Consider the following 63,026-nt stretch of genomic DNA (forward strand, 5'->3'; position numbering starts at 1 on the left):
GGGGGCTCTTCTCCATTGAACACCAATCTAAGGGGGCTCTTCTCCATTGACCACCAATCTAAGGGGGGTCTTCTCCATTGAACACCAATCTAAGGGGGCTCTTCTCCATTGAACACCAATCTAAGGGGGCTCTTGCCCATTGAACACTAATCTAAGGGAGCTTGTCTCCATTGAACACCAATCTAAAGGGGCTGTTCTGCATTGACCATCAATCTAAGGAGGCTCTTCTCCATTAACCACCAATCTAAGGGGGCTCTTCTCCATTGACCACCAGTCTAAGGGGCTCTTTGCCAATAAACACCAATCTAAGGGGGCTCTTCCCCATTGAACACAATTCTAAAGGAGCTCTTCTCCATTGAACACCAATCTAAGGAGGCTCTTCTCCATTGAACACCAACCTAAGGGGGCTCTTCTCCATTGAACACCAATCTAAGGGAGCTCTTCTCCATTGAACACCAATCTAAGGGAGCTCTTCTCCATTGAACACCATTCTAAGGGAGCTCTTCTCCATTGAACACCAATCTAAAGGGGCTCTTCTCCATTGAACACCAATCTAAGGGGGCTCTTCGCCATTAAACACCAATCTAAGGGGGCTCTTCTCCATTGACCACCAGTCTAAGGGGCTCTTTGGCAATAAACACCAATCTAAGGGGGCTCTTCCCCATTGAACACAATTCTAAAGGAGCTCTTCTCCATTAACCACCAATCTAAGGGGGCTCTTCGCCATTAAACACCAATCTAAGGGGGCTCTTCTCCATTGACCACCAGTCTAAGGGGCTCTTTGCCAATAAAAACAAATCTAAGGGGGCTCTTCCCCGTTGAACACAATTCTAAAGGAGCTCTTCTCCATTGAACACCAATCTAAGGAGGCTCTTCTCCATTGAACACCAACCTAAGGGGGCTCTTCTCCATTGAACACCAATCTAAGGAGGCTCTTCTCCATTGAACACCAATCTAAGGGAGCTCTTCTCCATTGAACACCATTCTAAGGGAGCTCTTCTCCATTGAACACCAATCTAAAGGGGCTCTTCTTCATTGAACACCAATCTAAGGAGGCTCTTCTCCATTGAACACCAATCTAAGGGGGCTCTTCTCCATTGAACACCAATCTAAAGGGGCTGTTCTCCATTGAACACCAATCTAAGGGAGCTCTTCTCCATTGACCACCAGTCTAAGGGGCTCTTTGCCAATAAACACCAATCTAAGGGGGCTCTTCTCCATTGACCATCAATCTAAGGGAGCTCTTCTCCATTGACCATCAATCTACGGAGGCTGTTCGCCACTGACCACAAGTTTGAGGGGGCTTTTCTCTCTTTAAAGCACCAATATAAAGTATTTGCTCTCCATTGACCACCAAACTAAGGTCACCTTTCCTATTGGATCTCTCTCCTGACTTCCTGTACTGGGGACAACACTGAGGGGAAATCTCCCATATAGAGTCACAGGGGACAACACCAACCCATTCTATCAGTGCTTCTATTCTCCTCCTCCATGCAGATCTAGAAGGAAGAGTACTCTCACAGGACACTCTGACAGGAGAAAACACTACTGCACATAGGACTAGAAGTCCCAGCATGTCTTGACGAGGACACAGGACACCCTACCCACCATTCACTGCTCAACCCGCAGGCCCCACCCTTTTGGGCGCAGCGCACGCCGGGAAGTGTAGTCCACCGCCTCCATTGTGCGGGGCGGAGTTTGGCTGACCCGGAAGTGACGAGTCTCCGCTGTGTTTGGGTTGTGACAAGGAGGAGGCCGCGATCGTGTGTGTTCAGCTGTCTCCGGGTGACACAGGTATGAGGACTGGGGAGGGCGGACACACCGGAGAGGGGAGGAGGGAACCGGACTGAGACCGCGGAGGACAGAGAGACATGACCGGGAGGGGAAGAGAAGAGTGACAAGGGAGTAGGAGGGGAGGGGACAGAGAGAGGAGCATGAGAACAGGGAGAGAGGAGCATTGGAGGGGGTTATAGAGGGGAGGATCGTTGGGGGGAGAGGAGACTGAGGCGAGCAGAGAGGTTGGGGGGGAGAGAGAGGAGGGTTGGGGATAGAGAGGAGGGTTGGGGGGGGGGGGAGAGAGGAGGGTTGGGGGGGGGGGGAGAGAGGAGGGTTGGGGGGGGGGGGGAGAGAGGAGAGTTGGGGGGGGGGGGAGAGAGGAGAGTTGAGGGGGGGGGAGAGAGAGGAGAGTTGAGGGGGGGAGAGAGAGAGGAGCGGAGGGTTGGGGGAGAGAGAGGAGCGGAGAGTTGGGGGGGGGGGGGAGAGAGGAGCGGAGAGTTGGGGGGGGGGAGAGAGGAGCGGAGAGTTGGGGGGGGAGAGGAGCAGGGCGTTGGGGAGGGGGCGGTAAGAGGGGGGAAAGAGAAGCAATGAGTGGGGGGGGAGGAGGCGGGAGTAGCAAAGCGGAATGTCAGGGGGGGAGGCGGGAGGAGAGAAGCAGAGCATTGGGAGGAAGGGAGAGAGGTGGGAGGAGCAGAGCATTGGAGGGGGAGGTGGGAGGGGCAGAGAGTTGGGGGGGGGGAGAAGGGGCAGAGAGTGGGGGGGGGGGAAGAAGGGGCATAGAGTTGGGGGGGAGAAAGGTGAGAGGAGCGGAGCGTTGGGGGGGGGGAGAGGAGCAGAGTGTTGGGGGAGAGAAAGGCGAGAGGAGCAGAGTGGCAGAGTGTTGGGGGAGAAAGGCGGGGGGCGAGAGGAGCGGAGTGTTGGGGGGGGGGGGGAGAGGCGAAAGGAGCTGAGCGCTGAAGAAGGGGTTGGTGGGAAGAGAGAGGAGCGGAGCGTTGTGGGGGGGGGGGGGTGAGAGTAGAGGAGTTATAGGGAGGGGGGAGAGAGAGGCAGAAGAGCGGAACGTTAAGGGGGGGGGGGTAGAGGATCGGAACGTTAGGGGAGGAAAAGAGGCGAGAGGAGCAGAGCGTAGGGGGGGGGGGGAGAAGACGAGCGGAGTGGCAGGTGGGGGGGAGAGACAGGAAGAGCAGAGCGTTGGGGGGGGGGGGGAGAGGCAGAAGGAGCAGAGCGTTGGGGTGGGGGGGGGAAGAGAGGTGAGAGGAGCAGAGTGCCATGTGGGGGAGGGGAGGGGCAGAGCGTTGGGGGGGAGAGAAAGGCGAAAGGAGCAGAGTGGCAGGCGGGGGGTGAGAGGAACGGAGTGTTGGGGGGGGGGGGGAGAGAGGCGAAAGGAGAAGGGGTGAGAGGAGCGGAGCGTTGGGGGCTATGGGGAGAGTTGGTGGGGAAGCAAGAGGAGAGGAGTGGAGCGTTGGGGGGGGGGGGGGTTAGGGGAGGAAGAGAGGCGGGAGCAGAGTATTGGTAGGGGGGGTGAGAGGAGCAGAGCATTGGGGGGGGGGAGAGGCGAGAGGAGCTGAGCGTTGGGGTGGGGGAGAGAGGTGGGAGGAGCAGAGCGTTTGGGGGGGGGGGGAGTGATGAAGTTGGGGAGGGGGGTACAGTTAGATGTAGAATAGTGGGAATGGTAAGAAGGCTGGGATAGGTGGCAGAGATGAGATTGTTGGATATATACATAGATGGTGACTACATGTAAAATTCAGACAGAGAAGGAGGAGATGTGACCTATGGTCAGGAGAATGGGAAGGTGATGGACTGGGGCTGATGTATGAATAGTGTGCTTACTGATAGGAACATTTCTCACCAACCAATCAGGGTGCCTTTTATTAATCTTTATTTTCATATCAGGAGTGCATGACGCTTGTAAAGTGATTGGTTTCATCTGAATCGGTTTTCCTGGGACACACATTGCTCCTGTCATTTGGGTAACTGCAGAGATGAGACAGAGCTGATAGTCTGCAGGTGGTCAGGAGACGGGCGACACCTGAGAGGAGATTGGTTATAGGGAGAAAATGGGTGACACCTGAGAGGAGATTGGTTGTAGGGAGAAGATGGGTGACACCTGAGAGGAGATTGGTTGTCGGGAGAAGATGGGGGACACCTGAGAGGAGATTGGTTATAGGGAGAAAATGGGTGACACCTGAGAGGAGATTGGTTGTAGGGAGAAGATGGGTGACACCTGAGAGGAGATTGGTTGTCGGGAGAAGATGGGGGACACCTGAGAGGAGATTGGTTGTAGGGAGAAGACGGGGGACACCTGAGAGGAGATTGGTTGTAGGGAGAAGACGGGGGACACCTGAGAGGAGATTGGATGTGGCAGTGAGATGGAAGGAAATTGGGGACAGACGGTCGGAGTGTTCCTGCATATGATGATGAGACAGGGCTAGGACAGGTGATAAGATGCTGAGTGGGCAGATTAATTATTGATAGTTGCTATAGGTGACTACAGGTTTGTACTCTGGAGATAGAAGGCATGTATAAGATCGGGAGCTGTGAAAGCGGTGAGATCGGACACCTCGGACATGTGACAGAGGGGAAACAGGTGACACAAAATGTATGTGGATAGAGATAAAGAGTAATGTGAAAATGGGACAAATAATAGAGATTTGACTGTAGAGATCCGACTGGCGCCAGACTGCAGAGATTAGACGGATGATAGAGATGGGACAGATGGCTGTAGTAAAGATCTGACTGTAGAAATAGGATGGGATGTGGTTAGACATGTGACTGTAGAGCAGAGATGTGACAGATATCAGACTCTTCGGGGTGGCTTTCTGCAGACATGAGTCAGGCAGTAGATGGTGGATAACAGAGATTAGCATGGTAGTATGATGGAGGAAAGACACCATGGGTGGCAGATGACAGCAGTAGGCGATGGTTGACAGGTAAGATGACATGATTAAGACAGGCGATGGATGATGTGAGTTATGTCATAAGGAACATAGCTGAGATGACACAAGCACAAACAATATCTGAGACATATCTCAGATGTGTGATGAATGACGAGCGCCATAAATAGGGTGGGCAATGAATATTGAGACCTAGATGAGAAGAATAACGGATGACAGGTGTGATACGAGAGACAGATAATAATTAGACATATGTGAAACAAATGAGTGACAGGCAATGAAAAATGAAACCTAGATGAGATGAATGATGGATGACCATCATCATGAGGAAGACGGGGATGAATACTGAGACATAGGTGAGACAAATGATGGTTGAGTGATGTATGAGATGGGTAGAAGCGGTAACCTTGGAGAGACTAGCGCTTGGAAGGGAACATAGGTAAGACAGGTGATGGATGACAAATGACTTTTTGATGATACAGATGATGGGTGACAAGGTTGACACTGCCAATGGCTAAGGGAAGAGCTGTAGATGGGTTACAGTCGGCACAATTCAGATACTAGTTAGGCAATCCATGGTGGTGGTGATGATATGAGACCATTGTATGATCAGAGGTCGCCATAAGGATCTGGGCAGTATAAGTGGGTCTCTTTTTTCCAGTGCAAGACAGGGAATTAAAGAAAACCATGACTAGTCTCTGTATCTCAGTTTCCACTCTATTTTTTTTTTTTAAAGGTCCATTTGCCTTTTGTTTCACTTGACCCTCCCTTCTAGATTGTAAGCTCTGACGAGCAGGGCCCTCTAGTTCCTCCTGTAATGAATTGTATTGTAACTGTATTGTTTCCCTCACATTGTAAAGCGCTGCGCAAACTGTTGGCGCTATATAAACCCTGTATAATAATAAGTCGGTTCACACTGGGGCGGCACGACTCTGTACTACTTCGGGGGCGACTTGTGCATTCCCATGCACCACGACTTCGGAGCGACATGCAGGGACTTCACATAATGGAAGTCTATGCAAGTCACTCCGAGGTCGCCCCGAAGTAGTACAGGACCCTTTTTCTAAGCCGGAGCGACTTGTGTCGCTTCTATTACCCTGTTTCCCTGAAAATAAGCCCTACCCTGAAAATAAGCCCTATTAAAATCCTTGATCTCAGCCCCTCCGTCTGCAGTATTCGGAGAGGGAAAGTAGAGCTCCGGAGTGTCATGTGAGGGCCCAGCAGTGCTGTAAATAAGGTATTTTCCACAATAAAATTACAAAAGGAGACACACTGCACATTACATAATCACATCATTTTACAATGACTTTATCCAAGGTTTATTTTTGGGATTACAGAATGTCATAATTGCTGACTTCTGAGCTGAAAGGGGGAGAGAACTTTTTTTAACATTTTTTTTAACATTTTTATTTTTTTATTACAGGTTTTTAGAATATAGAGAGGGCTAAATGACACAGCACAAGCACTGTGCTGTCTACCATGCTTTAAAGGATCAGAATATTTATTTATTTTAGGGTTACAATCACTTTAAGATCGTCATTGTACATACCGTAAATAAATAAAAAAAAAAAAGACATCCCCTGAAAATAAGCCCTAGTATGATTTTTGTAACCAAAATTAATATAAGACCCTGTCTTATTTTCGGGGAAACACGGGTAGAACGGGTCCTGTAGCGGTCAATGGACCGCGAGGGAGCGCAACTTGTCAGGCTGACAAGTCGCGCTAGTGTGAATCGAGACTAATTCACACTTGCCATTCCCTTGAGCTGTGGTAACACACTGCCTTTAACATTTACTCCCCATTCTCTGCTCTAAACTATCCCAAAGGTGTTCTGTCGGGTTGAGCTGCAGGCCAGTGAAGTTCCTCCACCGCAAACTCGCTCATCCATGTCTTTATTGACCTTGATTTGTGCACTGGTGTGCAGTCATGTTGGAACAGGAAGGGGCCATCCCCAAACTGTTCCCACAAACTTGGGAGCAAGAAATTGTCTAAAATGAAGCCTTAAGAGTTCCCTTCACTGGAACTAAGAGGCCAATCCCAACCGCTGAAAAACAACCCAACACCATAATCCCCCCTCCACTAAATGATTTGGCCCAGTGCACAAAGCAAAGTCCATAAAGACATGGATGAGCGAGTTTGGGGTGAAGGAACTTCACTGGCTTGTACAGAGTCCTGACCTCAACTCGGTAGAACACCTTTGGGATGAATTTGTGCCGGGACTGTGAGCCAGGCCTTCTTTAATGTCAGTGCCTGACCTCACAAATGCGCTTCTGGAAGAATGGTCATACATTACCACTGACACACTCCTAAACCTTGTGGACAGCCTCCCCAGAAGAGTTGAAGCTGTTATAGCTGCAAAGAGTGGGCCAGCTCAATATTGAACCCTATAGACTAAAGCCTCATACAAACGCAACGATTATCGGCCGACCGATCAGCCGTCTTTTGTCCAGAGTAGTGTTTTGTTGCTTGGAATGTGCCTAGACTGCACACGAATTTTCTCGCCCAACAAAATTCTACTTCAGAAGTGATGTCATGTGTTGGTTTGCTTTCTTTGTGTTCTTTCTTCTCTGAGCATGCCCAGTCTTGCTCATCAGATTTTTCCCTGTCGAAAATCTGTACTGACTGCACGAATATCGGCCGTGTTTTGACGGAGGACAAAAATTTTATAGCCTGCACACCAGATTTTTTTCAGCCGAAAAATCGGAGTCGGTTGTTGGAAGCATCATACTAACAAGCCGAAAATCGGCCGATCGGTCGTCAGACGAAAATTACCTTTCCGAGTTTCGACGCGTGTGTACGAGGCATAAGACTGGGATGCCATTAAATTCATGTGCGTGTAAAGGCAGGCGACCCAATACTTTTGGTAATATACTGTATTTAACCACTTGCCGACTGCCGCACGACTATTTACGTCGGCAGTCAGCTCCTCACAGGCAGAGCGACGTAGTACTACGTCGCTAGCCTGTGAGGGTCTAGGGAGCGAGCGCACGCCCCCGGAGGCGCGGTCACGGACCCCCCCCCCCCCCGCGCGTGTGGCCGGCGGACCCGATGTCCGCCGGTCACTCGGCGATCGGAACGACCAGTCAGTACAGATTTCGGCCGACAGACAGCAGATTTGCAAGACTGGGCATGCTCAGAGAAGGAAAAAGACAAGGAAAGTTAACCATCACATGACATCACTTCTGCAGTCGGCTGTTGTTGGCCGACAAAATTCGTGTGCAGTCTTTTGCACTTTTCAACAGACAAGACAGCCCTCGGACAAAAGACGGCCGATCGTTCGGCCGACGATCGGTACGTGTGTATGGGGCTGAAGACTCCTCTGAATTCTGCAGTCTGAGTGAGCCCTGAAAGCTGAATCCCAGGTGTGACTATTTTTTAGGGATGCACCGAAATGAAATTCTTGGCCGAAGCCGAATAATAATGAAATGCTTGGCCGAAGGCCGAATACCGAACGCGGTGTTTCGCATTTTTTAACATAAAATATGCCCATTAGCGTGCCCCTTAACATAAAATATGCCCATCAGAGTGCCCCTTAACATAAAATATGCTCATCAGAGTGCCCCTTAACATAAAATATGCTCATCAGCATGTCCCTTAGCATAAAATAAGGGGCACGCTGATGGGCACATTTTATGTTAGGGGGCACTCCGATGGGCACATTTTATGTTAGGGGGCACTCCGATGGGCACATTTTATGTCAGGGGGCACGCTGATGGGCACATTTTATGTTAGGGGGCACGCTGATGGGCACATTTTATGTTAGGGGGCACGCTGATGGGCACATTTTATGTTAGGGGGCACTCTGATGGGCAAAACAAAACATTTAAATCAGCATTGCTCTTAACATAAAATATGCCCATTAGCGTGCCCCTTAAAATGAAATATGCCCATCAGAGTGCCCCTTAACATAAAATATGCTCATCAGCATGTCCCTTAGCATAAAATAAGGGGCACGCTGATGGCCACATTTTATGTCAAGGGGCACTTTATAGGGCACTCTAATATAATTAGCATGGCAAGTGGCAACAACATATGGCAGTCTGCACACTAATGCTTGTGCAGCTGCCAGCTACCGTATTCTTCTCCCCCAAATGTGCTCAGCTCCACATCACATACCTCAACTGCAGCCAGAGCCAAAAGCCGCGAACAGGGGGGCGGGGCGTGGACCTAGTGTGAAGGAGCCGCCAGTCAGGAGCAGGGGGCGGGACGCGCGCGTGACATCACACCCCCTACTCGCGGCCGGACAGGACACCGGCGGCGTGTGAGAAGGGAGCCGCGAGCCGCAATGAGGAAGGTGAGCGGTCAGGGCGGAAGCTACAGAGGATCATTGCATACATTATCAGAGGGTTACTTACTGCAGAGGACATTTTTTATATAGATCATAATAGAGGACCGCGAGCCGCAATGAGGAAGGTGAGACATTGTTCGGCTCAAAATTATTCGGCCTTTTGATTTATTCGGCCGAACACCGAAAGTGCCTTTTTCTCTATTTTCGGCCGAATAATGTTCGGCCGCCGAATATTCGGTGCATCCCTACTATTTTTGCATAGTTACTTTGGTCCAACTTGGATCAGTGTAGCTCTGTGTGTGCCATACATGACTGGAAGCTGGAAATCACTGTTTTAGGCACCGCTATTAACCACTACACGACCGCCCACCGCAGATTTACTGCGGCAGGCAGCCGCTCCTGGGCAAACCGACATAGTACTACGTCACTCGATCAGGAGACTCTAGGGGGCGAGCGCGCTCCACTGGCGGCACGCTCCTGCCCCTGCTCGTCAGCCGGGGAGCCAGTGCATGTGACAGACGGCTCCGATGGTCGTCGGCCACTCGTGATCTCCCGCAGCTGAGAGAGGACGGACGGACGGTTGATGTAAGAGTAGTGGTCATTTTCATGTCCATTTTCAATTTAGTTTTAGTCAGTCTTTTTTGACTAAAATGTCATTTTAGTTTTAGCCGTATTTTAGTCATCTACATTGTTTTATTTGTATTTTAGTAGACTAAAATAGTATTAATTTAGTACACAAAAATATTTTAGTTGACGAAGTTAACACTGACATATACCCAGTGAAGTGACTGGCCTAAGGTGATGCACAGAGATTAAACAAATCTTCTGACATAAGTTGTACCGGTTTGTCTGCATCTTTTCTCTTAAGCCAGTCAATGTGCTGAAAATTATAGCTTGTCTGAGATTTCAGAAAAAAGGGGGTGGAGAGCTGTAGTTATACTCTGCAGAGCTTATTGGAGGGAAGAGACACACCTACCTCGACACAGGAACAGAGCTGAGGCTGTCAGTCTATTGGAGCGCCCTCCCCATCACCATTTTTCTCTTGGTTTCAGGAAAACTTGTCAGAATTCATTCATGCTGATAGCAGAGGAACGAAGCAGCAGACAGAAATTACACTTAGTGCTTTTTATTGAGACAAGTAGACATTATAGAGGGATATGCTTTGTTCATATTTTCATGTCTCATGTCTGAGGTTTACAACCACTTTAGGATAAAAGTGGTATTAAAGATTTAATGCTCCTGGCTCTTCCCCCCATGACCGGTGCCCCCAATACCAAGCCGCTTTCTATGGGGGCACTAGTGCATGCTCTTTCCCGAGCCCTACCCTATGCGTCCATAAGACATAGAGCCATGGCTTTTCACACCCCCCCCCCCCCCCCCGCCCCCGCTCTCCCACTCTCTCCTCATTGGCTGGCTCACTGGCTGTGATTAAAAACAGTGAGAGCAAATGGTTCCCGCTGCTGTCTCCGCCAATGAGGAGAGGGTTGACAGTTGAGGCTCTTGTGCACATCGCTGGATTGCAATGGGGGCTTAGGCAAGTATTGGGGTGAAGTAGCAAAAGCCCCCAGCCTGTATTTATACCAAATCCTAAAAGGCAAACAAAATGGCAGTCGCTGACAACAGAATATTCTGTCCGGGTCCTGTGCAAAGAAGCAGAAGAAATGGCAGCTACTTGGATCACTGGTATAAAGAGAGTGCACATACATAGGATTATAAAATCATCCCCCAGTACTCATTCCTGCTAGGCGGCACAAAAATTTCAATTAAACTTTTGCAACATTTAGGTTAAAACAGGTTTTTGTTGAATACATTTGCAAATGCATATACAGCCACCCTGCTGCATCATAGCACCTCTGCGAACTGTGTTCTGTAACTGAAATATTTGAGGCAAATATATAGCAGTGCATAAATTGAGCGTTACAGACCACAACTTTGCAGAGGTGCCATGTGACAGTGCGGCAGTACAAGGCTTAGCAAAGGTACTCTGTCCAAAAACCTCACTGTCTTCTACATCTCTATGCTTGGCATTGGAACCATTCAGAGAAAGCCTTGTATTTTTTCTCATTGCTTGCAAAGGGTTCGCTGATTGGACCAGATGGAAAAATTGGGGGGGGGGGTGTCATGGTCTCCACCTTCTCTAATCAGAGAATGCCTTGCATTCATTGAGGAAAAATTCAAGATCTCTGAAAGGCACCCGTTATGAACACACAACCCCCTGTGGTTACTCTACAGCAGGCCAGCCGCTCCGCATGGGACCCAGAAGACAGAAAGGCTCTCTGTACTAGCAAGGGATTGCCCATGTATGGAACATGCATACTTGTAGAACTATCAAAAAATAATAAATACCTGGAATTCAGCTTTAAGGTGTGTGCCGGGGCAGAATAAAAATATATGCGTCTGTACAGTGAAGTACATTCAGTTACATATACAGAAACTTACCTTTAGATCTGCCAAAAATGTACTTGGTTACCAATTCCAGTTGTGGACTGACAACACAGCATTGTGCCAGACTATGTGGCGTCAGCCACTTAATTACTAGTTGCTTTGTAGTCCCAGCATAAGAATTTTGAGGGATAGACAAGCTGGCTATAAATGGCTCGAAATGTGGTCAGATCAGCAGGGACAGGCCGAATTTTGATCCATCTATGGTCGATCTCTCTAGAGCAAAGTCGATCGATCCATCAGCTTTTCTCAAACGGAATGTTGGAAATTTTGCATTTGATTAGTGCATGCAGCTAATGCTGATTGGTGTATTTTGACATTGGAGGAGTCCCCACTGTCAGAAAACAATAGCACAGCGGGGGGTGGGAGATTTCCAGAGATTCCCCCACCCACCTCAAATGTGTGGATGGGGGAATCCATTAGTTTTTTGATTTTTTTTTAATAAAAAAAAAAAATAAAAAATCTATAGGCCAGCTTTGGCCTCCCTGAGATAACGCAGGACCACTCTGATATATTGACAAGATCTACAGTTTGTTTTTTTTTCTCATTTATTGAAGAATTGTAACAAAATTCCTTCAATTGTATATTTGAGACCAAAATGGAGCACACATTTGTTATTGGGTTTTACATACACTTTAAGGACCCACTCCAGGATGGGGGGAAAAAAAACCCTTGCAGTGAGACCCCCCACCCTGCATTGCAAGGAAAATGCTAGTTAAAGTGTTTTTAAAGGCTCAATGTTTTTTACCTTCATGCATTCAATGCAAGAAGGTAAAAAACCCGTGTGCAGCTGCCACCCCCAGCCCCCCTAATACTCACCTGAGCTCCCTCTTGATCCAGCAATGTGCACGAGAGCTGAACTTCTTCTAGGTCTTTCATTCCTCATTGACTGAGACAGCAGCGGGAGCCATTGGCTCCCGCTACTGTCAATTACAGCCAATAAGGAGAGGGCGGAGCTGAGCTTTGGCTGTGTGTGTGCGTCTTATAGACGCATAGAGCAGGGGTTGGGAGCAAGCACGCACCAGTGCCCCCAGAGCAAGCGACTTACTATTGGGGGCTCTGGCTGAAGAGGAGACCCAAAAAAAGGAGAATCGGGGCTGCTCTGTGCAAAACCACTGCACAGAGCAGGTAAGTATAACCTGTTTGTTTTTTGCAGGAACTTTTTGAGGGATAACTTCACTTTTGGGAACATGTTTTTAAGGTGGAACAAGTCACATGTTTCTAATGCTGCAGCCTCTTTGCTGTGGAGCGCCGTGATAGTTCATTGATACTGCCTGTCAATGTATCTGCTTGCCTGTACAGGCAGACAGATACACAGATGGATCTGCAGGAGACCTGCATGGCACCAGCGATCTTCTGATCGCAGTGCTTTAAAGACTCCCAAAAAAATATAATACATGCACATTTTTTTTTACCTGCAAAAAAAAAATGGGAATATTTTTTTTTTTTTTTTTTTAAGTAAACTTCTAATGTAATTTTAACAATAGGGGCTAGAAGTTACCTACTCTGTTCTTTGCTCCAGTGCTGTCCTCTTCTCCTTGAAGCTCTGGGGTGTGTGCAGGCCCTGGATTTTATCAAGTACCAATGCAAGGCTTAAGCCCCGTACACACGTACCGATTGTTGGCCGTAAATATTCGGCCGATCGGCCGATTGTCGGCTTGTTAGTGTGATGCTTCCGACAGCCGACTGCGACTTTTCGGCCAAACAGAATCTGTTGTGCAGGCATTAAAATTTTTGTTGGCCAACACCAGAACGGCCGATTGTTCCTCGGTCCGTACAGAATTCGGCCGACAATCAGCAGATTTGCAAGACTGGGCATGCTCAGAGAAGAAAAAACACACGGAAAGTTAACCATCACATGACATCACTTCTGCAGTCGGCTGTTGTTGGCCGACAAAATTCGTGTGCAGTCTTTTGCACTTTTCAGCGGACAGGACATCCCTGGACAAAAGACGGCCGATCGTTCGGCCGACGATCGGTACGTGTGTACGAGGCATTAGTTTTGCATTGTATGTGCGGAGGGAAGTATGTGACCGCAGGCTGGAGTACCTTGGAAAGGAGGCTGTAGAGACCGGTCACACGGATGAAGGGAGCCTGCTGGAGTGAGAAATAATGTGTTACAACTTATTACTCTATCCCTAGATTTAATGAGCCTTTAACCTTTGCACTTTATTGATATGCCTAGAGTTTGGCTTTAAGTGGCTGACGGGTACACTTTATTGGTATTTTTTCTTGTGTTCTTGCTGTCATTAACTAGTTTGAAATAATGTATATAAGTATATATTGTTTTTTGTTTGTCTTTTCAGATGGACCAGTCCTCTCAGTCCTACATGCTTGCCAACATAACCCACTTGCACTCAGAACAGCTTCTGCAGGGCCTGAACCTCCTCCGCCAACACCACGAGCTCTGCGATATTGTCCTCCAGGTTGGCGATGTCAAGATACATGCCCATAAAGTGGTGCTTGCCAGCATCAGCCCCTATTTTAAAGCCATGTTTACAGGAAACCTTTCAGAAAAAGAGAATACGCAGGTAGAATTCCAGTGCGTCGATGAGGCCGCCCTCCAGGCCATCATAGAATACGCCTACACAGGGACAGTTTTCATTTCCCAGGAAACAGTCGAGTCTCTTCTTCCAGCGGCCAACCTGCTACAGATCAAGCTAGTACTGAAGGAATGCTGTGCGTTCCTGGAGAGCCAGCTCGACGTGGGCAATTGCATTGGCATTTCGCGCTTTGCTGAGACTTACGGCTGCCACGAACTTTACTTAGCTGCCAACAAATTCATTTGCCAGAACTTTGAGGATGTCAGTCAGACGGAAGAGTTTTTCGAGCTGACAAATTCGGAGTTGCATGAGATTGTTTCCAATGACTGTTTGAATGTTGTTAGCGAGGAGAGTGTGTTTTATGCGCTAGAGTCCTGGATCAAGTATGACGTACAGGAGAGGCAGAAGTTCCTCTCCCAATTGTTGCACTGTGTCCGACTGCCTTTGCTGAGTGTCAAATTTCTCACCAGGCTGTATGAAGCTAATCACCTTATACGCGATGACCACACCTGTAAACATTTACTCAACGAAGCTCTGAAATACCATTTTATGCCTGAACATAGACTCTCCCATCAGACGGTGCTAAAGACTCAACCTCGCTGTGCTCCCAAAGTGCTTTGCGCGGTGGGAGGGAAAGCTGGACTGTTTACGTGTTTGGAGAGGTATGTTGATGTCGAAATGTAAGGGTCTTCCATACATAGGCCGATGACTCATCGAGTATGGTGCTCTCTCATTCTGCCCTGCGCAAACCTCTCTTTTACAGTTTTAAAGAGAACCGGTCACTTTGCTATGCAAAATATAAGTGAACAACCCAAGGTGCCATCATCCAAAATGGTTAAAACGAGAGGAAAATGCAGGTTGAAAACAACACAACATGTCCTCCAATGGAGGACATGTTGTGTTGTTTTCAACCTGCATTTTCCTCTCGTTTTTCTGTCACTTTGCTAATTTAGAACAAAGAGGGATGTTCTCTTTATTTTTGTTAAACCAAGCAGGCTGAATGAAAAAAAACTGAAGAGCTTGGGAGGAAGCGCTGTACTAACTATTCGATGTTAGTACAGCGATCTTCCCCGCTGAGTTAATAATGTGTTCTGACAGGGGAACAGCTCCCTCGCCAGTACACACCAGTCGGCACTCTCAGCCAATAGGATAACAAAGGTAATAATAATAGAAAATATAACAAGAATACTTAATTAAAAATGCTGTTTCCACCACGGGTCCCTCCGTTTTATATGGCGTGGCACAGATGATCAGACTCAGGCACATGAATGATGGCAGCTCTGAGGCGGGACAATTATTCAAAGTTTTTAGCTGTAGTATTGTGAGTGTAGACTTGTATCTAAAGGAATGGTCAGCTCCCAGCCAACTCACCTTGGAGCAACTTTTAAACGCTTGGTCAGTTTGTAATGACATTCTTTTGTTATGAAGTCTGCTAATGTAACCTGGATATTGGAGGCTTTCTTTGAAATTGGGAGACAACTTTAATAAGGAAATATGAAATTTCCGTATCAACGTCATCCACTGAATAATTGAAGGAAGGGGGAAAAGGTCATGTGCTCTGCCATACCCGCAAGTGTTATTTCCAAGGCCTCCAGCTGGCCAATGGGAAGGGTGAGAAGTGCAAGGAATGGCAAAGTAACAGCCTCTTCTTTTGATACTTTGCTTTCATGGACTCCATCACCTACCTGTTGTTCTACCTGCCAAATTATTTGTATTGTAGTCCATTTATTCTTGAGATTTACAGCCCGTCCACATAGCAGCCAGGAGAGCTGAATTTACTCTACTTCAGCAAATGCAACTCTGTCTTTTACAGACTAGCAGCAGACTAATAAGCCAAATTATATGTTGCTGTGCTCTCTCCTGCTATCCACATGTCCCATGTCAGCACTTCAGTGCACCTGATTGTTTCCTTGTGCTGTCACTCCCTCTCCAACTCGGAGCCCTGCTGTAGAGGGCTGGTACCAAGGTAAATTCAGGTCTCTAGTTGCTTATAGAAATACACTCAGGTGCTTGTATATAATGGAGCGCAGATATTACTATACACCATAGTTTGATTCTGTTGCATTGACAGCCGCAGGAGCCAATGGTGCAGTGGCTGTGTCTCAGCCAATCAGGAGGGAGAGTCCCAGACGGCCGTGGGACTCGTAGACATGGCTGGACAGAGATGGGACTCGGGTAAGTATTAGGGTGTGCTGGGGAGGCTGCCACACACAGAAGACTTTATGCATTAAGATAAAAAACCTTCTGCCTTTACAACTCCTTTAAAGATTTGTATGGTGGACATACTCTTGAGTTAGTCCAGACCCCTTTTAAAATGATAGACAACAGCTATTAGTTTCAGAGTAAAATCAAAAGTCAAGGCCTCCATTTTAGGGTGTGTATGGGGTCATGGGGCTCCCCAGGTGCTCAGAAGAGGACTTTAACCCTACATTTGACTTTGAAAAAGAATAGGAGGGCAATGTTTCAATGGGGACACATGTTCTAGTCACTGTCATCCAAGTGGGAATTTCCCTCAGTTTGAAGGGATTTCTTATTTCCTGTTGTGTTTATAGGACGGGGTGTGAAGGAAAATCTCATCAAATGCCAAAGTAAGCCTTATGATTTTAACAATTCCCTACCTGAATCTCAAAATTTAAAAAAACGTTTCAGCTTTGGGTACACTTTAAATAGGTGATTAGTATAAATGGTTTAAGCCTAGTACATACCATTAGTGTTTTTTTTTTTTTTTTTCTTTTTCTTTTTTTCAACCTAGCGGGTTGAACAAAAAAAGACTGACAGCTCTGGTCGGAGCAGATGTACTAACAGTCTGATGTTAGTACAGCGATCCCCCCCGAGCTGTTGTGTTCTGACAGTGGCTGGACATTTGGCCCGTGTGTACTAGGCTTTAGACCGGGAAAGGATCTGAACTGGGAAAAGTCAGCAAACCTTTCCTGCATTGCGCAGTCCATCACAGGGAATGTGCTGACAGGAGAACAGTAAGTGGAGGAATGACTGTAGCTGTGTCCTGCTGCTCCTTGCTAATCTTAGCTGTTATTCTGGAATTTATCTTTCAAAATTGTGTTTGCAGATGTGAAATTTACAATGCTCAATTTGGCTTTTACTTTCTTTCTTCCAGCATGGAGATGTATTTCCCCCAGGACGACTCTTGGATAGGCCTGGCGCCTCTCTCAACGCCTCGTTATGAGTTTGGACTATGCACCCTGGACCAGAAAGTGTATGTTGTTGGTGGCATTGCCACTACTGCGGGGGGCATTGTCACTCAAATGCGACAGGGCATCAATATGAGGAAGCACGAGAGCTCTGTGGAGTGCTGGGACCCGGTCACCAACACGTGGACGTCTGTGCAGAGAATGAATGAGTGTCGCAGCACCCTGGGCACTGTAGTTTTAGCAGGAGAACTTTATGCCTTAGGAGGATATAATGGACAGTCATGCTTACAGTCAGTGGAAAAATATATCCCGAAAGCAAAGGAGTGGCAGCCAGTCGCTCCAATGATTAAGACGAGAAGCTGCTTTGCAGGTGCTGTCCTGGATGGCATGATCTACGCTATAGGTGGTTATGGCCCGGCTCATATGAACAGGTACAAATGTGTTTATTGTTGTGGAGCCTTTTGTTTATCCAATGTAACATTCACATCCTCATGATACTAATTGGCAAGGGATTTTATTATCTATCTTTATCACTACAAATACATGGTTGTTAGGGGAACAATTCTCAGAGGGAGTCCTGGAAGAGGAACGCATGAGTATCAACACACTTGTGTGTAATATTCAGGGATGGATGTATGTGTGTATATGTATGTATGTATATATATATATATATATATATATATGTGTGTATATATATATATATATATATATATATATATATATATATATATATATATATATATATATATATATATATAATTTTATAATTTTCTCTTTATTTTTTTTTTTTTAGATAGGCAAATTTTATCTAAATAAAGATATGAACACTTAAGCCGGCCATACATGGGTGGAATCCTGAAAGTTTTCTTACAAAAATCGTAACTAAGAATGTTCGTTCGAATTTCGCACCATAAGTGGGCCACAGCAATGGTCGATTTTCATGCGGCCATTGAATTTGAGTGATTGGGCATGTTGAAAATTTTTTTGAAAAACTATTTTCTAATCACTGATGGGAGAATCGTGCGAGAAATATAATTGAAAAAGAAATGCGCATAAGCACAAGAAAAGAAAATTCCTGGAAAGAAAAGAAGATTCCCCGCTAAGAACATTTTTTATTCTTTTTTTTTTTTGTAACATGAGGCAAAAGTGAAGGCTTGGTTTGTTGAATTTCTAAATCAGTGAAGGAATCGTCGGATCACAAAATGCACAAAATTTCAGATTTTCGGAATTCAACCAATGTATGGCCTGCATTATGCAGATAAGCAATATGGCTTTTGCTGCTAAAAGGTTTAAAAAGTATTGCCCACCACTGCTGCAATATAGTTGCATAGTCTGAGGCCTCCAGCATGCTGTACTTGGCTAATAATTAGAATGTCCGCATAGTTGACGGCCATTGTGAGCTCCCTGCATGTCCTGACTGTAATGGCGCGTCTGATTTTGCTACTTTCAGCTAGTGTGTGTCAGTGCTGTAAGACGACAGATTTAGGCAGCCCATAGATGATTCAATTTTCTTTTTTTGAAGGAAAGAAAATTGTTTGATTTTTTTTTTTTTCCCCATTAATACAGTTAGTGTTGATGGTGAAATGCCTCCCACTGAGCTATTGTTTTCTCCTGGTGGGGGGGTGGGGAGCCTTCCCAACTGGCAGAGCACACTGATTACTGCTAGCGGCTAGAGCTAGAGCTGCCGGCAGTATTCACATGCCAAAAGCCCGACAGGCTGGTTGTACCCAGTTGATCGATGGATTGACTTGGGTACAGTCAGCATGTCCATACATAGATCGAAAATTCTTATTGTCCCTGGTGAATCAGGAGAATTTTGATCCATGTGCGGGCAGTTTAAGGGATGTTGGCGAAACTGAAATGTGATTCATGTTTTAATGGAGTACATTAGGGCCGAAACACCTAATCAACTACTAAATATATTCTATTCTGCTCCTTCGAATTTTCGAACGTCGATTTGGATGTCAACGGTGACATGTCTGCTGACACCCGCTGCTATCCGATCCTGTCCAAGAAATCCAGACGGATGGAAAATGGGGTTTGGAGGATTAGGTAAGATCGGATGAAAATGGACAGGTGGTCCGTTCTCATCCGATCTCCCATAAAGGAGAGCGGGGCTCTGACAGCTCCGTCTCTGCACAGTGAGCAGAGATGGACCTGTCATCCGCCTGCTCAGCGGGGAATTGCAGACCGATCCTCTGTTGAGCAAAAACGGGAGTTCACCAGGCGCACCGCCTGTGTAAAAGGGGCCTTAGAATAAATTGCCTTTTTTTACTTTACATATTACCTAAGTTATACACCACATATTTTTTAAGGTTATTATCTGATTAATCGAAACCGTAATCGGCCAACTAATCGATTTATGAAAATAATTTAGTTGCAGCCCTAGAGTACATCATTTAGATAAATAATGGTTGAATTTGTTCCCTTTGATTGTTCTCTAAAGAGTCTCCTCTGTCTCCAGATGATTCTTTCATAAACCATCTTCCCATAAGATTACATTGCATTTAAAGTGGAGTTCCACCCATTTTTGGAACTTTAGATCTTTGTAATCCCCTTTAAAATGGCTTTTACCAATGGAAACTTTTTTTTTTTTTTTTGCTAGTAAATACCTTAATTTTGGCTTTATTCCTCCTCTCCTCACTTCCTGGTCCGATCGGCGATGACGTCATTCGGCGATCCGCAGTGTCTGCTGGGATGTATTCTACTTGCAGTAGCTGTATCTGTACTGAGCCGTGCCTGCCCCGCCTCCGCCCCGCCTCCTCTCATTGAATTGCATTGTATGAATGTATTAAGGCTGTTCTCTGCCCAGCCTCCGCCCCGCCTCCTCTCAATACAACTCAATGAGAGGAGGCGGGGCGGAGGCTGGGCAGAGAACAGCCTTAATACATTCATACAATGCAATTCAATGAGAGGAGGCGGGGCGGAGGCGGGGCAGGCACGGCTCAGTACAGATACAGCTACTGCAAGTAGAATACATCCCAGCAGACACTGCGGATCGCCGAATGACGTCATCGCCGATCGGACCAGGAAGTGAGGAGAGGAGGAATAAAGCCAAAATTAAGGTATTTACTAGCAAAAAAAAAAAAAAAAAAAGTTTCCATTGGTAAAAGCCATTTTAAAGGGGATTACAAAGATCTATGTATTCCAACCTATTAAAAATGGGTGGAACTCCGCTTTAAAGTATTTTATGCATGTTAATTATCTGTAAAAGCTTCTCTTGTGTAGACATCCACCTATTAGGGTGCTGGATGAAGAGAAAGCACGTGTGTGTGTGTGTGTGTGTGTGTGTGTGTGTGTGTGTGTGTGTGTGGATAAATTGGATATCCCCTCCAGGAAACCTTCCCGCTAGGATAGTATAATATTCTCAGTAGTAATGTTAGAAGCCAGGCGCCGTGGTTTACGGTAAGTGCAGTGACTACCTGGATGCTTGGATTGGGCTACTGAGAAAATATCAGGGATTGTGCTATTTGTAAGGGGCCTCTTACAGGGGCTTTTCCGCCCGGCGGACTCTGTTTTTTCTCAGTGGGGATCGATCCACTGATCCCTGCTGAGCAGGCGGATGACGGGTCCGTCTCTGCTTACTTTGCAGAGACAGACCTGTTAGATCTTCGCTCTCCTCTATGGAGTTCGAATGAAAACAGACCCCCTGTCCGTTTTCATCCGATCCTCCAGACGGATGGAAAATAGGATTTCACGGACGGGATCGGATAGGCAGCGGGTGTCGGCAGAGATGTCACCACTGACATCTGCCCCTCTATAGAGGTACATGGAGCATCCGATCAGGTCTGCCTGAAAAACCGACAAGCAGACCTAATCGGAAAGTCCGCGTGAAAGGGACCTTAGAGAGAGCATTGGAAATTATAAAATCATTTTACCTGTTGAAATATCTTATCAGTTAAATGCCCTGTCTATCCTGAATATATACATAACTGGCCAGGATAGGCTATGAAAGTAAAAAAGGCATTTTGCTTGAAATATGCTGAAACAAACAAGTCACGGTGTTCATTAACTGATAAACATCCTGCAGACAGGAAGTGGTTCAATTGGTAAAGTCTTGTGGTTTAATGTATTTAAGAAGGAAATGGTGTTTAAAAGCATAAACGAATTAAACAAAGCCTTCAAATGCATACAGGGAACATAGACTACCTATGAGGGGTTTCAGCTTTTAATTCAGTCATCGCTGTACTAATGGGTGACCTTGGAACTCCTTTTGCCGATATGTTTGTAATGCAGGACAGGCATTCCCAGACACCCCCACTGCAGGCTCCTTGCAGTCTTTCACACACAGACTGTGTTCTGATCTGTCGCTGGGATTCGCATTGGCTGTACAATGTGGAATGCACTTGGAGATCCATGCAGCAGGCTGCCTGTTATTGATATCAACAGGCTACTGGCACGCATCTTTACTGAACACCTGTGCATCTCATGCAGACCAATAAGGCTTTCAGCCTAGGTTCACACTTTGAAAGCTGAATTCACACGATTTCAAACTGGTCAACGCTGACATCCACTGCTCCATAGAGGTACATGGAGCATCCGATCAGGTCTACCGGAAAAACTGACAGGCGAACCTGATCTGAAAGTCCGCGTGAAAGGGCCCTAACTCTGACTAATTTGGATTTCACCTGGCATGCGTTTTTTTTTTTTTTTTTTTTTTTTTTTTTTTTTTTTTTTAAACCCTGCTGTTTTATTTTTATAATGGACAAATGTGAATATAGTCTCCTCCTCCCTTAGACTGGTTCTCTATTGATACACTGGTATTAATAGACTGGTTCCCCATTAGTAATACCCTTTCTGGGTTGAATAAAAGGAGGGGATAGATTAAAGTGGTTGTAAACCCTTACATATACCCAGTGAAGGAAAAAGAATGGGCGCTCTTGCTGGGGGATGGGTCCTTTTTTCCAGACAGTCTTGATAGGTGAGATGTTAACCAGACTGATGGTGAATGTTCCAAAAGCACAATGTTAGTGCTATCATTGAGGGCAGCTCTTACAGGGCCGAAGCAAAATCCCACATGTAAGCAGAGTAAAGGGAAGGCGCCACTCAGTGAAGCAGTAATAACAAATTTATTAAGCTCATATCAAGACTTACATAAAAGCAAAAAGTGGAGCGTCATGACCCGGCGTCTTTCCTAATTCACTGTGTACCCTGTTGTGGAAGCTGCCAGCAGCCTAAACCAATCTGGGGGCTGAATCAAGAGTGTGGCTGCGGCGAACCGCATACCTCACAGAAGGACCGATTGGCCGTAGACGAGGAATCATCATCCAAGGCCGCATGGTCCTTCTGTGAGGTATGCGGTTTGCCGCAGCCACACTCTTGATTCAGCCCCCAGATTGGTTTAGGCTGCTGGCAGCTTCCACAACGGGGTACACGGTGAATTAGGAAGGACTCCGGGTCATGACGCTCCACTTTTTGCTTTTATGCAAGTCTTGATATGAGCTTAATAAATTTGTTGTTACTGCTTGACTGAGTGGCGCCTTCTCTTTACTCTATACCCAGTGGAGGGACTATCCTCTGGTGATACACAGATCGGAAACCAATCCTCCTTCATATGTTGTATCTGTTTATCTGCAGTCTTCTCTACATTTTTTCAAAGTGCTAAATTAATATGCTTGTCTGTGAGTTCAGAAAAAAAGGGGACAGGGAGCGGAAGTTACTCTGCAGAGCTCAGTGAGGAGAGTTCTGAGAGATGATTGGAGGGAAGGAACGCACTGCCCTTCATATACAGCACACAGGAACAGAGCTGGGGCTGTCAATCTACTGAAGCTCTCTCACTGACACCATTTTTCTCTTGGTGTCAGGAAAACTAGTTATAAGTGATTTATGCTGAGAGCAGAGGAACAAAGCAGCATAATTTCATGTCTGAGGTTTACAGCCACTTTAACCACTTGCCGACCAGCCACCTTAATATTACTTCCGGCAGGTCGTTTCGTGCAATAGACAGTGGGGGCGTGCACGCTGATTTGCCAGAGGGGGAGCCAATCAGGGGGGTCCAGCAGTCCCCATGGAGACAGAACGGCGGTCTGTCTATGTAAAGAAGGCAAACCACCGTTCTGTCACAGATGAACACAGGGATCCTGTGTTCCTGCTATTTAGGTGTCTGTGCTCATCTATTGAGTCCATCCACCACAGTGTTGGAAAGCACTCCCTAGGAACACACTTAGGCCCCTTTCACACAGGCGGACCGTTCAGATCCGCCTGTCTGTTTTTCAGGCAGATCTGAATGGATGCCCCATGGATCTCTATGGGGCATCGGATGTCAGCGGAGACATGTCCGCTGACATCCGATCCGTCAAATCTGGACGGTTGGAAACCCTTTTTTCCATCCGTCTATCAGATCGGATGGGATCAGATGAGAACGGACAGACGGTCCGTTCCCATCCGATTCCCCCATAGAGAACAGCGGGACCTGACAGCTCTGTCTCCACACACAGCGCGGAGACAGAGCTGCCATCCGCCTGCTCAGCGGGGATCGGCGGATAGGTCTCCCGCTGAGATAAACTGAGTCCGCCGACGAACCAGAATGTGTGAAAGGGTACTAAATCCGTTGATCGCCCCTGGTGTTAACCCCTTCCCTGCCAGTGTCAGTACAGTAACAGTGCATATTTTTAGCACTGATCACTGTAGTAATGTCACTGGTCCCCTCAAAAGTGTCAGGTGTCCAATCTGTCTGCCGTAATGTTGCAGTCCTGTTAAAGATCGCTGCCATTACTAGAAAAAAATCCTTTAGTTTGTAGACGCCATAACATTTGCACAAACCAATCAATATGCACTTTTATTCAGAATTTTTTTTACCAAATATCTTTAGCAGAATACATATTGGCCTAAATTGATGAAAAAAAGAAATTTTTATTGGATGTGTTTTTTAGCAGAAAGTAAAAAATGTTTGTTCTTCTTTTTTTTTTTTTTTTTTTTTCAGAATTGTCGCTCTTTTTTTTGTTTTTAGCGCAAAAAATAAAAGCCGCAGAGGTGATCAAATACCAACAAAATAAAGCTCTATTTGTGGGAAAAAAGGACATCAATTTTATTTGGGCGCAACGTCGCAAGACTGTGCAATTGTCAGTTAAAGTAACGCAGTGCTGTATTGCAAAAAAATGGCCTGGTCATTAAGGGGGTAAAACCTTCCGGGTCTTAAGTTGTTAACATCCATCCTCCGCATTTGGCATAATTTAGAGGAATGTTTAACTTAAAAGTTAACATTTCATTAAGCAAAAATGGCTGCCCTTTGTAGTAATAAGGTTTTTAAAATCTTAAGCCTTGCTGAATAAATTCTTTATATAATGTCGCTCAGAACTGCTGAAATATGATTTTCTGCCATGAATTTTAGAGCATCATTGCACCTTTTACTGTTTTATTAGTAAGCCACTGACTCTGTTTTATTGATTCCTTTGATGTAGCGTGGAACGTTATGATCCGGCCAAGGACTCGTGGGAAATGGTGGCGCCTATGGCAGATAAAAGGATTAATTTTGGAGTGAGCGTAATGCTGGGATTTATCTTTGTGGTGGGGGGACACAACGGGGTGTCTCACTTGTCCAGCATAGAGCGTTATGACCCTCATCAAAACCAGTGGACGGTGTGTAGACCCATGACGGAACCCAGAACAGGTGAGGAAAAAGAAAGTAAAATATAGGATTATATCTATCAATTATTCATAATCCAGCCCTGCATTGTTTTGAATGTTTCATTAGTTGTCTTTATAAATAATTTACTTGTTTGTGAAAACCTAGCACATACCTATGGGGATATATATTAGTTACATGAGCTAACCCAAGAGGGAGGAGGTAGAGCCAAGATACTAATGCTGCTTGTTTTCAGTTATAAGCAGTCTGCTTCAATGAACCATACCCAATTAGGATTCGGCCATCAATGCCCTGAAATATGTTGGAGGGGAGTAAACGGGGTTGGTTTTCAATACTTCCTTCAATACCAAGGGTATTCATGACTGGAGCAAAATATAGCCAGAAAGATTCATTGCTAATAAACCTTCTACAATGAGGCCATGATAAACAAAATTCTGTTTTATCTCACAAAGGGGATATCTGAGAAAGGGTCCTAATTGCATTCATGCTCACCATGTAATTACAGATGATGTTGGATTCATATTCTGGGGGGGGCGGGGGTTTAAACCTCTTAGGGACTATGGGAACTATATGATGGGGTAAAAATTTAAGAGGTGTGTGTGTGTGTGTATATATGTGTGTATATATATATGTATGTATGTGTGTGTGTGTGTGTGTGTGTGTGTGTATATATATATATATATATGTATATGTGTGTATATGTATGTATGTGTGTGTGTGTATATATGGAATCCTACCCTGCCATCTAGAGGACTGAGAGAACCGATCGATCAGGCACCTCTGATCACTCGGTTCTCAGTGCTCCATGTCAGTCACCACTGTCTGCTCTTCAGCCCGCTGTCAACTGAAAATGGGTCATAGGAGTGCAGATCGAACAGCACTCCTGTGAACCACAGTAGAAGTACAGCTAAATGAGCTTTGGCTGTATTTCTCTTTTAAAAGAAATGCAGGTGACGTCAGTAACTTTAGCTGCATTCCAGCAGAACTGGCATAGTGCTTTACCGCTTTAAAAGTTTGCCACAATATATGGGTATAGTGTCCCCTCAAGGCTTAGACCTCAGCTTCATCTAATTCCAGCAATTCGGTAGCACTTTCTTTTAGATGCGATGTAATAGGGCCCCGCCCTGACGTGTTTTGTCACGCCCACGTGACTTTATCAGAACCCAATGTACCTAAGCTTTTAAATAGCTGCCTTTTTGTATCCTGCTTCCTGTCAATGAGGCAGCAGGTGCAATATTGGACACTGATGGGCGCCATTTATGCTTAGTCCATTTACTACTTCGTAACCTGTATTGAAGACCAAATAGGTGCCATTTTCCCTTGAACCACTGGTTGTAATGCCCACATAGGATACCTAATAGTCGATCCAGGGTAGGTAAGACCCATTCCACCACTTATAAAGAAAACCAGTTACAATTTCTATGGCCAAGAGGTGTACAAACATACATAATAAATGAAAGATATGTTTAACCCTTTCACTGTACGGCTACATTTAAAAAAATACATTTATATGATTATTTGGTTTGCGCAGAAAATAACCCAATTCATTATCTCCATGATAAATTGATATATTCTTGTAGCTGTTCTGTTGTAGCTATGAATGGAAAGTAAAACCAAGCCATAGACTAGTAGGACTGTGGGTAGTGACGATAGTCTGGTGAAAGGGACATACTGGGCAATCCATCTGAGGTCTGTAATCATTAGAAAGTCAAAGCAGACTGTCACCCACTTTTGATTGGTCATTCAATCTTGCTCATTCCCTCCAACACCCCCTATTCCTGTTTTCGGTGGAGCACAGCCAACACTTCTTCCTTTCTCACCTAGGCAAAATGAGGTCCTCTCCCATCCCAAGCCTCCTCAAATATGTCACATTTCCCAGGAGACTTCAAGGCTAGTGCAACGTCATCAGGAGAAGGCTACTAGGGCCCAGAATAGACAGCTAGTCTCCTAATGACATCGCAAACACGATGGCGGCGCGGGACCTGGCATTCAGGAACTTTTGGCGGATTACAGTTAAAAGGACTGGTTTCACTGGGTGGGCGAGTAGCTCAACCCAGCGAAGGTAAGCGTTAAAGTCTGAATTAACCCCATGGAGATGGAGTTGAAGTTCCTTTTTAAGAACCCCCCGGTCTAAGAAATTGGGCACGTGAACAATTTTGTGTTTATGCCCAGATTATTATCTATTATAGATTTTATTTTATTTACAGTATGTAAAACACTGTGTAAACTGACAGTGCTATAAAAATGCCTGTGTAAAAAAAAAAAAAAAAAAAAAAAAAAAAAAACAGAAATTAAATAAAATGTATTATTGCTTTTATTAATAAAACAGAACGCCATGAAAAAATAATGATCGTTGCTAATAATCCCAAATATATTATATTCCTACCCTTTAGGCCCCATTCACACTTGGCCGCTCTGAAAACGCGTTTCCAGAAATACAGCAAAACATGCAATGTGCTTACTGTGCCATTATTTCTTAATAGCACATCAAACGCGGTGCAATTTTGCTGCCCGGCGCTCCACACTCAGAAAGGCGTGGAATTTTTTTGGGCATGTTTTTGCGCACGCGCGATGTAAGGAAACGCACACAATAAAAAATGTGTGTGAATGAGTCCTTAGTTGTAGGCATCCTCCAGGTGACTAAAGGAGAACATAGGCTGTTCCTCACCATGTGCTACTGTACAAGGGAGTGGTACTATACAAAGGGATTACTGTAAGCTATAAACAGATTGGGATATTTTATACTAGCTGTATTTAAAAACCCTTTTTAATGAATACATAATAGAAAGGAAGGGGGGGGTTATGCCTTTCCTCTGATTCATCCAGCTTTACAGTGCATCCAGAAAGTATTCACAGCGCGTCACTTTTTTCCACATTTTGTTATGTTACAGCCTTATTCCCAAATGGATTAAATTCATTATTTTCCTCAAAATTCTACAAACAATACCCCATAATGAGAATGTGAAAGAAGTTTGTTTGAAATCTTTGCAAATTTATTAAAAATGGATCGAAAAAAATCATATGTACGTAAGTATTCACAGCCTTTGCTCAATACTTTGTTGAAGTTCCTTTGGCACAAATTACAACCTCAAGTCTTTTGGAGTATGATGCTACAAGCTTGGCACACATATTTTTGTGCAGTTTCTCCCATTCTTCGTTGCAGGACCTCTCAAGCTCCATCAGGTTGGATGCGGAGCGTCGGTGCACAGCCATTTTCAGCTCTCTCAGAGATGTTCAATCTGGTTCAAGTCTGGACTCTGACTGGGCCACTCAAGGACATTCACAGAGTTGTCCCGTAGCCACTCCTCTGTTATCCTTTGTGTGCTTAGAGTCGTTGTCCTGTTGTAGGATGTACCTTTGCCCCAGTCTGATGTCCAGAGCGCTCTGGAGCAGGTTTTCATCAAGGATGTCTCTGTACATTGCTGCATTTATCTTTCCCTCAATCCTGACTAGTCTCCCAGTTCCTGCCGCTGAAAAACATCCCCACGGCATGATGCTGCCACCACCATGCCTCACTGTAGGGATGGTTTTGGCCAGGTGATGAGTGGTGCCTGGTTTTCTCCAGACATAACATTTGACATTCACGCCAAAGTGTTCAATGTTTGTTTCATCAGACCAGAGATTTTTGTTTCTTATGGTCTGAGTGTCTTTCAGGTGCCTTTTGGCAAACTCTAGGCAGGCTGTCATGTGCCTTTTACTGAGTAATGGCTTCCTTCTGGCCATTCTACCATACAGTCAAAGAACAAACACAAGGGCGCACCGGCCTAGTGCATTATCCTCTATAAAGGTTTTATTGAATAAAAGGTATAAAGATACTCACAGAGTCTTGGTAAAAGCATATCAAATGGATACAGTGCCTTCCGCATTAGAACCACAAGGTATAGTGTCCTCTGAAGCTTGGCTTACGCGTTTCGAGGCTTCCCCTCTTCCTCAGAGCCACGAAAATGCGGATGGCACTGTATCCATTTGATATGCTTTTACTAAGGCTCTGAGTATTTTTATACCTTTTATTCAATAAAACCTTTATAGAGGATAATGCACTAGGCCGGTGCGCCCTTGTGTTTGTTCTTTGATTTTAGTGGTTTCAGACTACCCTTGTCTTGAAAAGGGGCTGCAAGGCCGAAGTATCCAAGCAAAGTCAAGTAGAAAGTCTTCGGTAGCCGCATAAATGTGGCTGGATGTGGTTAGAAGATTACCACTCAGAGTGCAGGAGATAGGTGTTCTGCACCAATTTTTTGTTTCACTCTACCATACAGGCCTGATTGGTGGAGTGCTGCAGAGGTGGTTGTTCTTCTGGAAGCTTCTCCTCTCTCCACAGAGAAATGCTGGGGCTTTTTCAGAGTGATCATTGGGTTCTTGGTCACATCCCTGTTTCAGGCCCTTCTTCACCGATCGTTCAGTTTAGCCAGGCAAAGTCCTGGTGGTTCCAAAATTCTTCCATTTACAGATGATGGAGGCCACTGTGCTCATTGGGACCTTCAATGCTTCAGAAATGTTTCTGTACCCTTCCCCAGATCTGTGCCTTGATACAATCCTGTCTTGGAGATCTACAGACAATTCCTTGAACTTCATGGCTTGGTTTGTGCTTTGACATGCACTGTTATAGACAGGTGTGTGCCTTTCCAAATCATGTCCAGTCAACTGAATTTACCACAGGTGGACTCCAATTATGTTATAGAAACATCTTAGGCCCCTTTCACACAGGCGGACCGTTCAGATCCGCCTGTCCGTTTTTTGGCGGATCTGAACGGTCCCCCCATGCATCCCTATAGGGCATCGGATGTCAGCGGAGACATGTCTGCTGACATCCGATCCGTCAAATCTGGACAGATGGAAACCCTATTTTCCATCCGTCCAGCGGATCGGATGAGAACGGACCGATGGTACGTTCCCATCTGATTTCCCCCATAGAGATGCATGGGGAACTGACAGCTGTGTCGCTGCACACAGCACGGAGAACAGCTGTCCTCCTCCTGCTCAGTGGGGGATCGGCGGATCGATCCCCTGCTGAGAAAAACGGAGTCCGTCCAACGGACTCGGTGTGTGAAAGAGCCCTTAAGGGTGATCAGGATGCACCTGAGCTCAATTTTGAGTGTCATGGCATAGGCTGTGAATACTTATGCACATGGGATTATGTTGTTTTTAATAAATCTGCAAAGATTTCAAACAAAACTTCTTTCACATTGTCATTATGGGGGCATTGTGTGTAGAATTTAGAGGAAAATAATGAAGTTAATCTATTTTGGTATAAGGCTGTAACATAAAATGTGGAAAAAGTGAAGCACTGTGAATACTTTCCGGGTGCACTGTATGCACAGTCTATCTCTCCTGCTCTCCAGCTAAGCTTTACAACAGTAGCAATTTTTTTTGAGCGTGGATAAAGCAGCTGTTCTCCTTGGAGCTCGCCACCTGCACTCTGTAAGTGGTAAAAATAAAATATTGATATGCATTTTGCCGTATTTATAAAAAAAATAATTTGCAACAACTGGAAGGGAAAGTTAAATAAGTGAACTGTAACTGTCAGCTGCAGTTACTAGAGAACTAATCATCTATGAAATATACAGTGTGACCACGATTTGTGAGTGTAAATACTTAAAAACAATTCAAAACTTTGTGTCACCACACATAAATTAATTAAAATTACAAACTGAAAAATGAATCACTATTAGGCTCCATGTACACGGGACGTTGTTAAAAGTCCTTTTGAATGCTGGAATTTTTAGGACGTTTGAAACGTCCGTTCGGTCGCGTTTGTACCCGCGTTTAGCGGGCGTTTGCGTTTAGAAGCGTTCCTAGAGGTCAAAAAAATTATTCCCCTTTAAAATGGAAAAACGCGAACGCTAAACGCGGGTCATCACGTTCAGACGCGTTTGTGCGTTTGAAACGCCGGGAAACACACGTTCGAACGCAAATAATTGCGTTCTAAAAAACAGTCCCTGAACGCAACTGCCTGCAAATGACTGTAAACGACCTGGTGTACATGGACAGATAAGATAAAATGTAGATGGGTTCAGGGGCTTCTGAAAAAAATGCCCAACTGCTCCTAAACGGCCATTTCCAGCGTCCCGTGTACATGGAGCCTAAGTGCGTAGAATAAATCAATAGATCCTTACATATACACTGTATTACCAAAAGTATTGGGACGCCTGCCTTTACAGGCACATGAACTTTAATGGCATCGCAGTCTTAGTCCGTAGGGGTCAATATTGACTTGGCCCACCCTTTGCAGCTATAACCGCTTCAACTCTTCTCGGAAGGCTGTCCACAAGGTTTAGGAATGTGTCTATGGGAATGTTTGACCATTTTTCCAGAAGCACATTTGTGAGTTCAGGCACTGATGTGGACGTATAGAACAGAAAAAGAACCCTATACATTTTATTAACAAGCTGTTTGTATTCTGTTCTCTTTTTTTCTGGACAGGCGTCGGTGCAGCAGTGATTGACAACTACCTCTATGTGGTCGGTGGTCACTCAGGTGCGACCTATCTCAACACAGTGCAGAAATACGACCCCATCTCAGACACATGGTCGGATTCAGCCGGCATGGCTTACTTTCGGTGTAACTTTGGTCTGACGGCCCTTTGATGAATATCATTGTGTAATATTATATCCCTGCATGAATGGATTTCCAAGGCCTCATCTCCTTGATACCGAACCGTGAAGACATGGAGATTCAGTACAGCTCTTCTGTCGGGAGAAAGCTTCCAACAGCTTCAAACACGGTCACTCTTCTGTAGCCGGTTATTCCTAACTAGCTTGACTGACTATTCCAAGTGGTAGTATGCTGGAAAAGATCTAAGATAATAGTTATTACAGGCGTAGTATGTGACGGTGTTTTGCCAAAGCTTGGGACATACATTACCGAGTGGTACACATCCAGACCGTGGTGGCACACTGCATTTGGAGTTAAAACTAGGACAGAGCAGGGCCCTTAACAGAAGACACTTTCTGTCCATGGTTTAAATCGGCATGCTGCCTCTAGTGCCCAGCAGTCATCATCGTGAGAGACTGTGCTCAGCTTCTGCAAAGCACTGGAGAAAGCATGGAGATTTAAAGGGAAATTTCTGGCTTACAACAAGTTGTTTATCAAGCAATACAAAAGTGCCAGAACTGTCGCTGTAATAATATATAATGTTAACTAAACTATGCTATAATAAGATAGAGGACATGTTACTCAACAGGGATCTGTCTGTATTGTGGTCTGCAGTTTTGGATCCTTTGCAAGCTGTATCTTTCATATGCCTCGTGGCTCATCTGTCTGTTCTCATATTATTTACTACAGTAGGGATAGCCACCTCCGGTCCTTAAAGGCTGTATGCAGGCCACTGTGTATGGGCTAGACTGAGTTCATTTTGAACCATGCCTTAGTCATTCATTGCTGTTAATGGGCAAATGCTTAAAAATGTGCTAGCATCCCCGACCTTTGGGACTGGAGTTGGACATCCCTGTTCTGAAGCTATAGGTCATTGCCATTGATAACATTACTTTTCAACATTACAGACCAGTAGCTAAGGGGGGGGGGGGGGGGGGCAGGAGCAGATATCTGAATAGCCTTTATCTGTGACGTGTCACGTACAAGCTGCCAGACCTCTACTTGCAGAAGAAACAAGAAAAAAGATGAAAAGGGACATATTATGAGTGGTAACATGAAATCCTAATTCCTGCATGAATTGTTGCCTTTATTTTTTACTTAATACATTTAAGATATAATCAGATCATGTTTAGGTAAGGTAAAAAAAATGAATAAATAAAAACTTTAAACCATGGACCAGAAATGTCCACTTCAGTGGCCATTTTATGGGTGAGCATGGTAAGTATAGCAACATGCATGTGGGTTTCAGGGGGAACAGAGGGCAGATACAGATGAGATGGTAGCTGTGGCCTTGTTGGTTACCACAGTCACCACCGATATGGTAATTGTGGTAACCAACTGACTATTGAAGCCCTAATATATTGTATGGGAACAGTCACTGCATACTGCCAATCCTGAGATGTAAGTTTACATAAAGCGCTATAGTCACATCTATCTGTCTCCGATTGTCTGTTTTTTTTCTTTCATGCAATTATAAAAACCAGTTCTGGGACAATTATTGTTGTTCACAACCAATCATATTCCATGTGTTTACCTTACAGAGGATAAAAAACAATATCTGGTTCTTATACCGTCCATTGCAGTACCGAGTGCCATTGGGTATATGGCTTGCCTATATGAAGATTGACACTAAGCCCCGTACATATGGGCTGAATGTCGGGCAGCATCATCTGGTTCCATAGAAACCGGCCGACATTCAGCCTATGTGTACTGCAGCCGGTCTGATAGAAGCCGGACGATCGGCCCAGCTTCTGTCGAAGGGGCATGACTGAAAAAGATCAGCCGGCCAATGGCTGAAAGCGCTGAACGGAGTGTTCTGTTTACACAGTAGAACAGCAGGGGAGATCGCTGTACTAACATCGGATGTTAGTAGAGCGGCTCTGAGCTGTCAGGTGTTGGCTGGCTTGAATAGAAAATCAATGAAACAGTCCAACTTGCATGATTTCCCACAGTTGCCACACTATTGGTACCATTATACTGCTGGAATATTTTGAATAAGGGTACCCTTCTGGAGGGCTAGATAAAAAGGAATGTGCTTGCCACTTATATAACCCCTGGTCACTGGGAACCTGAAGCCAGGCAGGGGCTTGTCTTATGCTTCAAAAAGCCAATGGATCCTGGAAAAGCTAACCGGCAGCACTCAGTTAAAATTCAAAGCAGATGCAATTAAATTATTCCTGAGAAATGGACAAAGAGTCCCTGCCCGAGATCTTCCCATTCTTGTATGTAAAATGCATCAGTTGAGATTAATCGAACAGCTGGTTCTGAAGGTTGCCATTTACTATCTCCTGGATGCAGTGCAAGTTGTGGAGTAGACACCTCTCTGCATATAATGCTACCGAGGGGCACGGTCCTGAAGCAATATCAACATTCTGACATGTTCCCTTAAAGGAAAGTTGACGACTCCCCTACTGGCATATGCCCTTTTTTTCACTGGCCACCTGTGCAGCAATCCCACATCAAATTTTGTTCAGATTTGATTGGCATTTTTTCCCCACAAATAGAGCTTTCTTTTAATAGTATTCATCTCTGCGTTTTTTATTTTTTACGCCATAACCCTAAAAATTGCAATTTTGGAAAAAAGAAAAACACACATTTCTTCATCCATTTAGGTCAATATGTATTCTGCTCCATATTTTTGAATACTAGAATCCCAATAAGCGTATATTGATTGGTTTGCGCAAAAACTATAGTGTCTAAAAACTATGGGATATAGTTATATCATTTTTATAAAAAAAATTTTTTTAACTACTAATGGCAGCGCTCAGCAACTTAGAGCGGGACTGCGATATTGCGGTGGACAAAGAATTTTTTCCAAAGGGCTAGGTGGTGCCACACCCCAATTACTGTAATCTCAAGGAACTATAGAGGATTGAACCCCGCCCTCCAACTATGGCAGGATTTTTCAGGCACAACTTACATGATATTTGAAAACTATACAAAAGTTTATCACAAAATTAGCGCTCAGCAACTTAGAGCGGGACTGCGATATTGCGGTGGACAAAGAATTTTCTCTGTCGCTCATTGACAGACGCAGTCCTCTTTGATTAATATCAGTAGGGTTATACTGCCCCCTACAGGAGTAGGACACAAGGCAGGAAAAATGTTCTGGCCACACCTTGGGGGCAGTCCCAGAGGGTATATCCTCTCTCTCCCTGCTACAGGATGTTAGTTTTTTTCTGCCTAGTCAGGAGTAAGGACTTAAGTTCCTTGCTGGGATCTCTGGTCCTGGCAAGCTTTTTTAGATAAAACTTTTTTTAGTTAGCGTTTTTCTCTCCAGTTTTTTGTTCCTGTGAGATCTTCAAGCAAGTATGCTTGAGCTGGGCGACGGGCCGCGACATAGTCCCACTGGACGGGGACTGGCCCTGCGAGTTAAACGTCTCGCCAGGTCGCCTACGACCAGCCAGAAACTGAGTCACAGTGTCCGTATTTGGTCGACAGCCCCCCCACCTCGGTGGAGAGGGGTTCTGTTAGGAGTGGGTGCCCGCCTGTTCCGGTATGGTGAGTAGTATGTTCCCCCCTCTCCCCCTGTCGGGTTTTTGGGAATGGATGCGGGCGCTTCTGTGGATGGTCGGACCCTCATGATCCCGGGTTCCCCTCTATCCTGTGACACACTCCACATATCTCCCTACTTGCAGGTATACCACTCCAGGAGGCTTGGTTTGGGAGCTGACTATCTACATGAGTCACTGCAAGGAGCCTGCATTTTAAAAGGAAGGAGCCATGACTGAGCCCAGTCAGGGATGGACAGGGTGCCGCTGGCGTTGCTGTTTGTGAACAGCCATGCAGAGGGGTGATAAAATCAAGCACCTACTTATCACATAGCGATGCATCCTTCCGCAGGCGCCATCCTTCCGCAGGCCGCACACACCGCCATTCTGCCGCAGACCGAACGGTCCGCCATTATTCCGCAGGCCGAGCGGGGCCGCCATTTTGGCGTAGCCTAATGTCTCCTACATGGGGGCGGCCATTTTGGATACACCCAGCTACCTCGTGGAGTAGCGGTGGGAGTGCCGGAAGGCGTGTAAAGGGGCGGAGCCGCCTCCTTTACCCGGGTAAATCAATCCACAAGACTTCCTGTTCTGTAAAGGACAGCGCTGAGAGCAGTTCGGTAGAAGCTTCTGTGCATCAGGTGGTGAGCCCTTGGGGTCTCTCTCTCTCTCTCTCTCTCTCTGTGGGGGTCCGAAGCAGGTAACACTGAGGGGCGCTGTTGCGCTGGGGCATTACACAAAAAAAAAAAAAAAACGTTTTTTCTTTTACAATCCTTGATTGCTGGCAAGTGTTCCTGGGTTTGTCATGGAACCTGCTACACATGTATCCCCACCTGATCCCCTCGAGGTGGCCGCAGAACCCTCCAGTTCCCCACTTAGTATTGATGCATTATCAGCGGTTTTGGAGTCTTTTGTATCCCGGGTGGAGGTGGCCTGTCAGGGACGGGGCGCAAAGAAGCGACCCCCGCCTACCCCTATTTCATCTGACATTTCAGATACAGATTCTGAGCCTGTCGCAGCAGCTGCAGGTCCCTCTTCTGGGGCTAGTGTCTCATATCCCATCTACTCGGATAGTGAGGAAGACATTTCTCCCTCCGCTATAGCACAGGATGAAGCATTGGTAGATGCACTGATTGTATCTGTGCGGGAAACTTTAAGACTTGAGCTTATACCTACGGAAGCAGTTGATACTGAAATTGCTTTTGGTACTCGCAAGCCTACCAAGATGGCAAAGGTGTTTCCTTTGCCCAAATGTTTTCAAAATATTATTAAGGAAGAATGGGTCCGTCCAAAACGAGCCCCTGGTATTTCCAAATGGATTGCTAGACGCTATCCATTTGAAGAAACTCTCCTTAATAAATGGACGGTACCACCGTCGGTGGATTCACCGATTTTCCAGATTAAATAAAGCTACGGTTATCCCGGTGGAGGACGCTCCGTCCTTTCGGGATCCAGTGGACCGTAAAGCGGAATCTATATCCCGCTCTATATTTTCCCTAATAGGGTCAGCCTTAAGGCCAGTGTTCACCATTGCTCTGGTTGCACAAACCTTGACAGAGTGGGCTAAGTTGTTACACTGAGATCTGGAGGGGAGAAGTCTCCCCCCGGCAGTATCGGACTTGCTGGAGCAGATGGTACAAGCGCTACAGTTTGTCTGTGACGCCGCCCTGGACGCCGCTCCATTAATGGGGCGCGTATCGATCTCGGCGGTGGTCCTTCGGCGTATGCTGTGGTTAAAATGCTGGTCGGCGGATCAAGCCTCCAAAAAAGCTTTGACTAACCTCCCCTTTCAAGGGGATCGCCTGTTTGGTGCCACCTTGGATGAGATCATCAAGGGTATCACTGGTGGTAAGAGCACCTTTTTACCACAGACTTCTAAGGGGAAAGCACCGCGTCGCAGACGGGGACCTTCCTTTTCCGCTCATAAAAAAATGTTTTCGCTCCTCTGGGGCGGGCGATAAGGGGAAGTCCTCCAAAGCCCCCCCAGGGGGATTCAAAGGGCGCTGGTCGAATAAACAAAGGTCCGGCCCTGCCAGACCTGAAGATAAGACCAATACAGCCTGAAGGTGCGCCCCCACCCATATCTGGGGTGGGGGGACGTCTTCACCGGTTTCCGGACCCATGGCTCTCCAGGATTCCAGACAAATGGGTTTAAGAGGTCATATGGTCAGGATACAAGATCGAGTTTCGATCACTCCACCGGTGCGGTTCTTCCCTTCCAATATCCGACTATCCCCGGACCGCTTAGAAGCTTTGCGGGGGGCAGTGATGGATTTAATGCAACAAGGAGTGGTGGTCCACGTTCCTTGGACAGAACGTTTTCAGGGGTTCTATTCGAACCTATTCACAATACCCAGAAAAGAGGGCAAGGTGCGTCCAATTCTAGACTTGAGAGCACTCAATCTTTTTGTCCAAGTACAAAGATTCAAGATGGAGTCCATTCGTACAGTAGTGGCCTCCCTGCATCAGGGGGATTTTCTGGCGTCCATAGACATCAAAGATGCCTATCTTCACATTCCCATTTATGCAGGACATCAGCGTTTTCTTCGCTTTTCCGTGGGAGAGAACCATTATCAGTTTGCGGCGTTACCCTTTGGTCTCGCCTCTGCTCCCCTGGTCTTCACAAAGGTCTTGGCCCCAGTTTTGGCACTGTTGCGACAGCAGGGCATATCGGTTCTAGGCTACCTGGATGACCTTCTACTCCATGCGGAGTCTCCGCAGGCTCTGTTACTAAACTTGGAGATCACGATGATCTCTTTGGATGGCTGGTGAACCGGCAGAAATCATCCCTGGTCCCTACCAGGAGACTGAACTATCTGGGCCTAACTTTGGATACATCCTTAGCAAAGGTGTTTCTCCCGGTGGAGAAACTCAGGAAGATTCAGTCGGCAACTCAGTTATTATTGACCGTCAACTGGCCTTCTCTGCTGACTTGCATGAGGGTTCTGGGACTGATGGTGGCCTCCTTCGAGGCAGTACCGTTTGCCCAGTCTCATACCCGGATTCTCCAAAAGGAGATTCTTCTCAAATGAAACCGGAATCCCGATTCCCTGGACAATCGGATCCGGCTGAGCGAACGGACCAGGGAATCTCTGGTTTGGTGGCTTCGATCACCAATGCTCAGTCAGGGGAAGGCATTTCTTCCAATCTATTGGACGATTGTCACCACGGATGCCAGTCTATCCGGGTGGGGTGGGGTTCTCGGCAGACGATCTGCTCAGGGGCTCTGGTCCCTGGAAGAATCCAGGTTACCGATAAATGTATTGGAACTGAGAGCGATCAGACTTTGTCTGATTCACTGGACCGAGCAGCTCCGGGGCAACCCGGTGCGGATCCAGTCGGACAATGCCACGGCAGTGGCCTACGTCAATCACCAGGGGGCACCAAGAGTGTCCTGGCGGCCATGGAAGTGGCCAGCATCCTTCGTTGGGGCGGAACGATTTGTTCCAGCCCTCTCCGCGGTATTCATTCCGGGGGTGGAGAATTGGCAGACAGATTTCCTCAGCCGCCAGATTCTGGATCAAGGGGAATGCTCTCTTCATCCAGAGGTATTTCACCAACTGTGCCTTCGTTGGGGCACCCCGGATGTGGATCTGTTGGCATCTCGGCTCAACAGGAAGGTGCGGAGGTTTGTAGCTCGCTCCTGCGATCCTCTAGCGGACGCCGCAGACGCGCTGGTCACCCCGTGGGGGCAGTTCCAGCTACTGTATGCCTTTCCTCCTCTCAAATTGGAGGGAATTCCAGTTATCCTGGTAGCTCCGGACTGGCCTCGTCGGGCCTGGTACGCCGACCTGGTCAGGCTGGTCGCAGACGTTCCTTGGCGACTTCCTCTCAAGGAGGATCTGCTGTCGCAGGGACCGATCTTCCATCCTGCTTTACGATCGCTGGCTTTAACGGCCTGGCTGTTGAGACCCAGGTGCTGAAGGACAAAGGGTTGTCAGCTTCAGTTATTCCTACTCTAATTAAAGCAAGGAAAGCGACTTCCAGAAAAGTCTATCATCGCACATGGAAGTCCTACATCGCGTGGTGTGAATCCCTTGGGTTTCCTCCACGTTCCTACTCGGTGGCCCGTATATTGGCTTTTCTGCAAAAGGGGGTTGAGCAGAAACTGTCCTTGAGCACTATCAAGGGTCAGGTTTCAGCGTTCGCAATCTTCTTTCAGAGTCCTCTGGCTACTCATTCCTTGGTGCGGAGTTTCATCCAGGGGGTGCGGCACCTGGCTCCGCCGGTGCGCGCGCCCTTACTGCCCTGGGATCTTAATTTGGTGTTGTCGGTTCTTCAGAAACCTCCCTTTGAAAATATTAGGGAGATTCCCTTGCTTACTTTATCCCAGAAGGTGGCCTTTTTGGTGGCTATCACTTCTGCACGCAGGGTGTCAGAACTGGCCGCATTGTCCTGTCGTTCCCCATATCTGGTGGTTCATAGGGATAAGGTGGTTCTTCGTCCGAATCCATCCTTCCTTCCTAAGGTGGTTTCAGATTTCCATCTAAATGAAGATATTGTGTTACCTTCCCTGTGTCCTAAGCCCAGTCATCCTCGGGAGTTTGCGTTACACTCCTTGGATGTGGTTCGGGCGATCAGGGTGTACTTGACTACCACGGAATCTTTCCGTAAGACGGATTCACTTTTTGTGATCACGGATGGCCCTAGAAAGGGGTTGCCTGCGTCTGCCGCGACTATCTCTAGATGGATCAGACAGACGGTGGTACAGGCTTATTCTATTAAGGGTCGGATTCCTCCGTTCCCTGTTAAGGCGCACTCCACTCGGGCGCTTAGTGCTTCCTGGGCCTTCCGCCATCAGGCGTCAGTGGTTCAGGTTTGCAAGGCGGCTACCTGGTCGTCGGTTCATACCTTTACAAAATTTTATAAAGTTGATGTGCTGGCATCGGCGGATGCCTCTTTTGGCCGCAAAGTTCTGCAGGCCGCTGTTTGAGGAGACCGGTGGTCTACCTCAAGGGTTTTTTTCTGTTGGGTTTTCAGTTGAGTCTCATCCTTTTGTCTGATGAGCCTTTAAAACTTCTGGTTGGCACCGGTTGGGCCTTCCAGATTGGATTTTGATTTCCGTTATCCCACCCCTCATTTGTGGCACTGCTTTGGGACGTCCCTACTGATATTAATCAAAGAGGACTGCGTCTGTTAATGAGCGACAGAGAAAATTGGATTTTTTGTAAGAACTTACCGTAAAATCCTTTTCTCTTAAGCTCATTGACAGACGCAGTACCCGCCCCTCTATTTGAGTTGGGTTGGGTTAAATTCTCTGACACTGCTTTGTGACATAACTAACATCCTGTAGCAGGGAGAGAGAGGATATACCCTCTGGGACTGCCCCTAAGGTGTGGCCAGAACGTTTTTCCTGCCTAGTGTCCTACTCCTGTAGGGGGCAGTATAACCCTACTGATATTAATCAAAGAGGACTGCGTCTGTCAATGAGCTTAAGAGAAAAGGATTTTACGGTAAGTTCTTACAAAAAATCCAATTTTATCTAAAGGGCTAGGTGGTGCCACACCCCAATTACTGTAATCTCAAGGAACTATAGAGGATTGAACCCCCCCCTCCAACTATGGCAGGATTTTTCAGGCACAACTTACATGATATTTGAAAACTATACAAAAGTTTATCACAAAATTAACAAAATATTAAAAAGAGTAACATGTAAAAAAACAAATTGGACACTGACACTTGGCACTTTTTGGGAACCAGTGACACTAATCCAGTGATAGGGGTTAAAAAAAAAATATGCACGGCCACTGTACTAATGCCACTGGCTGGAAAGGGGTTAACATCAGGGGTGATCAAAGGGTTAACTGTGTGCCTAGCCTGTGTTTGTGTAGTGTGTGGGAGGTGCTTTTACAAGGGCAAGGCTTTCCTGCTTTTCAGGAACACTGGATACATGCCTTCCCTACTGATACCTCTGTACCAAATATTCGGCAGGTGCTGGTGGATATCAAGTTTGCGGTACTGGTATAATCACAGCGGGAGCAAGCTGCCCACTACCTAGATGTGTGAGTGTGTGTGTGTATATATATATATATATATATATATATATATATATATATATATATATATACATGATCCGACGCACAGCTACCACCCTGTAGCAGTAAAACTGCTATGGGGCAGACAGCAAGTGCTCGCAACAAAATTTGTTACTACTTTTTGTTATTCTGACGAAATAATGGTTTATCTGTGTCCATGTGCTAAGTGAATGTGAATGGGAGTGACTTTGGTATTCTCAATCAGCTGCTGAATTTGCAGGGTTCTAATGAGGAAATTGGCAGGGCCTATATCACTTGAGCTGTGATTTCTCTTTGGGAGTATCTCAACAAAAATGCATTTCTGTTTCATTCATCGACGGACACAGCTCCTGTCATTCTTGACCAATGGGTTATGCTGCCCCCTACAGGAGTAGAACACTAGGCAGGAAAAAAACTTCTGGCTGCACCTGGGGGGTATACTCCCCCCCCCCCCCCCCCCCCTGCTATAGTCACTCAAGTTTTTTTTCTGTCTAGTCAGGAGTATGGACTTAGTTTCTTGCTGGGATCTTTGGTCCTGGCAAAACATTTTTAGATAGAAAATGTATTCCCCCTGGATTTTTTCCTGTGACATCTATTATCAACTTAAAATATACATATAAAACCCGCGCCCTTATAGCAGCGAACTCATACAGCTGGATGTATATAAAAATTGATGAGAAAGGAGTCGCGCTTAGTAGAACAGTCAATAAATCCCATAGAAGAAAAGCAGCAATGACTGGGAATCACATCACAGCCACATTCAGCCTTGATGGGTATACAGTTCATGAGAATGCAAGGTAATATCACCCAGGTGTATGTTGCAGACAGACGCTTGTGAAAACCTTCACCACATATAGCCTCTTACCAGAGAGAGACGGGGCATACACGGTAAGTAGTTAGAGGACTACTTCGCCTGTATCCAGCAAGTCAGCTCCGGTACGAATCCAATCATCCGGTGTTCACCAATGTAAAGGATGTGCTGACACTTTAAGGACCCGCTCTCAGAGTGTAATGTGGAAAAAGACAAAAGCGGCCCATAGCGTGATACTGTCTAGATATTTTATTTGGTAGAAAAAGGTATTGCACTCACCCAAATACAATAGCATCAAGCCTCTAGCCACATCATGGGCAGTAGAATGGTGCAGGGTACTTCCGGGTTCCGGGTATGACGGAGTGACGCTCGTTCCGCTCCTCCCCGAAGCTTTTCGTCGGATGGACGTTCTCAAGGGGGCGTGAGCGAGCGTCGGTGTCATACTACATATAAAGACACCTAATGAGGCCAATAGCATACAGCTGTCAAAACGGGTGGGACAGGAAGCACCGGAAGTGACCTCAGCGCTTCAAACCTGGAGCGCAAACAACTAAAGATACCCGGAAGTGATAAGTGCAGGGGCGCAAATGAACACACCAACTGCAAAATATAAAGTTCATATGGCTGCAAGACGTAGCCAGGGAAGCAAAATTGAATAAAATCACCCCTTTAACCCGAAACACCGGAAAGACCCCCTCAATCCAAGCAACATAATGGGCTGAGGCATAATGGTTAAAAAAGAATAAAATTGATAAAAGATAGAAATTACATAACTTTTAAACTTTTTAAAACATGCCAAGGATCCCAAAGGCACCTCCTTCATGATCATTGACGTATTACAGCCCCATTGGAGAGGGTGTCATATCAGGAGAGAGGTGTCACGACTTGAAACAAAATGGATATACCGTCTCAAGGTATACAGGCCCTTTGGCCTGAATATCGAATGGGACGTCAATGCGTTTTTGAATAATAGCTAGTGTCCTTGAGTATCCAATTTTGTTTACATCCATTACCTTTTCCTCTTAAGAGTGTGTTTCATGGCTGGATTTTTTATTTTTATTTTCAATTTTATTTTTATTTTTATACTTTCTTATTATATCTTTGTAATAATTGAGTTAAATGTTTTGATGATTGTATTTTTATTATTACATGTTATATGGTTGTTTAAAAGTTATGTAATTTCTATCTTTTATCAATTTTATTCTTTTTTAACCATTATGCCTCAGCCCATTATGTTGCTTGGATTGAGGGGGTCTTTCCGGTGTTTCGGGTTAAAGGGGTGATTTTATTCAATTTTGCTTCCCTGGCTACGTCTTGCAGCCATATGAACTTTATATTTTGCAGTTGGTGTGTTCATTTGCGCCCCTGCACTTATCACTTCCGGGTATCTTTAGTTGTTTGCGCTCCAGGTTTGAAGCGCTGAGGTCACTTCCGGTGCTTCCTGTCCCACCCGTTTTGACAGCTGTATGCTATTGGCCTCATTAGGTGTCTTTATATGTAGTATGACACCGACGCTCGCTCACGCCCCCTTGAGAACGTCCATCCGACGAAAAGCTTCGGGGAGGAGCGGAACGAGCGTCACTCCGTCATACCCGGAACCCGGAAGTACCCTGCACCATTCTACTGCCCATGATGTGGCTAGAGGCTTGATGCTATTGTATTTGGGTGAGTGCAATACCTTTTTCTACCAAATAAAATATCTAGACAGTATCGCGCTATGGGCCGCTTTTGTCTTTTTCCACATTATACTCTGAGAGCGGGTCCTTAAAGTGTCAGCACATCCTTTACATTGGTGAACACCGGATGATTGGATTCGTACCGGAGCTGACTTGCTGGATACAGGCGAAGTAGTCCTCTAACTACTTACCGTGTATGCCCCGTCTCTCTCTGGTAAGAGGCTATATGTGGTGAAGGTTTTCACAAGCGTCTGTCTGCAACATACACCTGGGTGATATTACCTTGCATTCTCATGAACTGTATACCCATCAAGGCTGAATGTGGCTGTGATGTGATTTCCAGTCATTGCTGCTTTTCTTCTATGGGATTTATTGACTGTTCTACTAAGCGCGACTCCTTTCTCATCAATCTATTATCAACTGCCAGACTGGGTGACGGGCTGGATAATCTAGATCCAATGGTCACCCCTGTCTGGCCAGTGAGCGTGCCGTGACATAGCCCCACTGGACAGGGGCTGGCCCTGCAAGGTCGCATATGACCTGGCCTCAGCCTGAGTCACAGCATTCCTCCTGGCCGACAGCCCCCCCCTCCCCAATTTCGATGGAGAGGAGGATCTGTCTGGAGCGGTGCCCACCTGGTTTCTGGTATAGGGAGTAGCTGTCCCCCCTCTATGCCTTGTGGTGGACGTGGGCCTCTCCTTGGGATAGTCGGTTCTTCTCCTTCCCGTCGGGCACCCCCCCTTGTCATGTTGCTCATCCTGCCCCCCCCTTTCACATATGCTGGGTATGTATTTTTTTTGGGGTGGTCAGACCACATTTCTGGGGTGGGGCAGGGCGCTAACTGGCGATGGGGGGGGGTGCGCCACCAGCAACCCAACTAATGGCTGGTGTGGGCTCCTACCTGGATCTGTCCTGAGGCCTGGTCTCCCGATTTCTGGGTCCCTGTAGGCCTTGTGCCGCTGCCATTCTGTTGTAGCCTTGTGTATTCCTATACACAAGGCCATATTTGTGTAATCCGGTGGCCATTTTCTTGTGGTTTGCATTGCAAATTGCAGCAGCCATGACAGTGGAACCCCTGTGGGTGGCATTTTCGGCGGTGGGAGCCCCTCCTTATCCCCTGGTGCTGATTCCTGAATCATTTAGCCTCCTGATCGCTGCACCTGTAGTGCAAATTCTCCTGGTGATTACAAGTACCTGTGTCGGCGGGTGTTGAGTCTGGTCCTCTCCCTTTGCTGAGGATCGATCTGTGCCATGTGCTTGGCGACCTTGTGGCGTTGCAACCCCGCGGTGGGGGTTGTCACTTAGCAGTGTGTTGCACTTTTTTGTGGGGGTCCCCTTGGTGACTCATGGAGTCCTTGGAGCATGTTCCCCCACCTGATCCCCTCTCTGAGGCTGTGGGGCCCTTTGGGTCCCAACCATCCATCCATGCACTGACGCAGTCCTGGAGTCCCGGGTGGAGGCGGCTTGCAGGCGACGGGCTAGCAAAAAGCGCCCCTCGCCTTCCCCTGCCTCATCTGTCTCCTCAGATCCTAAATCTGATTTGGCCGCGGTGGACGTGGGTCACCCTGCTGGGTCTGCGACCACACGCCTGGAATGATAGTGAAGTTGATTCCTCCACATCTGTGATTGCACACGAAAAGGCGCTGGTAGATGCACTGATAGTATCTGTGCGTGAGGCTGAAGCTTCGACGGAGGTGCAGGTACCCTTTGGCACTCACAAGCCATCAAGAGGGGCAAAAGTGTTTCCTTTCCCCGCCTATTGTGACAGAATTGTTGCAAAAGAGTGGGGACGACCAAAGTGTCCCCTCCTTAAGAAGTGGACTGTGCCACCAGTGGCGGACCCTCCGGTTTCTATATTAAACAAGGCAACCATGGTTCTGATTGAAGAGTCCCTAGCCTTTAAGGATCTGGCTGACCGGAAGGCGGAGGCTGTGGCCTGCATTATGTACACCTTAGCTGGTTCGGCAATGAGGCCGGTATATACCATTGCCCTAGTGTCAGAAACTCTGACTGAGTGGGCTAAGCTGCTTTGCTGAGCTGGCAGGCCAACTGCTTCAGGGGCTGCAGTTTATCTGTGATGCCTCTTTGGACCCAGCTTCCCTAATGGCTCGCCTCTCTGTTTTGGCGGTGGTCCTTTGACGTGACTTTTGGCTCTGCGGACCAGACTTCTAAAAAAGGCCTTGGCTGATCTTCCCTTTCAAGGAGATCATCTGTTTGGAGCTACCCTGGATGACATCATTAAAGGTCTCACAGGGGGGAAGAGTACTTTTCTTCCGCAGGCTACCACGGGCAAGGAACCTCATCGTAGACGTGGACCTTCCTTCTTGGCTCATAAGATGTTTTTTTTGTCCCTCAGGGTCGACTGACAAGGGCTTGAAGCCTTTCAGGGCCTCCTCTGGCGGATCCAAATTAACCTGGTCGGGCAAGCCGAGAGCGGGCTTCTCCAGACCTGCAGACAAGGCTCCTGCATTAAAGAGCGCCCTCACCTGTATCTGGGGTGGGGGGGGAGATGTCTTCGCTGGTTTCCAGGCCCGTAGACTTCCCTGGTGCAAGACCAGTGGATCCACAAAGTTTTTTGGTCAGGCTAAAAGATTGAGTTTCGATCTTGTCCCCCGGCATGTTTTTTTTCCTTTGAACCTGCACCTGTCCCCAGAACGGTTACAGGGTCTGTATGGGGCAGTACAAGACCTGTTCCTTCAAGGGGTGATTGTCCCGGTTCCAACTTCAGAAAATTTTCAGGGTTTCTACTCAAACCTGTTCACAGTCCCCTGGAAGAAAGGCAAAGTGCGTCCAATCCTGGACCTCAAGACGCTAAACTGCTTTGTGTGGGTACAGAAGTTCAGAATGGAGTCCATTCGAATGGTGGTGGCATTCCTGCGTCAGGGGGGATTTCCTCACCTCTATAGAGGTTGTTAGGTTGGGAAGGAGGAGATATCACTAAATAACCACCCTGTGGCATGGTGCAGTAATAGCCTCTTACCAGATGGTAAATAAACCCAGCGCAGGAAATATTCAATAGATGATGCCTTTTCAATGGATCGAATACCAGTGGCTGTGTTCCGCTCTCACTATGAGTCCGTATTTCTATTGGCTCTCCAAGGTGAGCCAATATTTACAGCATCGGCCGCGGCCACTCCGCATACGTTCCACACTTCGCGGACGCAACAGGAAGTGTGGAACGTATGCGGAGTGGCTGCGGCCGATGCTGTAAATATTGGCTCACCTTGGAGAGCCAATAGAAATACGGACTCATAGTGAGAGCGGAACACAGCCACTGGTATTCGATCCATTGAAAAGGCATCATCTATTGAATATTTCCTGCGCTGGGTTTATTTACCATCTGGTAAGAGGCTATTACTGCACCATACCACAGGGTGGTTATTTAGTGATATCTCCTCCTTCCTAACCTAACAATCAGAGTTTTCTCTGCGTTCCATCCTAATCTATTTGGTAAGGAGGATAGCTTGTTGGTGGCGGGATCTCCAATCGCACAGCACTGGAAATACTACTTTTCAACCTTTTCACTAATTTATAGCATCTGGTGAAGATTTTTGTGGACTTTGCAATTTTATATTACTTTATTTGATTGCATGCTCAAGTTTTCTACAGTTTTATTTAAAAGTTTATCACCTGTGACACTTGGTGAAATCCTTTTCGGATTTGTGGACTTTTTTGGCTATTTCACTATTTGAGCTTCACCGGATCACCATTATATGTATATGTATGATTGTATATACCTAATTTGTTATCACACTGTTCATTTGTCACTTTGATTATTTTAGCGCACCTTATTTTTCAGCATATGTACAAGAATGTTCAATCTGTCCAATAATTTTCTCTTTACAGTCTTCACAAAATTGATTGCAAAAAAAAAAAAGCCCACATGCTCTCAGCACGCTTCTGTTTTACAGACAAGTGGATTATCAAACAGCGAAACTGAAAGATGGTAACTGTGGACTTGTACCAGCCTTCATCAATATCTTTTTTTAGTCATTTCATATGGTTGAATATATGAAGAAACACTTTTGTAGATCTGAAACAAGAACAGTTGGGTACTGTCTGTGATACTTTTTTTATTTGCATTAACATCCACATTTTCAGGACAAGCTTTCGGGGTGGGCCCACCTAAAGTAGATGTGAAAAGAATCACAATGCGTCATCTTGTTTCTGTTAGGTACAGTACTGGATGGGTACATATTTTAAAATAAAAATGTATTAAATTTTTGTTTCGTACAAAAAATGCACAAGAGCTCAAATGAGATGAATAGAAAACAAGTAACACAAAACAACAATATCAACTAATGTTTCATTTTATGAGATTATATCTCCTACATTTGGACACAAGTATACAAGGCAGTATAGGCAGAATCTTAGGGAGGGTGCAGTAGGTATCAACCATCAGTACAGAATAGGTCATATAAGGTGTATCTAAAAAGTTTGTTAAACGGTCCGCTATCTCACCGGCAACATGGGTCAGGTGCATGTGCATGCACATGGCTATGCAGAGACACATCGGGAAGCACCACCTAGCGTGTAGTACACGTGAACGTTGGGGTAAACCTGCTGCGGGCAGTCGAATGTAGTAAGTGTGAGAGTTGGGGTCACGGTGCAATGGAGCAACAAGAGTACATCAAGTTCTGCTACAAATTGGGAAAGCGGCAATGGAGATGCATGAAATGGCGCAAGTGTTCAGACACTTTCGTGATGGGGAGGAAATGACTGAGGATGAGCAACGTTTGATTCAGCCGTCGACAAGCAGAACCCCAGACATCATACAGCAAGTGTGACAAATGCTGGCATAAGATCGACGACTGACTTTACGATTGATGGTGGAGGAATTGGGCATTAGCATGGACACGGTGTGTACCATCGTCCATGAAGATTTGGGTAAGTGGAAGATCTGTTCCCAGTTTGTGCCGCACAGGCTGACAGACAAACTGAAAGCAAAACAGATGGAAACCTCTGGAGATTTTATTACCATGAAATCTCCAGGATCCAACCTGCGCACTGTGAAATCCGTGTGTGCCAATTCTTGGCTCAGTACGGTGTACCTGTTCTTGATCATCCACCATACTCCCCAGATCTGGCACCTGCGGACTTCTTTCTGTTTTACTGCCTGAAGCCTGCCATGCAAGGCGCACATCGTGACGGCAATCCCAAAATGTGCTAAAGCAGTTCTGCAATCGATTCCTGAAGAGGCCTTTGCTGACAGCTTCCAGCTTTATGAACGTTGTCAAAAGTGTGTTGTAAAGGATGGCGATGATTTTGAAGGCCAATTTGTATCTTCTGTTTTGTTTGTTTTCTGATACTATTCACCAAACTTTTTAGACACCTCGTATATCAGAGTAACAGTTTTAATTACATTATGGTTTATTTCTTTCCTGACTCTAAAGAGGTTGTGTTAAGTTAAGTGGAATATTGATCCAGCAGCTCCACACTTTCAGAAAGGATTAAGGTTTCTTTCTAAGCGCAAGGTAATTTTTCACAGTGGGAGGTTACCATTTATCATATTCTTCCAGGTCTTTATAAACCATTGCAAGGTACCTTTCCAAAACATGAGGATTACCTTTTTAGCCTAAAAATACAAGATGCGAAGGAAGCATTTATCATATTTAGAAAGTTGTAATTCATCAAAAAACCCTAATATACAATTTTTGAGGTCCAGAATATTGTGTAGACCAGGGGCAGTGGAAATAAATAGGTTCACTTCCAACCAGAAGGCAGAAACAGGGCAGTTTCATGCACCATAATTGAAGTCCACATTTGCTCCGCTTCTGAAACAGGTTGCCGTTTGGTTTAGGCCTAATCTGTGCAGTCTGACTGTAGTGAAATAACTTTAAGTGAATAATTTTATCTGTAGAGGATATGACTGATTTACTGTAAGTGTATATTTGAATTTAGACCAGTTCGCATCAAAGGGAAGGTCCGGCAAGAGCCATTTCAGCTGAGCTTTAAAATATCTGGGCCTAGACTTGGCACAAAGGGAAGAATAATAGTCCAATATCAATCTATTTGGGCCCAAGGTGTGCAAAAGTGTTTTTCAAGGTGGATTTACTCTGGGTCAGTGAGGGAACCAAATCGCTTCTGGATAACATGACGTAATGGGTTATAATAAAACAAGTAGGCAGTTTGAGTTCCTCTCTGAATATTAAGAATATTTGCCAGTCCAGGCTCGGGCAAAATTGTGACAATGGAGTTTGGATCCGCCAACATGCCTGGAGCGGCACCTGTCTCAGCCTTTCAGCGAGCCGGGTGCTCGAGCCTTTCAGCAAGCCAGTGAGAGCCTGAGCCGGCTGCTCCCAGTCTGCAGCTCTCTGCTCAGGGAACTGTGAGAACCACGAGCGATCAGCGGTGTTAGATTGCTCGGTTCTCAGTGTTAAGAGATAGCAGGGGACAGATGCAGCATTGGTCCAAACAAAGTATGACCAATTGGGAGAAAAAAGTCCATACTTCTCTTTCAAGTATGACCAAGTATGCAACCCGTAAATTTGGAGGTCTTGGCCCGAACACTTGTTCCATGGCCTCAACTCACTAAATGGTTTAAGCAAGGATGAGTATGACTGTATCGGGTCTTGCATGTTCAGTAACTAGTCAGCAGTGAAGGCTACAATACTTCTGTGCTGACAGATTTACTTTAAGAAGGTTGTGGACTTTAGATGGCACTTTGATGCTTTATCAGGCAGCAACACAATATTTTCTAATCTTTGAATAGACATCTATGCTTGTGTTCCACAAGTATACGCATATATATTTAGTAAGTGCTGTCATCTGTGGGGCAAAAGCTGTGACTGGTTGGGTAAATCCTTTTCAGCCAGTTGCCTTTCACTTAGGAGTGACTATTACATATTAGGGTCAAGGCTGTCAGTGGTGAATGTACCTTGTAAGTACACAAAGGCATATCTGGCAGCCAGCAAGGTCCTAAACATGTATGCTTTGCTTCACTGGGTGTACTACATAGTGGCTGCCAACTTTCCTTATGAGAATGTTAATTGACTACAATACTGAAACTTTGGTTAAAACTTCTCACCCAGAACAAGCCTAGAGATAAGGAATTCTGGCATCTTTCTGAAACTTGTTTAGTGTCCATTCACATTAATGAGTATGTATCTTGGTGTGATGTAGTGCCATTTATTCTGAATGGCACCCCATCTCACCTGTGCTGCAGCAACCACAACCTGCAGAAACAAAAACTACCTTGCACTACCAAAATTACTGCAAACACACTTTTGGTCCATTGTGGTGCATCAGGAAGTCCATTTAAATGAATTGCCTTCATGCAGTGCCATTTTACATGCATGCATTAAAAGCACCACAGCAGACCAGGATCTCATTGCAATAATGTGTGCATTAAAGCACATCTAAAACACGTGCACTGCTGCGTTGCATGTTGCATTGTGTGCTTTGCCTTGCTATAACATGCAACTTGCCCTATTATCCTATGTGTATTAACCCATTTATTTTGAATTGGCATTTTAACAGTACATCAACCCATAACAATATGTGCATTGCTGAATGCTGCAATGTGTTGCGAATGTGCCCTTTATAGCTTATGCTTATTTTGTGCCTGTGACTCAAAAAAAACAAGGCAGGCACACCAAGGCAGATAGCACTTTGTATATGGCTTATGTCGGTGAGTGAGTCAAATGCTGCTTTGGATGTACAAACAAAAATGCATGCAATTAAATGGCAGCACAGCATTTGACAAGTAAAGTCTGCCTGCAGTTTAAACCCACCTTAAAGTGGAGTTTCACCCTAAATTTATACTTACCTCCATCTTCTCGCTCCGGGTCACCTGAAAAACAAATGGATAATCGCAATTTTTTTTTTTTTTACTTACCTAGTATAGAAGAAAATATACTTACCTTACTTCCTTCTTCCTCCCCTCGGCGGCCACGGCGATTCGTCACTTCCTGGCTTTGCAATGATTCCTGGGAGCTGAACGTCATCGCTCCCAGGAATCAATGCGCCTGCACCGGCCCCGACATCAGTTCCGGTGCAGGCGTGCCATACCTTGCAAAACAGCTTCTGGGCATGCCCAGAAGCTGTGCAGGGATGACGTCACTGCACCGGCCCCGGAAGTGACGGCGGGGCCGGTGCAGTGCATCGTGGGACCGAAGAAGACGCAGAAGAGGATCGCGCTGGCTTCAAGCTGCCCACACTTGAGATGGCATCGCTGGACAATACTTTTTTAAGGTAAGTATTTCTCCTAAAAGGTAAGTGCAACCCGGGACAGATCAGAGGCTAGTCATTGTGGAATGTACTAGCCCTGACTGTCCCGGGGGTATTTATTTTCAATGCAAGCCCTTAGATGGCCAGCAGTGGCAGCCCCTGTACTTGACAGTGCCAATTGAATTTTTTTTTGCAAATCTATTTTTATTGTCTTGATATGAGAAAAAAGAAAAATACAAACTCCACATGGGGAACTGTCACAGGGGAGACCACTTGTGTGAAGAACAATTGGTTTGGCCATACAGCAAAAGCTAAAAAGAAATTGGCTTACGTGACAGTCCACATAACTGCAAGGCAAGCTCAGAGTTGATTCCTCATGGGCAAAAATGTAGTAGGGAATGATGAGTGGAGGTAGCTTTACTATAAGGCTAGGTACTGAACATGGCATTACGAGCTTGTATCAACAACTGTAGTTGTGTCTTTCAGCCAGGAACCCCAAACATTGTGGAATTTTCCGTTCTGCCCCTGTTCTAAGTGTCCTGTATAAGGAAAAATTGGAGTCAATTAAACATTTCCAAAAGGTAATAGAAGGGTGGCTTCTTTTTTACACTGCTTTCTGTTGCATTTATTGGCAGAGTAAAATAAGAGGCCCAATAGAGTTTTCTTTGCAGTCGTGGGGGCCATGGGTTCCACACAGCCTAAAAGGCACAGCTTGGGGTCCAGGGTTTTACGGGACGAGGCCACTTTATTTATCACTTCTACCACCTCTGCCCAAAAATGAGATATTAGGGGACAGGTCCAGAAGATTTGAAAGAAGTCCCCATCTGTTATGTGGCACCTGCCAACATGTGGGGGGCAGAGCTGGGTTCAATTTATGAAGCCTATGGCGAGCAAGTACGCCCTATGGAGGATTTTTAATGGAATTAACCTGTCCCTGACAGAAACTAGTTGCTAAAATGGCAGGTTACAGATATCAGACTGATCTTCATTGTCCTTATCCAGAATGTCCCTAAGCCACTTGTTCTAATGGGCAGAGATATCCATCAAGATGATATAGATGAAGTGCTGGTAAAGCAAAGAAGTTAGTTTTGGTAGATGAACAGAGCGCAGCAGGGAAGCTGTGTGGGGAAGCTGCAAATACCTGAATTGGTAGTGTTGCGGGAGATTAAAATTGGAGCGGAGAATCTCGAAGGGCAGAAGTGAGCCTGCAGATATATTATCCCCAGAAGATTTGATCTTAAATCTGGCCCAGACTTGGGGGTCAGGGAGCATGCAAAACTGAGCTAAAGTGGGGTTATTCCAAAAATGGTGGGAAGGAGGAAAGAGTAGAAGAGGGCTGTTACTCACATTTTTGGCCTATTGACCAGGCCTTGATCATAGTCTTCATAAGGGGGGAATTAGAGAGTGGGGGGACCTTGACACCACAAAGTAGGACATTTTGTAAGGCCTCCATGCAATTTAAGATGGCCACCTTCAGCATGACAAGTGAGTTATTTAGGTTAGGTACCAACCACCAGCGGGCTGTTACAAGCTGTGTGGCAACAAAAAACTAATTGAAGTCCAGCATTGCCAGGCCACTCTGTGAAGTTACCACTTTAATATTGCACTTGAGAATTAAAATTGGAAGTTTTTTAAAGAAAATTCAGCCTAAATGTGAAATCTGAATTTGCTTATGAAGTCTCGTTTTAGTGATAGCCTGCCCACATTGTTTAAATTTCCCAGACCAATGCTGGAAATAATATAACTAAACATTGTTTAGGTCTTGGACAAGAAGCAATACCAGATTTCTCTAAACAGGGGGTGCTGCTGATGAAATCTGGGATTACGGCTCCTGGTCTCTTGTACCTTTTTTCTCTGAAAATATTAATTTTTGTTTTCAGTCTTCCAAAACTTAGCTTTTTTCCATTTTTGCTGGTTTTTATATTTTTATTTTGGGAAATAGTTTGTTCTAAAAGAAGGTGCAGCTGTGCTCAGCTTTATTTGTGTTCATGTTTCTCAGGTAGAAAACAGGGAGATAATAAAGAGAAATTTAATTCTGTATGCACAAATGTGTGAAATGGCAAACACTACCCTTTTCTCCTGCTTTTTTATATATAGTATGCTTTCCCCTACAAATGTGTTGGCTGGAAAAGCAATGTCTCTATAGGTGTTTGGCAGTGTATCTAGCCTTTTTAGCCTTTTGTCTTGAGCTTCCACACTTTAGGGCCTTTTCACACTTTTGCAGCTTCAGTTTTGGCCAAAGACATCTCAAATTGTTTGCGGATTCCTGCTAAATCAGTCGCTGTTCAAGCCATGGGTGGTCCTGCAAGCACAACCTGGCTCGAGAAAATTTGATTTTAAAATAGACTGAGCCAGTTAGAAAATGATCACCCAAATAGTGACACTGCCCTATCAGATGCAGTCACTGTTCAGTTATTTTAGCTGTTTTCATGGATTTAGAAATGTATTGATTCTCTCTTTTAGCCCATGTATATGGCTAATACAGACAGGTTTAGTTGTTTTGGAATGACGCCTCAATCATAATTAGAATTGGGTATGATTAGGATGGTGTTCTAAACTGCCTGAGCATGTTTTGGCTTCAGGAAGCTCATAAAATTTTTTAGGCGTTTAAAAAAGGCTGTCTTACCACGTCAATGTATATGCGGTGATGGACTGCAAAGGTCTGAGCCCTGGTTCACACTGCACACCGCATGGGATTTGCACAGAAATTGCACCGCATTCCTGTGCAAGTCACATGTCATTCTGTGTAGTGCCATTTGAGCCCATTCATTTTGAATGGGCTCAAATCGCAAATCGCAATGCATCTGCATGAAAAAAGGTGCAGGCAGCTTTTTTTTTGTTCGCACTGGAACCAGATCGCATGGGTGTTTACACTTATGCGATCCGGTTCAGGCAATCTCACTGCATTTTGCAGAAGATCAAATGAACACAGTGCAATTGCTATGCGGTGTGGGAAATGCACAGGAATTTCTGTGTTTTCCGCACCGCATCAGTGTGAACCAGGGCTGAATCTAGACTGATAAAAAAAGCACAATTTGCGTGATTTTTCATCAAATTGATGCAGAAAATTGTGTCACGATTGCTGTATTAAATTTGATTTTTCAGCATCCAGTTGACTTATACAACCGCAATTTTAAAAAAAAGTTGGGACGCTGTGTAAAATCTACATAAAAACGGAATGCAATGATTTGCAAATCTCATAAACCAATATTTTATTCATAATAGAAAACATATCAAATGTTTAAACCGATAAAATGTACAATTTTAACCACTTGCCGACTGCCTAACGCCGATCTACGTCGGCAGTCAGCCCCTCACAGGCAAAGTGACGTAGGGCTACGTCACTAGCTTGTGAGGGTCTAGGGAGCGAGCGCGCGCCCCCGGAGGCGCGCTCCCGCTCCCGCGTGGTCACGGACCCCCCCTGCGCGTGTGACCAGCGGACCCGATGTCCGCCGGTCACTCGGCGATCGGCGGGGGAGAGGGAGAATGTCAGGCAGCTTGTGTAAAGTGAGCCTGCAGATATATTATCCCCAGAAGATTTGATCTTAAATCTGGCCCAGACTTGGGGGTCAGGGAGCATGCAAAACTGAGCTAAAGTGGGGTTATTCCACACACACAGCCCCTCCCTTCCAAATAAAGTTAACCCCTTCACAACCAGTGTATTTTTACAGTAACAGTGCATATGTATAGCACTGATTACTGTAGAAATGTCACTGGTAACCCCAAAAGTGTCACAAATGTCAGTCAAGGGTCCCATCTGTCCGCCCCAATGTCGCAGTACCGCAAAAAAAAATCGCAGATCGCCGCCATTACGCGTTAAAAAAAAAAACAACAAAAATGACAAAAATCTTTCCCTTTGTTAGTAAACGCGATAACTTTTGCGCAAACCAATCAAAATACGCTTTTTGCGATTTTTTTTACCAAACATAGGTAGCATAAAACAAATTGGCCGAAAATTTTAAAAAATTTTGATTTTTACTTTTTTTTTTGGGGGAATTTCATATAAAAAAATGTGAGAAATATTGTTATTTTTGCAAAATTGACGCTCTTTTTTTGTTTATAGCGCGTGATCAAAAAATCGCACAGGTGATCAAATACCACCAAAAGAAAGCTCTGTTTCTGGGAAAAAAAGGACGTCAAATTCGTTTAGGTACAGCGTCGCACGACCGCGCAATTGTCCGTTAAAGTCACGCAGTGCCGAATCGCAAAATACCCCCTGGTCAGGAAGGGGGTAAAATCTTCCGGGGCTTAAGTGGTTAAGAAAAAAATAAGGTAATTCTTAACTTGATGACAACAATATATCACAAAAAATGTTGGGACAGGGCAACAAAAAGCTGGCAAAGTGAGTGGTACTAACCAGAAAGATCTGGAAGAACATTTTCCAACTAATTAGGTTAATTGGCAATGGTACCAGGTCAGTAACATGATTGGGTATAAAGTAAGCATCTTAGAGAGAGTGTCTAACAATTTCAGAATAATACTCTTCAAGGCAAAATTGCAAAGTCTTTAAATATATTTTCATGTACAGTACATAGGATTAAAATATTCAGAGAATCTGGAGAAATCTCTGTGCACAAGGATCAAGGATGAAAATGGATGCCTATGATCTTTGGGCCCTCCAATGGCACTGCATTAAAAACATGCATGGTTCTGTGATGGAAATCACTGCGTGGGCTCAGGAATACTTCCTAAAATCACTTTCTGTGAACAGTTTGCCACGCCATCCAAAAATGAAGGTAAAGCTCTATACTGCAAAGAAGCAGCCAGATCTGAAAATGATCCAGAAAAGCCGCCATCTTCTCTGGGCCAAAGCTCTTTTAAAATGGCAATGGGGAAACTGTTCTGGGGTCAAACAAATCAAAATTTGACATTTTTCTTGGCAACCATGAGCACCGTGCCCTCCAGATTAAAGAGGAGAGGGACCTTCCTGCTTGTTATCAGTGCTCAGTTAAAAATATGGCATTTCTGATGGTATGGGGGTGCATTAGTGTGTATGGAATGGACAGCTTGCACAGCTGGAAAGGCACTATCAATGCTGAAGGATATATTTCAGAACCGCCTATGCTCCCATCAAGATAATGTCTTCTTCAGGGAGGGCCTTGCATGTTTCAGCAGGACAATGCTAAACCGCATACTCCATCTATGACAACAGCATGGTTTCATAATAGAAAAGTCCAGGGGCTTAACTGGTCTGCCTGCTGTCCATACCTTTCACCGACTAAAAATATTTGGCTCATTTTAAAATAAAAAATGCAACACAAAAGACCCAGGACTGTTGAGCAGTTAGAATCCTATATCAGGTAAGAATGGGACAACATTCCTCTCCCAAAACTCTAGCAACTGGTCTCAGTTCCTAGTCCTTTACAGAGTGCTGTTGAAAGAAGAGGGAATGCTACACTGTGGTAAACATGGTCCTGTCCCATGTTTGAGATGTGTTGCTGTCATCATTTTCAAAATGACCCTATTTTTTTTTCCCTAAAATGGTATTTTCTCAGTTTAAACACTTGAAATGTTTGCTATTGTGAATATAATATGGGTTTATGAGATTTGCAAATCATTTCATTCTGTTATTTATAGATTTTACTGTCCCAACTTTTTGGGAATTGGGGGTGTACAATCAGACTGATTGCTTGATTGAATAAAAATGGATGTGTGTATGACCAGCTTTTCATATACCCAACTTTATATTTTGCCAGGGAGTCTCACTTTTGACTTTACTGTTCCAACAAGTTCCTTCCAGGTACATTACACTGCAGTGCTGAACAAAAGCATGCTGTCTATACAAGAAAAAACATGCATCATGTTTGTTTTGAAGCTGCGCAATAGGGCTGTGCCTGCACGGCAAGGGTTAAAGTGGTTCTAAAGCCAGAAGGTTTTTTTTATCTTAATGCATTCTATGAATTAAGGTAAAAAGCGTTCTGTGTAAAGCAGCCCCCCCTAATACTTACCCGAGGCCCATCTCGATCCAGCGATGTTGCACAAGAGGCTCAGCAGTCCAGGACTCTCCCTCCTGATTAGCTAAGACAAAATTAGTGAGCCAATGAGGCGAGAGAAAGGATGGGGCTGGCCGTTAGACACCCCCTCTTCATTATCTGAGGGCCATCTAGCCCCCCCCCCTTACCTATACTGGGGTTGTGTGGTGATCTGGCCTACCTCCTGGGGCTGGAGTAGGGTACTGTACTGACGATGGGAGCGGGAGGTGCACCGCGTGTGAAGGGGTGATCAGCTGTGGGGGGGGGAGGGGTGTACCTGATGGGGGCTCCCGCCATGGCCCCCCCTTCTTGTCTGTGCCTGTTTGAGGCCTAGGGATCCCTCCTGGGTCCCTGGGAGCTTTGTGGTGCTGCACGGGGCTGTCATTTTGTTGTAGCCTGTGTCCTGTAATGCACGGCGGCCATGTTTGTGTAGTCCGCCAGCCATTTTACGTTAATCCAGCATTGGAGCCTTTGTTGGTAGCGATTTTGGCTGACTCCTGGGTCTCTTCCTTCCCTGGATGCCGCAGGTGGAGTGCAGATTATCCTGGTGCTTGTTCTGTGGGGTAGTGAGTCTTGTGGGGTCCTCGCCCTCTCTGCTGCAGGATCGTGGGGTGCTCTGTTGCTGGCGACTGGGTGGTGCTGCCAGCGCGGTGGGGGTGTCCCTTAGCAGTGTTTTTGCACTTTTTTGTGGGGCTCAACCTATTGGTTCATGGAGTCCTTGGAGCATGTTTCCCCACCAGACCCCCTCTCATAGGCTGCAGGGCCCTCCGGGTCCCAACCATACATTGATACACTGACCGCGGTCCTGGAGTCTTTTGTGTCCCAGGTGGAGGTGGTTTTTAGGCGACGGGCTAGCAAAAAACGCCCCCCCCCCCCGCTTCCTCTGCCTCATCTGTCTCCTCAGATCCTGAGTCTGATTTGGCCGCTGTGATTGTGCTCACTCTGCGGGGTCCGTGATCACGCGCTCTAAATTCTTACATATTGAGGATGATTCCTTTACACCTATAGCCACGCACGAAAAGGCACTGGTGGACGTACTGATTGTGTCTGTGCGTGAGACTCTAAAAATGGAAGACGCAGCTGAAGCTGCGACGGTGGCTCCGGTCCCCTTTGGCACTCACAAGCTGTCTAGTGCGGCAAAGGTATTTCCCTTCCCCTACTATTTTGACAGACTTGTCGCAAAAGAGTGGGGACGGCAAAATCATCCCCTTGTGGTCCCTAAGCGATTTGCTATGTGGTACCCCTTTCAAGAATCCCTTCTTAAAAAGTGGACTGTTCCACCCGTGTAGGACCCTCCAGTTTCCAGATTGAAAAAGGCAACCATGATTCCGGTTGAAGAGTCCCCAGCCTTTAAGGACCCAGCTGACAGGAAGGTGGAGGCTGTGGCCCACAAAAAGTACACTGTGGCTGATTTAGCACTTAGGCTGGTATTCACCAATGCCCTGGTATCGCAAATTCTGACAGAGTGGACTAAATTTTTACGCTGTGACCTGGATGGGGAGCAGCTCCCCCCTGCCTTTGCTGAGCTAGCAGACCAGTTGGTCCAGGGGCTGCAGTTTATCTGTAATGCCTCTTTGGATGCAGCTCCCCTGCTTGCTAGACTAATTGTTTCACCAGTGGTCCTTAGGTGTGTTTTTTGGCTCAAATGTTGGTCTGCGGACCAGATTTCTAAAAAGGCCTCAACTGACCTTTCTTTTCAAGGAGATCACCTGTTTGGAGCTGCCCTGGATGACATCATTAAGAGTCTCATGGGGGGAAGAGTACTTTTCTTCCACAGGCTAGTAAGGGCAAGGATCCTCGTCATAGATGTGGCCTGTCATTCTAGGCACACAGGATGTTTTTTCGTCCCTCTGGGTCGGCTGACAAGGGATCAAAGCCTTTCAAGGCATCCTCAGGAGGATGCAAGTGACCTTTGTCTGGCAAGTCCAGAGTGGTCTTCTTCAGACCCGCGGACAAGGCTCCTTCAGCATGGGGTGGGGGGACGTCTTCGCTGGTTCCCGGACCCGTGGACTTCCTTGGTACAAGACAAGTGGGTCCACAAAGTAATACGGTCCGGCTAAAGATTGAGTTTCGTTCTTACCCTCCGGAAAGATTCTTTCCTTCCAATGTGCACCTCTCCCTGGACTGCTTACAGGCTCTCTTCGTGGCTGTGCAAGACCTGGTACTTCAAAGGGTGATTGTTCCGGTTTCAACATCAGAACGTTTTCAGGGGTTCCCAGGAAGGAGAGCAAGGTGCGTTCAAATTGGACCTCAAGGCACTGAACTGCTTTGTGCGGGTACAGAAGTTCAGAATGGAGTCCATTCGCACTGTGGTGGCATCCCTGCATCAGGGGGATTTCCTTGCCAACATCAAGGACACTTACCTACACACTCCAATATGTGTCGGTCACCAGCACTTCCTCCACTTTGCCGTGAAAGAGGAGCATTATCAGTTTGTGGCATTAACCTTTGGTCTTGCCTCCACTCCTAGGGTCTTCACAAAAGTGTTGGCCCTGGTGCTAGAATTGTTACCTCAGTGGGGGGTAGCAGTACTGGGCTACCTGGACGACCTTCTCATGGGAGAGGAGTCTCCTACGGCTTTGATAGACAACACAGAGTTCACTATACGGACTTTGAAGGAGTTCAGCTGGATTCTGAATTTTCAGAAGTCTGCTCTGATTCCTTCCACAAGATTGGACTATCTGGGTCTGATTCTGGATTCAGCTCTAGCCAGAGTGTTCCTTCCAATGGACCAACTTCAGAAACTGCAGGCTGCAGTTCATCTTCTGCTGTCCACCAAATGGTCATCCCTCCAGACTTGCATGTGGGTGCTGGGCCTGATGGTCTCTGCCTTCGAGGTGGTTTCGTTTGCACAGTTCCATATGAGGTCCCTACAAAGGGAGATTCTGGCCAAATGGGACAAGTGTCCGCAGTCTCTGGACAATCAGACCCGGCTGAGCCGGGGAACAAGAGGGATCTGATTTGGTGGCTTCGTTCTCTGGCACTTCGACAGGGCAAATCCTTTCTCCCCTTGTATTGGCAGTGGTCACCACGAATGCCAGCCTGTCCGGGTGGGGAGGCGTCCTAGGCTGGACCTCTGCTGGGGGGGTTTGGACACTGGAAGAGTCCAGACTACTGATCAATGTCCTGGAATTCTAAGTGACCAGACTGTGCCTGGATCATTGGACGAATCGTCTTCAAGGGCGTCCAGTGGAAATTCAATCGGACAATGCCACAACCATGGCTTATGTCAATCACCAGGGGGGCACAAGAAGTGTCTTGGCAGCTCTGGAGGTAGCCGGCATTCTGTGGTGGGCAGAACATTCATTCCTGCCCTCTCCGCCTTATACATTCCGAGGGTGGAAAACTGGCAGGCGTATTATCTGTCTGCAGGCTTTGGATCAAGGGGAGTGGTCCCTTCACCCAGAGGTGTTTCATCAGTTGTGTCTCCAGTGGAGCACCCCCGAGGTGGATCTGTTGGCGTCTCGGCTCAACAGAAAGGTGCAGAGGTTTGTGGCACAGTCACATGATCCTCTGGCGGATGCCACAGAGGCGCTGGTGGCCCCGTGGGGCCAGTATCGTCTGATTTACGCCTTCCCTCCTCTCAAGCTTCTGCCGAGACTCTTGTGCAGGATTTAGGCAGAAGGGATTACAGTTATTTTAGTGGCTCCGGACTGGCCTCGCCTGTCTTGGTACGCCAACCAGGTGTGGCTTATCTCTCTCCTCTCAGGGAGAATCTGCTGTCCCAAGGGCAAGATCTTCCATCTTGCTTTACAGTTGCTGGCTTTGACAGCTTGGCTGTTGAAAGCCAGGCGCTAAAGGATAGGAGTTTATCTGCGTCTGTGATTCCAATCTTTTTTGAATGTCAGGAAGTCTACCATCTTACGTGGAAAACTTAAATTTCGTGGTGTGAGTCTCTTACGGTTCACACTGGCTCTTTCTCGGTGACTCGAGTCTTGACCTTCCTTCAATAGGGGGTTTGAGCAGAAATTGGCTTTGAGTACCATCAAGGGCCAGGTTTCAGCCTTGGCGGTCTTTTTTCAAAGACCTTTGGCCACACACTCCCTGGTGCGTACTTTCCTTTAGGGGGTTTGACACTTGACTCCTCCAGTACAGTCTTCATTACCACCTTGGGACCTCAACTTGGTGCTCTCAGTTCTCCAGAAGCCTCTCTTTGAAAATATTCAGGAGATTCCCCTCCTTACACTGTCCCAGAAGGTGGCATTTTAGGTGGCGATCACCTCTGCGCCCAGGTGTCGGAATTGGCGGCATTATCTTGTCACTCACCCTACCTGGTGATTCATAGCGATAAGGTGGTGCTTTGCCCCTGTCCGTCGTTCCTTCCAAAAAGTGTCTTTGATTTCCTTTTGAATGAAGACATTGTGTTGCCTTCCCTGATTCCCAGGCCAAAACATCCTAAGGAAATTGCTTGGCATGCCCTGGATGTGGTTCGGGCAATTCGGGTGTACCTGGCAGCCACAGAGTCTTTTCGGAAGTCAGACTCACTAGTTGTGCTCACAGATGGGCCTCCGAAAGCACTGTTCGCTTCCTCCGCGACCAATTCAAGATGGATCAGACAAACGGTGATTTAGGCCTATTCAATCAAGGGTCAGGTTGCTTCTTTTCCTGTCAAGGTGCACTCTACTCGGGCGCTCAGTGCTTACTTGGCCCTCCGTCATCAGGCGTCAGTGACAAAATTTTGCAAGGGGACCACCTGATCGCTGGTGCACACTTTTACAAAATTTCAAAAATTGGATGTGTTGGCATCTGCGGATGGTTCTTTTGGCCGCAAGATTTTGCAGGCTTCTGTTTAGAATATCTGATCCTCTATGAGGGTGTAATGTTTTTTTCGGGTGGGCTCCAGTTGTTTTTTGGTTGAGCTCCTGCTACCTGGTTGGCTATGGTTTAGCCTTGGGATTTTTTTTCTTGCTGTTCCCACCCCTCATGTTTAACACTGCTTTGGGACATCACAATGGTTAAGAATATCAGGAGCTGTGTCCATCAATGAAAGAAAGAGAAAATGGGATTTTTGACTTACCGTAAAATCCATTTCTCTGAGGTTTATTGACAGACACAGCACCCGCCCCTCTGTGGAGTTGTAATTCTTCTGACACTGCTTGCAACAAAACTGAGTACCTATAGTATACCCCTGGGACTGACCATAGGCGCAGTCTGCCTTTTTTTGGCCTAGTGTCCTACTGCTGTAGGGGGCAGTATAACCCACTGGTTAAGAAGATCAGGAGCTGTGTCCGTCAATGAACTTTAGAGAAATGGATTTTACGGTAAGACAAAAATCCAATTTTGCTTCTTTAGAACCACTTTAACATTCAAACGAAAACCCTGAACTATCAGTTTTAGGTGGGGTGGCCAAGTGGTTTCAAACACTGCAGTCCATCCATCTAAAATTCTTAATATACCAATGTCAAAAGCAAAATAGAAAAGCTTGTGTACGCTAGTGCTGATAGTCCTATTGTAATCTCTGGCTGAGCTGTTGGGGGGAGTACTCTGGAAGATGGTCGCAAGATTTGTCCATTTCTTATCATAGTCTGCTTATTTACAGATGATGTTTGAATAAAAGATGAAAATCTGTTCCACTGCTGGACATAACATTATTTGCAAATGAAGCAGGTTGCCGAGATAGGAGAC

At 46.0% G+C, this 63,026-nt stretch overlaps 1 protein-coding gene across 1 annotated transcript; it reads left to right on the plus strand.

Annotated features, from left to right (window-relative positions):
* Positions 1-1,692: 1,692 nt before the first annotated feature.
* Positions 1,693-31,583, plus strand: KLHL28 (kelch like family member 28). Its single transcript, XM_082242633.1, has 5 exons — positions 1,693-1,794; positions 13,707-14,605; positions 17,059-17,523; positions 24,493-24,701; positions 31,098-31,583. Exons 2-5 carry the CDS (start codon positions 13,707-13,709, stop codon positions 31,259-31,261), a joined length of 1,737 nt encoding a protein of 578 aa, XP_082098759.1. The 5' UTR covers positions 1,693-1,794; the 3' UTR covers positions 31,262-31,583.
* The last annotated feature ends 31,443 nt before the right edge of the window (positions 31,584-63,026 follow it).

The sequence above is a fragment of the Pelophylax lessonae genome (assembly GCF_965119305.1).
Source record: "Pelophylax lessonae genome assembly, chromosome: 13".
NCBI classification, from domain to species: domain Eukaryota; kingdom Metazoa; phylum Chordata; class Amphibia; order Anura; family Ranidae; genus Pelophylax; species Pelophylax lessonae.

Bases quoted from the DNA above. Each gene is read 5' to 3' on its own strand.
- KLHL28 (XM_082242633.1), top strand. From the start codon at position 13,707: ATGGACCAGTCCTCTCAGTCCTACATGCTTGCCAACATAACCCACTTG. The intron at 14,606-17,058 runs GTATGTTGATGT...TCTTTCTTCCAG, and splicing joins CTGTTTACGTGTTTGGAGAG to CATGGAGATGTATTTCCCCC. The intron at 24,702-31,097 runs GTGAGGAAAAAG...TTTTCTGGACAG, and splicing joins CATGACGGAACCCAGAACAG to GCGTCGGTGCAGCAGTGATT.